Source organism: Gastrolobium bilobum, unplaced genomic scaffold (assembly GCF_033153095.1).
Source record: "Gastrolobium bilobum isolate Gb01-03AN ecotype WA unplaced genomic scaffold, APGP_CSIRO_Gbil_v1 utg196743, whole genome shotgun sequence".
NCBI lineage: Eukaryota > Viridiplantae > Streptophyta > Magnoliopsida > Fabales > Fabaceae > Gastrolobium > Gastrolobium bilobum.
Window position 1 is genome coordinate 2,574 of NW_026899253.1, and position 72,089 is coordinate 74,662.

The window sequence follows — 72,089 nt, forward strand, 5'->3', positions numbered from 1 at the left end:
TACAATATCTTGAAATAATTACCGGAGATTTAGTTAATATTTACTTATTGTTATCCGTCTTTCCAACATAAGGGGGAGATAATAAACAGTTGAAAAAATATAAAATACATTATCATTATCTTATATAGATCCTCATACAAAGCAATTATGAGAAAAATATATTATACATTGACTGCCAGATGGTTTGACTGACCAATAAGTCTAATATTTCAATTGTAAATACTCCGATTCATATTGATAAACTACATTTAAGACATGGAAAACTGATTGGTTCCAAGGATAATATAAGATTAAATTTTTTTGAGTTGTCCTTGACATGATTAAAATTTTTCTAGCAAATGAAGGATAATATATGCAATAAATATTCCTATTTGTTTAAAGAAGATATGCAGTTTCAAAACTTTTTTTTCTTTTAGCTTGGTTAAAGTCAACAATTCATTAATTTGTAGTGTCTTAAATTCATTGCATCCTATGTGTTCTTTTTCTCTTGGTTGTCCCCTTACTTTCATTTTTTAAGGGGACTCAAACTTTTAAGTTTCGAGGACGAAACTTCTTTTAAGGAGGGGAAAATATAATATACTAGGAAAATAATAGTAATTTATAATATAATAAATTAATAATAGTAATAAATTATAAATTAGTAGTAGTAATGATAATGTATATATAGATTATTAGGATTAGATGATAAATTGTGATTGTTTGAATTATTAATTGATTGGTCATTTATGCATTAATGTTATTATTTGATTGATAATGCGATTTGATTAAATATGATGAGTCAACGATATTATAAACCACAAGAAAATTATAAAAAAAAAGAAATAATTGTACGAGCCTATACCCGAGCCCAGAACTCCAACTATAAATAGAGGTTCAGTCTAACTAAACCAAATCATTTCTAATCCTCAATATTTCTCTTCTTCTCTTCTTCTCTTCTACTACTCTCTTCTTACCTCAAAATTTTATTTTATTTTATTTATTTTATGATTATTTTAATTTGGTTACCAATCGCTTCTCTGCTCAAATCATTATTTCCCCTTTGGTTATCAATCGCTTCTCTTCCCCAAGTCGCTTTTCTTCTAGAAGGTAGAAAACATAGAAACCCATATAATCTTAATCCCTCTGTTCTCTTATGTTATTTGTGTATATGAAATTTGGAATTCCTAGGTTCCTTTAGGTTATTTTCTTTATATATGAAATTTGGTATATGTAATCCTAATCCCTAGGAAATCGTACCTTATCTTTTAAATGAAATTTATTGCTTGTAGTCCTTGTCTTTATATAATTATATATTTAGTATATATAATCTTAATCCCTAGGTTCTCTTATAGAACCCATAATTTATTCTTATTTTAAGGCGATTTTTATTTTTATTATTTTTATTTTTCTTGAAATCTGGGTTGTTGAATAACCTCTTTGTTCCATCACGATCGTTTTGCACGATCTGTGTTGCACAAATGATATTTGAATATTATATACAATAGAAAGCAATTGTTACATGTTGTACATTAAATCCAAATTGTCGTCTCGATTTTCGTGAATTACCTTCAAATTGTTTCCCCGCATATATATATATATATATATATATATATATATATATATATATATATATATATATATATATATCGGAAAACACTTTCTCCTTTAACATGAGATGAGAATTGTTTTTTTTCATGTCAGAGAGAGATCATTTTGCGTGCAATATTTTTTATTTTTTATTTTTTGTTTATGGTGAGACCCATTTGAATTATATATGTGTAGAAATTTTTCTAACATCATGTTAAATGAGAAATGCAAAGCCCCCCATATATATATATATACATATATATATATTGGAAAAAACATTTCTCAAGCTGCTTGAGATAAATTTATTTTCGGTCACCCCAAAACTACGTCGTTTTGATTATTTATTTCCTTATATGTATTGATTCACCTTTGAATGATTATGATTCCACTTTTCTCTCTCTTCCTTTATCACCATTGATCCATCTTTATACGGTTATGATTTAGTAGCCGGAGATAACTTTATCTTCGGCAGCTTGAGAAATGATAAGTCCATATATATATATATGTTTACCAATTTGCCTTTTTCGATTTTCTTGAATTACCTTCATTGAATTCAAAATTGTCGTTCTGCATCTGTGTTTTTTCTTTAATATTATTATCGGTTATCGTGAATTGAAATATGGTTTTAATTGTTTTAGATTGTCGTCGATCAGTGTAAGTTTACAATTGTTACAAATTCTTGATTGTTATGTATATTTTCAAAACTGAAGCAGATTATCCATATATCAATTTGAATTGTTGAATAACCGGTATGTGATATTTATCCATATTTGGGAATTTTATTATATGTGTGTTTGAAATAAATTATTAGTGGGAGGATAGCTTTGGGATGACATGCCTCTGATATATTTATACGATGTGAACATATATTATTTGTTCTTCCCAAAGTAGTGTATGGTAGGATTTTTCGGGATACTAGTAGCAACTTTAGGAAGAGGTCTGCATACTAGGAAGAGATGTTTTGATTATGGCCAATTTGATTATTTGTGACTGACAGAGTTTCTCGGGTCTACCATGGTTCTCTTCTCACTAAATACACTAAATGAACTTAAACATGATTAATACTAGAATTTGATACTTGATTTGATTATGATGAATATTTGAGTTGTGATTATTATCATCTATGTAATATTGTGATTAATATTGTGCTGAATATGTTAGTTGATGATTATCCTTATTAAAATATCATTGAGTTGATTATTCTAATTTATTGAGATATAATTATTCTAAATAAAATGCCTTGATTGATTTTAAGTTGATTATAATTATTGATTAACTTATAACTATCTTTGTTGTGTTTTAGATTGAGATTACTAGCTTTTGCTGATTGTATTTTTTGTATTTGTACTGCACTGATCCTTAAGGGGAGCAGAGTTTCAGTGATGCAAGTTGCAAAAGATAGGGTTAACAGTGGGCAATGAGGATAACTACTCAGAGATTTTAAGCTAATCCTAAATGTATGTATAAGACATAGTCTCTGATTTTATTGTAATATTTATAAATGTAATAAAGAGCCTTGCACTTGTCCATGTTACAAGTGCGGCGGTAACATTTTTCCAAATTAGTTTTAGATTAGCTTCCGCAATAGTTATAAGATCTTAATAAATAATTAAAATTGTTATTTTTTTAAATTTCTTTATTATAGGAATATTTTATTGTTGTTAAAATTGTTAAAAATTTAGGGTGTTACAAAATGATTAAGATGGTCATAATATGGAGACAATTGTTAATCTTGAAGACATAACTTTTATTAAACCTCGAGGGAGGTTCAGGTACTTGAAAATAATGAAAATGAAGAGATTTCAATTAGTTATGTCATTACACGAAAAAGTTAGAACCGTAAAGGTATAGTTGTGGAGAACATTTTCGCAAACAATGAAATAATGAAACAAGATGTGAATCTTAAAACTAAATTTTCTTATAATGTAAATAGAAAAATAATTGGCCAAAATATAAAGACGCAACTAAAATTTAAATTTTTTGGACCTATAATCCAAAAACATGAAGGGATAAAGCCAGTGGAGTACAAATGTGCAAAAATGAAGTCGTAAGATATAAAACACGACTTGTAGCACAATGATTTTCGCAAAAGTATGACATTTATTATATGAAATATATTCTCTTGTGGTGGATGCGATCACTTTCAGATATCTTATTAGTCTGGCAGTATATGAAAATTTGATATGCGTCTAATGGATGTTATTATAGCCTGTTTATATGACTCATTCGATATGAAAATCCTAGAAGGATTCAAAATGCTTGAAGCATATAAATTTTTTTGGGAAAATTTGTGGAAAAAGCTTCAAATATCATTAAATGAATTAATGAAATAAAGACATATGTGGTATAATCAACTCAATAAAATATTTATCTATTAATTGACTTATATAGAGAAGATTTTAAAGATATTTTACATGGATAAAGCACATCCATTGAGTACCCCAATGGTTGTGAGCTCGTTTGACATAAATAAAATATTCATTTAAACCCAATAAAAAATTTCTTGAAGCCATATCTTAATTCAATTGAGGCGATATTTATTAGTGTATAATAAAGGATGAACATCCAGGAGTTTATAAAATTATTAAAGTGGATGTTTGACTTTTGAACTTTATATCTTCTTCCCCTTACTCTTATATTTTATTTTTCTTATTTGTAAGTCTATAAGCATGATTTAATTCTTCTCTGATATGAAGATACAAGAACAATGCAGGATATTTACTTGAACCACACAAAGGCATATCACAAACAAGATTTTGATCATAAGTGGAAGCATAACTATTTCATGGTGTTCAATAAATTTGTTCAAGAGATAATTTGGCAGACATCACTTAATTCAAGTTTGAGAAGTTGATATGTAAGACTGAGATTCATAGACTTAGAGACATTAAATGATGTTATCATTAGGGGAGTGAAGCATCTGCTGCACTCTTTTTTCCTTCACCAAGGTTTTGTTCCATTGGATTTTTCTTATAAGGTTTTTAACGAGGTAACTTGTGATACATATTATTAGAAATGTATACTCTTTTTTCTTCTCTAGGATTTTTTTCCATAGAATTTTTCTAGTAAGGTTTTAATGAAGTACATTATCTTAATGGACATCCAAGGGGAATATTATAAATAAAAAGAATTTGGATGTCCATAAACCCCCTAAAGAAATAATGTATAGCCTTTTGTAACTCCTATAAGTTAATAATATATAATTAGGAGGATTCAACATTATCATTTATTTTATTGTAACTCATTATAGTAAATGGTCTATTAATAGAGACCATTACAAATCTAGTATACAGACAACACAATGTAATGAGAAGTTATCTCTACTCTTTTCTTTACCTCTTTCATAAGAAATAACAAATTATTTTATATGGATAAATTAATTTTAAATTTTTTTGGGTCCAAACTAATTTGACTAATTTTGACCCATTTTCATCTCTTTTGGACCAAAATATTTTTTTAACATTCCCAATTTTCCATAATAATAAAAGGGTTTGATTTTTCTCATGTTATATGAGAGAATTATCTCCTGCAACAAAAAAATTATTATATATTATAAATAGTACACATTTATAATAGTTAAATTATTTTTTCTCTTTCCATTTTTTTCTCCTACAACAATGTTTGAGGAGAGAAAAAAACTTTTTTTTATACAAAAAAATAACTTTAATATTATAATTATGTATTATTTGTAGTAAATAATAATAATTTTTTAAAGGAGAGATTTTTTTCCAATAACATAAGATAATGATCTCCCATGATAAAAATGAGTTCACTGTTCCCCCGCACTCCGGATTAGTTCCATAGCCGGCTCAAAGAGTCGAAGCTCGTGGGGATACCGGAGGGAGCCAACTCGTCTCAAAGAGATAATTAGGGTTGGGTAACTCCAAAAAAAAATAAAAATGAGTTCGTTCAACTTAGATCCCACATTACCTTTTGAACCGTTCAACTTATTATTATCTATTAATTTTCAACACAATTAATTTATTAAATTAAATTAACCGAACACTTTTCTCATCCAATCCAGTTTTTTAATCATTGCAATTTGCTAAGTAAGGAAAAAAATTTGGTGCTCCAAGTCCCATATAATACTTCCGAATGATATTTGGACAAAAATTTGTTTTTCATTTTTTTTTAATTATTTAATTTTAATTGGTCCTAACCATTGAATTTAGATCACTGAAATTCTTAAACACAACTCGTGGCACACATACACGCGCGTTGTGCCGCATAGCTAAGCGCGTGGGGTTAACCACGAAGCATAACATAACTATCCGTTCTTGCTTTGTTTTGCTCAGCTTCTTCACATTCCCATCATCAATGGCTGCCATTCCATCCTTCCACTTTCGATGTCCAACGCTTTCTTCTCACTCTCAAATTTGGGTCTCTCCCTTCTCTGTAGCTTCCCAATTCATTGTTGCTTCCCGCCAAAATATCTGCATACCCAACAACAGCAACAGTTACAGTAACAGTAACAGTAACAGTAACAGTAACAGTAACAGTAACAGCCTCAGTGCTTTCAGAAATCCAACTTTGCTTGTAACGGCTTCTTCTAGTAATAGAGAGCCCATGCTTCCACCTTACAACGTTTTGGTGACTGGCTCAACCAAAGGTCAGATTTATTATTATTATTATTTATTTTGAATTAAATGGTATTTTGTTACTTGAAAATGTAACTCCCTTGCAATTTAGTTCCTAATTTCAATTATTTTTAATTTCTTTCATGTTAGTCCCTAATTAGAGATAAATAACAAATGCAGTAATGTGAATGAATAATCTTAATATAATGATAACTATGTTGCTAATTATGCAAAGGGAGTGGATTCATTCATGTGTTATTTAACATGATCATATCATTCAGAATAATCATAGCTATGTGCAAGTGAATCAATGGTGATAAGAAAGAGCGATAACGAAGAGAAAAAAAATATATTAGAATAGGTAATTATAAAATCATCACCGCCGTTAATTCACCCTTGAATGATTAGTATTCTCTCACATGATATGGTGGTCGTGTTAAATAACACAGGAAAGGATTTATTACATAACGAAATAAGTTAAACTAAAGTGCTAGTTTACTCCATTTTGCCATTGAGTTTCTCTTCTTCTTTCTTAAAAAAGGGAAAAAGTAGTATCCTTTTGAATGGCACAAGCTTGTGCCCTTTTAGGTGTTTTACACAGAGGTCATACTGTGTGTAAATCTGAAAAATTACTTTTTTTTCTCTCTCTCCAGTCACATCGCTGACGTGTAAAGTGAAAAGAAAAAACAATTTTTCAGATTTACACGAAGTATGACTGGTCATACTGTGTGTAAATATGAAAAGTTGCTTTTCTCTCTCTCTCTCCAGTCATGCTGATGTGTAAAGTGAAAAAAAAAAACTTTTCAGATTTACACAGAGTATGACCGGTCATACTGTGTGTAAGTCTTGTGTCTTTTTAAATGACATACACGAACCCTTTAAAAAAATAAATAAATTTAGTAGCTTGTTCTGCACTCTGAGTGTATTTTAGATGGAATCCTTGTTGCTTTTAAATGGGGTCCTTTAATATGTTTCTTTGTAGTTTTTTCTTTTGAGTTTCAAATTAAGCTCCAATACTTGAACTAATGACATTCAAATGAATTGAAGCTTTGATTAAGTAGCCTCTGATTGTCGCACACATACACACCATAATAAAATTCATTTCCCATTTTTCTTAACTTATTCTCAGTTGGTGTGTTATATTTTCTATACGATTCAGGAATAGGGTATGCATTGGCGAAAGAGTTTCTAAAAGCTGGTGACAACGTCATAATTTGCTCAAGATCATGTGCGGAGCAACTCTTCTATGCAATTTGTTTATTTCATGATTGACATATATTTAAAAGCATTCAAATTGTATATCACTGCTATTTATGTCAAATGTACATAATTGATGCATCAATGATCCCCTTTTTTGTTAAAATGTTTTTCCTTAATTCCTTTCAATTCTGTTTGTAAAAATTGAAAAAGTACTTTTTGGGTCTCTGCACTCTTCTTAGGAATGGTTTGCTGAAGCAGTTAAAAAATTTCAACAACTTTTTGACCAGTTATATTTTCTTGGAAATCATTGTTTATTTTTGCTGATATTCTTGAGATTTGTTTCCAGAAACTTATTCACATGCTAATTATAATTAATTTCTTCAGGGCTTGATGTGATTTTGATGCTGAAAATTTTCTTCGAGAGAAGAACATAATTACTTTTAATTTTTCCTTTTAGTTCCTGGTGTCAAAGTGGAGACCAAATCAGTTATTCTATTGCATTCATTTTTAATATATATTTTCTGTCAGATTATCATTTATGGATATTTGTTTCCTTTCTGTTATTGTTAGTCCCACACCTTGTTATTTATGCTTTCTCTTGAAATTTTAAATTACCTTACAACTTATTGCTTAATGGCTGGGATTTTACAATCTTATTTATCTGATTTCTTTGTCTTTCTCTATATCTTGGTTTTCATTTAATAGGTGAAAGGGTACAAGCTAATGTACAGAGCTTGAGAGTAGAATTTGGGGAGCAGCATGTGTGGGTACCTCCTCTTGAACTCCTTTGTTAGTGTTAACCCATCTGTGACAAATTTATATCTGGCTTGTGCATTTCATGTTCACGTTTTTGTTTCTTGCAGGGCACTAAATGTGATGTGAGAAATGGAGAGGATGTGAAGAATTTAGTTTCATTTGCTCAAGAAAAACTGAAATACATTGATATATGGGTATTAATTTCTGATTTCTTTATTCCATTGTGATTGTTTATTTTGCATATATGGGTGGAAAAATATTGTTAGGATTTAATTTTATTTAGTTCTCATTGTTAAAGTGACGGTCTTATCAACTATGTAGGCTGCTGTTCTTAAAACAATTATAAGTTTGACCAGAGAAATGATTTTTCAAATTAATTTTCCGTAGTACCATATATTTTATTTGGATGAGTGCAATGAAATGTTCTACTTTGTTATTTTTATTGTAAAAATGGTATTTGTTTTCTTTTCCACAAATTAACAATTATGAGTGAACTTATATCTGCAAATGAAAGAATTAATATTGGCTTGCTTGGAAATCTGCTACCATTGTAATACCTTTCATGAAAAGTCTGCTTAGGCATGCCGTCTAGTAACTGAATTTCAGCTAATGACCTACTTGGAAATTTACTGGATTCTTTACATTGCTAGCCATGTCATTATTTACTCATTACTTCCTTTTAGTGGAACTTGAACTCAAGACCTCAAGTAAATTTTTACCGGCATTTACCTGGAAACTTATGTTTTATTATGTTAGAGTAGGGGAAGGTTATATTTACAAATTTTTTGTTTACAAACTACACTATGACTAATATACTCTTGAGTAGAGTATTACCGGTTAGACGTAATGTAATTTGTAAGTTTGTAAAAAAAAAGTTTGTCAATATAACCCTACTCGTTAGAGAAATATAAAGCCATTAACGTTGTCTCACCCAATAATTAAGTTTTTGGGTTGAAAATGGTTCTTTACATGGTATCAGAGCCTCGGTGGATTCCATCCTCACCGCCCTCCATTTAATTAATAATTAATTTTTGTGGAGTTTCTTAGCATGGGTAGGTGGTCCTGTGCATTATCCACCCTTCAAGTCCAATGAGCTCTCATGTAAGGGGGCATGTTAGAGAAAAATAAAACCATTAATGTAGCCTCACCCAACAGCTTAAGCTTTTGGGTTGAAATAGTTTTTTACATTTAATTACATGTTTTTTTCTTTTTTCTTTCTAGTCTTAGTTTGCTTATGTAACTCCCTCTTCAGGCAATATGGGACAAAGAGGCTTTGTGAAATTCTATGGTCATCTTTAGATTTACAGTCAGCTGTCACTTACTTACAAGCATTTTGATAGAACTCTTCTTAAGGTGTATAGTAGAAAGCGTCACAGGGGATCGAATCCTAATGCTGACTCACAGGAGAGAGGGAATATCATAGCTGTTGGTGCTGAGGCTGGTGAGAATTCGGTTAGGGAGAGAGAAGTTGGTGTGTGGCATGGGGCTGAGGCGTGAAAGTGCATCACAAGTAGTTATATAAACGGGAAAATAAAGGGACGAAGGAGGCTGGAAATTTGGGAGTTCTTTGGGAGGGATCAGTGCCTCTTATTAGCACTGAACCAGCTTGGGAAATTATTGTAATTGGTGGTTGTTTTTGTGCTTGCGTTTAACTTGTTTCAGTCTTAAACAGTATTTTGTTATTGTAATTTTTGCTTGATAATATACAGAAAATCCAGTATTCTGGGCCAAAACCCTGTGTTGTGCGTATTACTCTGACCTATTATATTACAATTCTATCAACTGGTATCAGAGCACTCCGATCCTTGGGGTGCTTTGAATGGTTGTTACTCGCAACATGGACAATCGTTTGGAGATCGTGGAGGAACGCTTACGGAGAATCGAGACTTTAGCTGAAGAGCGTCACGAACAAAGTGACCAACGGCTAAATGAGATTTTAGCCTTGTTACAACGTCATCCTCGCCATCGAGTTCGAGTTGATGGGGATGGCAGCCCGCGTCGAGGTCGCTCTCGCCGAAGGAGCACGGAATCCACAGATTCTGACTGGAGAAACCCACTCGCAGGTACACGTGGGGGAGGACCTTTGCGTCAGCCCAGATTGGAACTCCCTTGATTTTCTGGGGATGATGTGTTCTCTTGGGTGACCAGGGTGGAACGATACTTTCTGGTCAATGCAATCCCAGAAAGAGCAAGGATAGACGCTGTCATGATCGTCTTGGATGGTCCAGCGTTAAATTGGTTCTTCGTTTGGGAGCGTGGCAACCCCAACGCGTCTTGGGAAGATTTTCGAATGGATGTTATGGACCGATTCCAATTGGAGCTAACTGGGAGTCCCTACCAGGAATTGATGAGTCTGAAGCAGACGGGTAGCGTTGCAAGCTTTAGGGCTGAATTTGAGAGAATAATCAGCCCTATTCGATATGCAGATGAGGCTATGCTTAAGGAGATCTGGTTGCATGGGGTTCATAGCAGTCTGCGCACTGAGCTGATGCAAGCCAATATAGTATCATTATCTGACTTGATGAGGAAGACGATGAGTTTGGAGAGAAGAAATTTTTCGTGGGCTAGTGATGGGCTGGGTTCGTGGGGCGCTGGAAAGACAAGTGTAGTGGGCCGCTCCAATCAGCCCATTAAAGGGTTCTTTAACGCGTCACATGCCAAGGGCATGGCCACTAATGCCACGTCCATGACAGGTGTCGGTCATCAAGTTTCCCCCACCATTCAAAACGACACGCGTTCTGGTCACACAAACCCTACCCGTTCTCATAACGTGGGCAGTGAGGGAGCAACACGAACCATGGAAGCTTCTGGTTCTGGTAGCAACCTGGTTGGTGGAGGTGGACGGCTCAGCCAGGCGGAACTTCACGATCGAAGTCGCTTGGGTCTCTGTTTCAAGTGTGGAGAGAAGTGGGACCGCAACCACCGCTGCTGGAACGCCCATCTCCGATTGTTGGTCATCGAAGAAGATGAGGAGTTGACCGATCCAGAAGTTCCTTCGCCCATGGAGACGCGCGAAGAGATTTTGCAACCGGTTGAAGAATCCCAGCCCATTGAAGCTGCACTCTTACAGCTCTCCATCTACAGTGTCTTAGGGCTTTCTTCAAACCAAAGTATGCAGATGTGGGGAACGGTGAACGGCGAGAAAGTGACGACGTTGGTTGACAGTGGTGCGACTCATAATTTTATCAATCGTCAGGTGGCTGAACGATTGAAACTCACCATTGAAGATTCATATAGTTTTAAGGTGGTGCTTGGCAACGGTCACAAGGTGGGCAGCCAAGGTGTGTGCCGTCAAGTTCCGTTGCAGATTCAGGAGTTTCAAATGACATTAGATTTGTTCGTCTTTGATTTGGGTGGTGCAGAGGTAATTTTGGGCATGGAGTGGCTGAGGAACTTGGGGGAGATCACAGCTGACTTCAACAAACTCACGTTGAAGTTTAATGATGGGGAAAATGCGACGGTACTTCACGGAGATCCGGCTCTGTCACGCAAGGGAGCTTGGTCCTCTCTTCGTTCAATGGTGAAGACGTTAAAGGACAGTGGTCAAGGGTGTGTTGTTGGGCCTCAGTGGATTCAAGGAGAATCAACAATCATGCCAGTTGATTGGGCTGAGCTTTCACTACTGCTGAAGGAGTTTGATGACATCTTTCAGCAACCACAGGGCCTACCTCCTCACAGACGGCACGATCATGCAATTGAGTTGAAAGCAGGGAGTGGAGTGCCAAACATACGGCCTTACAGGTATCCCTACTACCAAAAGTCCTTGATTGAGTCACTGGTTTCTGAGTTGCTCACTGCAGGGATGATAAGACCAAGCATCAGCCCTTACTCGAGCCCAGTCATTTTAGTACGCAAGAAGGACGGCAGTTGGAGAGTTTGCATGGATTATAGGGCCCTCAACAAACTCATTGTGCCGAACAAGTTCCCAATTCCGGTGATTGAAGAACTTTTGGATGAGTTAGGTGGCTCCAAGGTTTTCTCCAAACTTGATCTTAAGTCAGGGTATCACCAAATTAGAATGCGGAAAGAGGACATACCCAAGACGGCTTTTCGAACCCACGAGGGACATTACGAGTACTTGGTGATGCCCTTTGGGCTCACCAATGCTCCTTCAACCTTCCAATCACTGATGAATGAGATATTAAAGCCTCATTTGCGCAAGTTTGTGCTGGTTTTCTTCGATGATATTTTAATCTACAGCCACAGTCTGGTTGAACATCTCCAGCATCTCCGGTGTGTTTTGGGTATTTTGAGACAACATAGTCTTGTGGCAAATAGAAAGAAGTGTAGCTTCGGGCAGTTGCAAATTGAATACCTCGGCCATTTAATCTCAGAGGAGGGTGTAAAAGCTGATCCTTCCAAGATTGCAGCCATGTCTCAATGGCCTAGTCCTACAACATTGAAAGAGCTGAGAGGGTTTTTGGGATTAACGGGCTACTATCGGAAGTTTGTTCAAGGGTATGGTCAGATTGCGAAGCCCTTAACTGACCTATTAAGAAAGGATGCTTTCCTTTGGAGTAAGGAAGCTCAGTCGGCATTTGAGCTGTTAAAGAGTGCCATGTGCTCCGTTCCAGTCCTAGCAATGCCAGACTTTGGTAAAACGTTTACTGTGGTCACTGACGCATCAGGAAAAGGGATGGGAGCAGTGCTTACTCAGGGGGATCGTCCACTCAGTTATATCAGCCAGGCTTTCTCTTCACGTGCGTTGGAAAAATCAGTTTACGAAAAAGAGTTAATGGCAATTGTGTTTGCCGTTCAAAAGTGGAGACCATACTTATTGGGTCGCCATTTCATTATCAAAACTGATCAAAAAAGCTTAAAGTTCTTGACTGACCAACGAATGCTGGGAGAGGAACAGCAGAAATGGGTATCCAAGCTTCTAGGATACGATTTTGAGATTCAGTACCAACCGGGTAGGGAGAATAAAGTTGCAGATGCCTTGTCCCGGAATCTGCATTGTTTCTCCCTCTCTTGTGTGGATGCTAGCAAATATGAAGTGCTGGAGCAAGAATTACAAGCAGACATCAGAATGAGAGGAATTATTCAAGACTTGGTCATCAACCCTCAATCACACGCTGGGTTCAGCCTCAATGGAGGCCGTTTATTTCACCAAGGCAGATTGGTATTGGCAAAAAACTCCAATTTTATTCCAATGGTACTGCATGAATTTCATGATTCCTATGTTGGTGGCCATTCTGGATTCTTGAGGACTCTGAAAAGAATCAACAGCTTGGTGTATTGGGAAGGTATGAACAAGAAGATTAAGGAGTATGTGGCCGCTTGTTCTGTGTGTCAACAAAATAAAGTGTCGACATTATCTCCTGCAGGGCTGCTCCAACCCCTGCCCATTCCTACCTGTGCCTGGACTGAATTGTCGATGGATTTTATTGGAGGACTACCAAAGGCTCAAGGTTTTGACACGATTTTCGTGGTAGTAGACCGCCTTTCTAAGTATGCCCATTTTATTCCCCTTAAGCATCCTTATACAGCCAAGGTAGTTGCTCTTTTGTTCATCAAAGAAGTAGTTAAATTACATGGATTCCCAACATCCGTTGTCAGTGATAGGGACAGAGTTTTTCTTAGCTCTTTTTGGTCAGAGTTGTTCCGTTGTAGTGGCACCAAATTGAAATATAGCACATCTTATCACCCACAGTCCAATGGCCAAACGGAGGTAGTTAACCGTTGTTTGGAAGATTATTTAAGGTGTTTTTGTTCGCCTAAACCCAACACTTGGCCATCCTGGTTGCATTGGGCAGAGTTTTGGTACAACACTACCTTCAAGACTGCCACGGGTACCAGCCCATTCAAGGCAGTGTATGGATGCGAACCTCCTACTCTGTTTCGGTCCAGCTTTGCTATATCTCCAATTGATGAAGTCTCCACAATGTTACAAGACCGAGACTTAATTTTACAAGAGTTACAACAACATCTTATGGTTGCTCAAGGTAGAATGAAAGCTCAATCAGATCAACATAGGAGACACGTGGAATTTGCAGTAGGTGACATGGTCTTTCTCAAGCTTCAACCGTATCGTCTACGATCGTTGGCAAAAAAATTGAATGAGAAGCTTAGTCCTAGATTTTATGGACCCTACGAAGTGGTGGAGCGAATTGGTGCTGTAGCATATCGATTATTGTTACCAGTGGAATGCAAGGTCCACAATGTCTTTCATGTTTCACTTCTTAAAAAGGCTATCTCACCCACTGACACCATACAGCCTCTTCCTCCTATGCTGAATGAGGAGTGGGAGCTCAGTGTTCAGCCAGAAGCTGTCTTACAATGGCGACGAAATTCCATGGGTCGTGTGGAAGTTTTGATTAAGTGGTTAAAGCTTCCTTCCTTTGAAAATTCTTGGGAAGATTCAGCTCAAATTGATTTCCAATTTCCTGCATTTCACCTTGGGGACAAGGTGAAGGTTTTGGGGGGGAGTATTGATAGAACTCTTCTTAAGGTGTATAGTAGAAAGCGTCACAGGGGATCGAATCCTAATGCCGACTCACAGGAGAGAGGGAATATCATAGCTGTTGGTGCTGAGGCTGGTGAGAATTCGGTTAGGGAGAGAGAAGTTGGTGTGTGGCATGGGGCTGAGGCGTGAAAGTGCATCACAAGTAGTTATATAAACGGGAAAATAAAGGGATGAAGGAGGCTGGAAATTTGGGAGTTCTTTGGGAGGGATCAGTGCCTCTTATTAGCACTGAACCAGCTTGGGAAATTATTGTAATTGGTGGTTGTTTTTGTGCTTGCGTTTAACTTGTTTCAGTCTTAAACAGTATTTTGTTATTGTAATTTTTGCTTGATAATATACATAAAATCCAGTATTCTGGGCCAAAACCCTGTGTTGTGCGTATTACTCTGACCTATTATATTACAATTCTATCACATTTCTCTCTCTGCTTCCCCTTCCCCTTCCATCCCCATTCTTCCACTTTTTATAATTTGACATTTTCTTATACCAATGTTGATTTTTTATCAGTTTCTGCTCCAGTTTTTCGTTGCTTGTGTTTATTAAAGTATACTAATTCTATTTTGTACACCTTATGTTGAGAACGTCCAGATTAATAACGCTGGATCAAATGCATATAGCTATAAGCCACTTGCTGAGGCTTCAGATGAAGATCTTATGTGAGCTACAATATACCTTTCACCATAAATGTCACATTTTTTATATTTTTTTTTTTTCCATTCTTTGAAATTCTTTTTTCTGTGCATGCAGTGAGGTGGTTACAACAAATACACTTGGCTTGATGATATGTTGTCGAGAGGTATACTATATTCTCATCTAAGAGGCACTCTGAATGAATTAGGTGCACTGTTATCAACAGATATTTAGTTTCTATTTAGGCAATAAAAATGATGGTGAGCCAGCCTCGCGGAGGTCATATTTTCAATATTGATGGAGCAGGTTCTGATGGAAGACCAACACCCAGGTATTTTTTGACTTTATTGGAGTATTTTATTTGTTAATGTATTCTGGGACAGACAGCCAAGTTAGGCATGGTTGCCATGTGCTCTGCAAATCTAGAAAGGTTCACTTCTATATGGGTCTCTTGGGCTGAAAGGTTTGTTTGTAGTATGATGTGGTTAGCAACATCATAAAAAAACTTTACAAAACTAAATAATCAGTCGCTAATGGCATATTAAATCAGTGCTTGTTTACCATTGGTGAACCATGCTGTAGTCTAATGATGTCACATTGGTTTTGCTCCCAATTTGATGAAAGTGATATATCACGAGTTCTTTCTTCAGAATAATTTCTTATAAACTCTACCAATACCTTTAAAGCCTAGGAGGTAGCATGTTATGGGTGGTGTCAATTGAAAGGTAGCTTTTAGATGAAATCCAAGAAGGCATCCTAGATTTCACTATGTATTATAATCTCAGTTAACGTCTTACAAAATTATCAACAGTCTTATACATGCCATGGTGAAAATTATCAATTTCTCCCCTTTTTCTTAGGTTTGCTGCATATGGAGCAACAAAGAGAAGTGTGGTGCATTTAACGAAGTCATTACAGGTTGAGGTTTTCTGTGTGGAAAATAATATTTCAATTCCTGCACTTTGACTGCCAAAAATTCTAGTGACTTCCTTTCTGCAAAGAACCTTGAGATACACCACCCAAAAGCTAGCTCAAAGAGTGGAAGTGTCCAAGACCTTATAAACTCCACATTAGTTGCACATACAACCAATGTGGGACTATATATCTCAACACGCCCCCTCACACGAGAGCCCATTGGACTTGAAGATTGGACAGTGCAACAGGCCCAGCCTACCTGTGCTAAGAAATGCCACAAGCGAAAGTGGGGGCGGCGAGGCTTTGATACCATGTAAAGAACCTTGAGGTCACCACCCCAAAAGCTAGCTCAAAGAGTGGGAGTGTCCAAGACCTTATAAACTCCACATTAGTTGCACATACAACCAATGTGGGACTATATAGTTCCACATTGGTTGTATGTGCAACTAATGTGGAGTTTATAAGGCCTTGTGCACTCCCACCCTTTGAGCTAGCTTTTGGGGTGGTGTATCCCAAGGTTCTTTACATGGTATCAGAGCGTTCGAAATCTCACCGCCTCCCACTTTCTTTGTAGTGGAATTTCCACATGTAGGTGGGTTTGTATGTTGTCCACCCTTCAAGCACAGTGGGCTCTCGTGTGAGGGGGCGTGTTGAGATATATAGTCCCACATTGGTTGTATATGCAACTAATGTGGAGTTTATAAGGCCTTGTGCACTCCCACCCTTTGAGCTAGCTTTTGGGGTGGTGATCTCAAGGTTCTTAACACTTTCCATGCATGTTCTGGTGCTAACTCAGTGTATGTGTTGCTTAAAAGTTCTTAGCATATTTATTGGTAATCAAGTCAGCATGCTAATTAAGTGACGTGTCTTGTTAATTCTTGCCTTCTTCCACTCCTACCTGTTCTAATAAATGAGACCTGTATTACAATTATCAGCTTGATAATGTTAATAGAATGCTAATTTAATTTTTGAATTAGTATATGAAAAAAGAAAAGGCGAATTTTGTCCCACAAGAATTGTATCGAAATTTTTTCCGTACTGATATTCTCTGAATGTAATTCTTGGTGTTCAAAGAGAAATGAGCATATTACATAATCAACATAAAGCAGTTGGGATATCACATAATATTGCTGAATAATCAAAGAAGCTATACAATATTTGGGATTGAATTATGTGTTGGGCGTCCTGAGTTGACCTACAATGCCAGATGTAAGATAAGATTGTAAATTAAATTACTCTACAACAATTCTTTTGCTTCTTACTGTATGGTGGATTAACATTTCTTGCAATCCACTGGAGTTTTATGTTAGTAAAGAATTTTCTTTTTGTGCATTCATAATGAGACATTTGGTGTGCAGGAATGCCTCATTTCAAGTATCTTGTAAACTTAAAAGTAAAATTATTTAGGTATTAGATAATATGGAAAGTTCACACTCCACATTAAGTATGATTTCTCCCTTTATCTTTGTCTTTTTCTTCTCCCAATATAGTAAATTGAATAAGAATTATAATTATGCTATGAACACACGTGTGTACATATATAAAAAAGTCTTCTTGTTGTTTCACAGGCAGAATTGCAGATGCAAGATGTTAAAAATGTCATGGTGCATAATCTTTCGGTATGTTTTGCTCTATGTATCCTTTAATTTATGATGGGCATGGCCGCATGGATATGCAAAGTTGCATGTTTCTCCAATCTCCAATCTAAGTGTTGTTATAGTTATAAACAGAGAGTTGGTTAAAATGAATTTCTACACCTGTGTGCATTGGTATATGAAGACTCCATCTTAGGATTTAAAAGGGAATCTAACTGATACGGATGTAAATGTGGGTAATGATATAGAAAGGCCTAGAATATGGAAAGTGTAGCATAGAAGACCTAAGAGATAGTTAGGAAGTTAGTTCAGTTTACTGTTTTGAGAATTCTTGTATAAATAGGGAGTTGTTCCCAGACTTAGGCATCTTTCTAATAGTTCTTTAGGTGACTGAGAGTGCTCAGTATAAAGGCAAGTCTGGGAAAGAGGAGAAAGTATTCTTCCTAATAAACTGAAGAATAAAGGAGGAAGTCAGGAAAGTATCCTGCCTTGTAAATGGAAAAGCAAAAAAAAGTTTGATCTCTAAAATCTCTTTACTACTCTGACTTTCTGATTATAGAATATAATCAAATATTATACATAAATAAATAATATTCTGGACGATCTTTCAACACTCTATTTATAATATTCTGGACGATCTTTCAACACTCCGCCTCAAGTTTGGCATGAAGATATCACTCATGGCATCATGCCAACTGAATACTCATACTGTGCCCTAGGAAATTCTTTGGTGAAAGTATCATCTACTTGACATGTGGTAGGTACATAGGACACATGTCACATCATTGTCAATCTTTTCCTTGATGAAATGCTTATCCACTTCTACATTCTTGGTTTTGTCGTCCAGAACTGTTTTATGGGCTGCAGAATTTGCAGCCTTGACACAATAGGCTTTAATAGGAGCTGTAGTAGGAATCTTAAACTCTTCTTGAAGTCTTTTGATCCATAACACTTCACAAAATCCATGTCTAACAGGCCAATATTCTGCTTCAACACTACTTCTTGCAACAACACTTCGTTTTTTGCTTCTCCAAGAGACGAAGTTACCTCCTACAAAGGTGCGGTACTTCATCAGAGACTAAGAAAATCCTTTTACTACGAGCCTCGCGGTGTGTGTTCCACAATTCAGCCAGCTTTGCACTTCACAATGAATACCAATTTAGTCTTCTTGTCCTCTGGGAGATCAACATGTGTTATTTTTCTTGAGAGCATTCATCTCTTCCATCATTTCTAATCTCCAATTCGGATCACTTAAAGCTACCTGAACAGTTCTTGGAACAGGCAGATTAGAGATCTTAGACAAAAATGCTCTGAGTGTTTGGAAATTTTTAATATGACAAGTATTTTGCAATGGGATGTTTATTGCAAGCTCGGGTTCCTTTTCTAAATGCATTAGGAAGATCAAGGTCAGAAGAGGGCATGTCAAGAGATGAAGAAGGAATATTGTTGGATCATCACTCAGCAAATTGGATTGAACATCTGCTGGAGAATTAACTGGACCAGTGGCACGTTTGTGAAACCTTTTTCTGTATAAACCTAATGCTCAGGCTGAGAATTGTGATCCTTTGGAGTTACGCCGTCCCCTAATCTCCTATGACATGAATTAATGAAGAGAAGAAGAAGTGGAAGAAGTGTTTTATCTGAATAATACTTTCTTGATTCATTGAGAGACCCAATGGGTCCTTTTTATATTGAGTGTAGAATATGTAGAATATTCTAGATAGTATTTATTGATGTAGTTGGTAGTTGTATATTTAGTTGGTAGTTGTATATTTATTGATGTAGTTGGTGGTTGTATATTTATTAAAGTAGTTGAGGTAGTTGGATGTACTCAATATAAAAAGGACCCATTGGGTCTCTCAATGAATCAAGAAAGTATTATTCAGATAAAACACTTCTTCCACTTCTTCTTTTCTTCATGGTATCAAGAGCAGGTTATATTCCAGTCTCTTCCTCGTTCTGATTTAATTTTAAGTCATTTTCCTATTCCTTTTTTTTTCGTTTTAGCCACTGCCCAAGCCAGAATCCTTACCTAGACACCTCCAATCACGAAACCAAGGCCACCATTAGGTTCAGAACAAGATTCTGAGCCAGCCCACAGATTACTGTAGTAGTACTGTTCATTACTGTCGCAATTACTGTTTCACTGTAGCCAAGATTGCTCTCATTGTATTTGGAGGAACTTTTTTCTGGGTACCTGTTGTTAGAAAACCATGGACATTGAAAATTTTGAAAATTCGTCTTTTCAGAAATTGATGTCTCAACCTGCTGAGGCAACTAGTCATGTTGCTCAAAAAGGTATGGCATTCCATGTTGAACGTAGTAATCGTTGGATCCTTGATTCAGGGGCCTCTGATCACATGACAGGTAATGCAACCTTATTTTTCTCCTATACCCCTTACTATCACCCGTCACGAATAAGAACAGCTGATGGGAATTTCTCCACTATTGCGGGAAAGGGATCCATTAAACTTTCTGAGCATATTATTTTGAACTCAGTACTTCATGTTCCCTCTCTTACTTGTAATCTCATCTCTATTAGCAAACTTACTGCTGAGTTGCATTGTGTTGCTAAGTTCTCTGCAAATGTTTGTATCTTTCAAGAACAGGACTCGGGGATGATGATTGGCAGTGCTAGAGAGGAAGAAGGGCTATACTATTTTACAGATGTTCATTGTGAAAAGAGGATTTTTTCGAACCACTCTCTATGTTTATCAGATGACTGTAATGATGTTTTGTTATGGCATCGTAGGTTGGGACACCCAAATTTTGTTTATCTCCAGAAGTTATTGCCGAACTTATTTATCAATAAAAAGCCAAGTTCCCTTCTTTGTGATATTTGTCAGCTTGCAAAGCACTCTCGTGTCACTTATTCTCCTAAGAAATATCATGAATCTTCTCCCTTTACATTGATTTATAGTGATGTTTGGGGACCTGCTCGTGAAAAAAATGTCTCGGGTGCTCGTTGGTTTATTACTTTCATTGATGATCATTCTAGGGTATGTTGGGTATATCTCTTAAAAGATAAGTCTGAGGCAGCATCCACTTTTAAAAACTTTCATGCTATGATTCAAACTCAATTTCAGACTTCTATCAAAATTCTGCGAACAGACAATGGTACTGAATATTTTAATTCAGTTCTTGGAGATTACCTAAACCAGCATGGAATTATTCATCAAAGTTCTTGTCCTAACACCCTCAACAAAATGGGGTGGCTGAAAGGAAAAATAGACATCTAATTGAAGTTGCTCGAGCTCTTTTATTCACGATGCATGTCCCTAAATATCTGTGGGGGGAACCCGTCTTGACAGCTTGTTATCTCATTAATCGGATGCCTTCTCGGGTACTAAATTTTCATTCTCCTTTATCCTGTCTTACTAAATCTTTTCCCTTTTTCAGTGCTCTTTCTTCTATTCCTCCCAAAATATTTGGCTGTGTGGTTTTTGTGCATATTCCTCCACATCAAAGGTCCAAACTTGACCCTAAATCCATCAGATGTGTCTCCATAGGATATTCCCCTAATCAAAAAGGTTATAAGTGTTACTCACCTTCTCTCCGTAAGGTTTTTGTTTCCATGGATGTTACCTTTTATGAGACACAATCCTTTTTTTCCCCGACTTCTCTTCAGGGGGAGTCTATAGGTATTGGTATGGATGAAGATAAGCCTGGGAAACCAAATGATGTTGCTGTCTTACCTTGGCCTTTGGAAACAAGTGGAGTTATTGGGAAGGAAACAGGGGGAGCAACTATACTTGATTCTAATGATCCTCCTTGTGATCCTCCTGGTAAATGGGAAAAATTTTACAGCAGGCGCAAAACACATGAAGATACTCTAGACTGCCAGGATCCTGACTCGAGTCCTTGTTCCAGCAACCCACTTGAATGTACTAGTACAACCAACGTTGATATGCCTATTGCTCTTCGGAAAGGTACTAGATCTTGCACTGCTCATCCTATTTCCCATTATATCTCATATGAAAAGTTGTCTCCAGGTTTTCGTGCTTTCAACACTATGTTAGATAGTACCAGGATACCCAAAAATATCCAAGAAGCACTTGATGACCCAAAATGGAGGAATGCAGTATTAGAAGAAATGGATGCACTTACAAAAAATGGAACATGGGAGTTTGTGACATTACCTAAAGGAAAGAAAACTGTTGGTTGCAAGTGGGTGTTCACAATAAAATTCAATGCAGACAATAGCATCAATAGGTATAAGGCCAGATTAGTTGCTAAGGGATTTACTCATACTCATGGGATAGATTATCAGGAGACATTTGCTCCTGTTGCCAAACTTAACACTATCCGCGTTCTGCTATCTCTTGCCGCCAACCTTGATTGGCCATTGCAACAGTTAGATGTTAAGAATGCCTTCTTGAATGGTGATCTCCATGAGGAAGTTTACATGGATCCACCTCCTGGTTTTGAAAAAAGGGATGGTTCTGTGTGCAAGTTGCAGAAGTCTCTCTATGGACTTAAACAATCTCCCAGAGAATGGTTTGGGAAATTTACTCAAGCTGTTAAGGGAAGAGGGTTCACCCAAGCTCAGACTGATCACACTTTATTTTTTAAACACTCCGACAAAGGAAGAATTGCTATTCTGATCGTTTATGTTGATGACATAATTGTCACTGGTAATGATAGCGAGGAGATAACCTCTTTAAAAAAATGTTTAGCTGACCAGTTTGAACTAAAAGATCTTGGATCTCTCAAATATTTCCTTGGCATGGAAATTGCTCGGAGTAAGGAAGGAATTTCTTTAACTCAGAAAAAATACATTCTAGACCTGTTGCAAGAAACAGGTATGCTTGGGTGCAAGCCGGCAGAGACTCCAATTGAAGCTAATATCAAGATGGGAGTTGAAGACGGGGAAGATGTTGATAGGGAGCAGTACCAGAGACTAGTGGGAAAATTAATCTATTTGTCTCACACTCGTCCTGATATTGCTTTTGCTGTGAGCATGGTTAGCCAATTCATGCATTCTTCTAAGGAAAAACACCTTAGTGCTGTTTATAGAATTCTCAAATACCTCAAAAATACCCCTGGTCGAGGAATTTTCTTTAAAAAGGGGCACAAAAGGATGATTGAAATCTATACAGATGCAGACTGGGCTGGCTCTGCAATGGACCGAAGATCTACTTCAGGATATTGTACTTATGTCTGGGGAAACCTTGTGACCTGGAGAAGTAAGAAACAAATTGTTGTTGCAAGAAGCAGTGCAGAAGCGGAATTTCGGGCTCTAGCCCATGGTATTTGTGAAGGAATTTGGTTACGAAGGCTTCTGGAGGAGCTGAAGATCTCTTATTCCCTACCTATCAGATTATATTGTGATAATAAGGCTGCTGTCAGCATTGCTCAAAATCCTGTTCATCATGACAGAATAAAACATGTGGAAGTTGATCGTCACTTTATCAAAGAGAAATTAGAAGACGGTAGTGTATGCTTGACATATATACCTACCAAGGAACAAACGGCGAATATCCTTACCAAAGGATTACTTAAGCCGACCTTTGAGAATTTGATCAGCAAGTTGGGAATGATCAATATATATCTCCCAACTTGAGGGGGAGTGTAGAATATGTAGAATATTCTAGATAGTATTTATTGATGTAGTTGGTAGTTGTATATTTAGTTGGTAGTTGTATATTTATTGATGTAGTTGGTGGTTGTATATTTATTAAAGTAGTTGAGGTAGTTGGATGTACTCAATATAAAAAGGACCCATTGGGTCTCTCAATGAATCAAGAAAGTATTATTCAGATAAAACACTTCTTCCACTTCTTCTTTTCTTCATTGAGTACATCACTTGAAAAAGGGTTATGAAATATTATTGATTTGTATTTGAATCTGTACATAGGGGTCTCTATTTATAGAGACTTCTTGACCTAATTTTGACCTAATGGGCTTGGCCCAATATACAAGTAACAGACTAAATAAATACAAATAAATGACTACATAATTACTAATAAATGACTATATAATTACTATTTACAACACTCCCCCTCAAGCTGAGGAATAGATATTTATCATTCCCAGCTTGCTAGCAAGTTCTTGAAATCTATCTGAAGGAAGCCCCTTTGTCAATAGATCAACTAATTGACGCCCAGTGGGAATGTATGGAGTGGTAATCAACCCGCTATCAAGTTTCTCTTTGATGAAATGGCGGTCGACCTCAATATGTTTAGTCTGATCATGTTGAACTGGATTATGAGCTATACAAATAGCGGACTTATTATCACATAGCAGCTTCATAGGTCCCTCACATTTTATTTTTAGATCATCAAGTACAATTTTCAGCCACAGTAACTCACAAATGCCTTGAGCCATAGCTCGAAATTCAGCTTCTGCACTTGATATGGCGACCACATCTTGTTTCTTACTTCTCCATGTCACCAAGTTACCACAAAGAAACATGCAATAACCAGTGGTAGAACGACGGTCAGTCACGGATCCAGCATAATCAGCATCTGTGTAGACTTCTAAAGATAGATTGCCATCACGTCGGAATAACAACCCTTTACCAGGAGTACCTTTCAGATACTGAAGAATTCTCTCTACTGCCTCAATATGTTTCTCCTTTGGATCGTTCATAAACTGACTGACAACACTAACAGCATAAGCTAAGTCTGGTCTAGTATGGGCCAAATATATCAATTTCCCAACTAGCCGTTGATATTGTCCTTTATCAACCCGCTATCAAGAACATATTTCCTCTGGCTGATAAAGATTCCTTTTCTCGAATGAGCTACTTCTATCCCTAGGAAATATCTCAGTTTCCCAAGGTCTTTTGACTTCAAACTCAGAGGCAAGTCGTGTTTGCAGAATCTGTCTCTCCACAAAATCATCACCTGTGATAATAATATCATCAACATATACAAGGAGCACAGTAAGCTTCCCATTTTGGGAGTGCTTGAAAAAAAGAGTGTGATCTCCTTGACTTTGTTTATATCCTAAGGTCATCATAACCTTAGTAAACTTTCCAAACCAGGCACGAGGTGACTGCTTCAATCCATACAAGGGCTTTTTTAATTTACAAACTTTATTTTCTCCCTTCACAGAATCAAAACCAGGCGGAATTTCCATGTAGACTTCTTCTTCTAACTCACCATTGAGGAAAGCATTCTTCACATCAAATTGGTTTATATCCCAATTGTAATGGGCAGCAAGGGATAACAAAACTCTCACCGTATTCATCTTTGCAACTGGAGCAAATGTTTCTTCATAATCAATGCCATAGGTTTGAGAGTAACCTTTGGCAACTAATCGAGCTTTGTATCTCTCAAGAGTTCCATCAGAATTATATTTCAGGGCATAAACCCATCTGCACCATACTCTTTCTTTCCAGTAGGTCTATCAATAACCTCCCATGTTTTATTTTTCTCCAATGCATTCATCTCCTCTTGCATGGCTTGAGCCCAATTCCCATCTTTCAAGGTTTCATGTACTGATTTTGGGATTGCAATAGAGTCTAGTGCTGAAACAAAGCTTTTGTGCTGCACAGATAGATTAGCAGAGGAAACAAAATGGGAGATAGGGTATTGAGTACAAGAAGAACAAGATTTCTTAGGACATGATCTTTTTCCTTTTCTAAGAGCAATGGGTAAATCATCAGAATCAGTAGTAATGGGTAAGTCATCAGAAGTATCATGATCAGAAATATGAGATTCAGGACTTACCAGTGGTTCAGACGATTGAGGTTGCTGCTGAGGCAATGTGGGCTGTGTATCAGTCATAGGAGGATCAGTCACTGGAGGATCAGTCACAGGAGGATCAGACATAGACACATTGGGAACAGGAACAAGAGGAAGAGACACTGACTCAGGTGAAGGAGTAGACACTGAAGATTCAAATTCAAAGAAGGAAGGTGATGAGTCTTCTAGTGAATTATTCTCCCCCTGAAGATGAGGACCTTGGAAAAAGGACTCAGATTCCTGAAATGTAACATCCATAGAAACAAAAAATTTCCGACTACCAGGGTGATAACACTTGTAGCCCTTCTTATCAGGAGCATATCCAAGGAAGACACATTTAAGAGCCCTAGGATCCAACTTACTGCGATGTTGTTTATGAATATGAACAAAGACAACACACCCAAACACTCGAGGAGGAAGACTTTGCAAAGTTGGAACAGAAGGAAAAAAAGAAGTCATGGAGTGAATAGGACTTACATGATCGAGAACCCGAGTGGGTAGACGGTTGATCAAGAACGCTGCAGTAAGAATGGCATCTCCCCAATAGCATTTGGGTACATGTGTTTGAAACAGTAAGGCACGAGCAACTTCAAGAAGGTGACGATTTTTTCTTTCAGCAACCCCATTTTGTTGAGGGGTGTCTACACAAGTAAGTTCATGAATCATACCTTGATTTCGTATAAATTGGGAAAAACTGTGATTAACATATTCAGTACCATTATATGTTCTTAGTCTCTTGATTTTTCTACCAAATTGGGTCTCAACCATTTTATAAAATTGAAAGAACAGATGTGGTACCTCATACTTCTCATGCATTAAGTAAACCCAAGTTACACGAGTGCAATCATCAATAAAAGAAACAAACCATCTATTTCTAGAAGCATGAGGGACTTTAGAAGGACCCCAAACATCAGAATGAATAAGATCAAAAGGTTCAACACTCTTAGTACTACTAGAAGGAAAAGACACACGATGATGCTTAACAAACTCACAAACATCACAATGAAAAGACTCAACAGGCTTAGATAAAAACAATGACGGAAATAAAGACTTGAGTAAACCAAATGGAGGATGTCCCAAGCGCTTATGATGAAGCCAAATCAAAGAATCAGCAGTTGATTGACCATGAGACATCAAGATGTGATTTGTTACTTTATTTGCGGGAGATTGTGACACCAGATAGTACAGCCCACCTTGCTCTTTAGCACTACCAATCGTCTTCCCCGGGGCGAGATCCTGAAAAACACAATGGGTAGGGAAGAAGGTTACAGTACAATTCAGATCTTTTGTAATTTTATGAATAGAAAGAAGATTCGTGGAGAGTTTAGGAACATGAAGAGCATCTTTAAGATGTAAGGACTGCTGTAAGTTTATGTCACCAGAACCCGCAACTGAAGTATGTGAGCCATCAGCTATGGCTATAGTATGAGTTCCAATGGTAGGATGATAAGAAGCAAAGGAGTCAGCACAACAAGCCATATGATCAGTAGCACCAGAATCAACAACCCAGGAATGTTTAAAATCATTACATGAAGAAAGGAAAGAATGAGTTTTGGGGCTCATACCAGTCAAAGCCAAAGCACTAGTATCAGATGGCTTACTCAGATAATCAAGGATGGTTCGGAGTCGTTCTAACTCATCTAGACGAAATGCAGGTTGGGTCTCATTAGGTGCAGGAGTTATTCCAAAGGAATGCGCTTGACCACGCATCCTTGCCATCTTTTCTACGACAATTTGCTTTCCATGGAGGCGAAAGCATAAATCCTTGATATGACCTGTTCTTTTACAATAAGAACACCATCGATCATCTCTCTTAGGTTTAGAAGATGCACCATCATAAAACTTTGTAAAGGAACTCCTTTGAGAAGAGACCATACTGCACAAAAAACAGTCAACGAAAAAAGGCTCTAAGAAGCCAAAAAAATCGGAAAAAATACCAAACGATGTCCGATCTGAGAAAACAACACAGATCCAGAAAGAGAACAAGGAAACGAGAAGAATGGTGGTGGTCCGGTCCAGAAACACCGTCGGACGCGCCTCCACGCGCCGGAGAAAGTAGTTGCGCGTGGGCTTCACTCGCGGACAAAGAGGCGGCGCGTGAGAGCGCGTGGCAAGGCTTCTTCGGCTGAAATTTTTCCGGTGTGGTGGTCCGGTGAACGCGCACCTGTCTGTGGGTGGTTGCGGTTGAAAAGTCACCGGAAAGGGTTCTAAACGGTGAAGACAGAACTGGTTGAAGGCGGTCGGAGGTGTTTGGGTCGTTTGTGGCGGAAGAACGTTGCGTAGAATGATAGAACGAAAAAAAGAAGGTCAACAGTGGTCCCCTTGGTCCAAAAGGTCCCCGGAAAATTTTTTCCGGTGGCGGCTGATGGCGGCAAGAGGCAAAGAAATTAGGGTTTTGTAAAAAAAAAAGACAATAGGCGCGGAAGCAGAGCCCTCAGGATCGAGAGCTCTGATACCAACTTGAAAAAGGGTTATGAAATATTATTGATTTGTATTTGAATCTGTACATAGGGGTCTCTATTTATAGAGACTTCTTGACCTAATTTTGACCTAATGGGCTTGGCCCAATATACAAGTAACAGACTAAATAAATACAAATAAATGACTACATAATTACTAATAAATGACTACATAATTACTATTTACAACAACATCCAACTACCTCAACTACTTTAGTAAATATACAACCACCAACTACATCAATAAATATATAACTACCAATTAAATATACAACTACCAACTACATCAATAAATACTATCTAGAATATTCTACATATTCTACACTCCCCATCAAGTTGGGAGATATATATTGATCATTCCCAACTTGCTGATCAAATTCTCAAAGGTCGGCTTAAGTAATCCTTTGGTGAGGATATCCGTCGTCTGTTCCTTGGTAGGTATATATATCAAGCATACACTAACGTCTTCTAATTTCTCTTTGATAAAGTGACGATCAACTTCCACATGTTTTGTTCTGTCATGATGAACAAGATTTTGAGCAATGCTGACAGCAGCCTTATTATCACAGTATAATCTGATAGGTAGGGAATAAGAGATCTTCAGCTCCTCCAGAAGCCTTTGTAACCAAATTCCTTCACAAATACCATGGGCTAGAGCCTGAAATTCCGCTTCTGCACTGCTTCTTGCAACAACAGTTTGTTTCTTACTTCTCCAGGTCACAAGGTTTCCCCAGACATAAGTACAATATCCTGAAGTAGATCTTCAGTCCATTGCAGAGCCAGCCCAGTCTGCATCTGTATAGATTTCAATCATCCTTTTGTGCCCCTTTTTAAAGAAAATTCCTCGACCAAGGGTATTTTTGAGGTATTTGAGAATTCTATAAACAGCACTAAGGTGTTTTTCCTTAGGAGAATGCATGAATTGGCTAACCATGCTCACAGCAAAAGCAATATCAGGACGAGTGTAAGACAAATAGATTAATTTTCCCACTAGTCTCTGGTACTGCTCCCTATCAACATCTTCCCCGTCCTCAATTCCCATCTTGATATTAGCTTCAATTAGAGTCTCTGCCGGCTTGCACCCAAGCATACCTGTTTCTTGCAACAGGTCTAGAATGTATTTTTTCTGAGTTAAAGAAATTCCTTCCTTACTCCGAGCAATTTCCATGCCAAGGAAATATTTGAGAGATCCAAGATCTTTTAGTTCAAGTTGGTCAGCTAAACATTTTTTTAAAGAGGTTATCTTCTCGCTATCATTACCAGTGACAATTATGTCATCAACATAAACGATCAGAATAGCAATTCTTCCTTTGTTGGAGTGTTTAAAAAATAAAGTGTGATCAGTCTAAGCTTGGGTGAACCCTCTTCCCTTAACAGCTTGAGTAAATTTCCCAAACCATTCTCTGGGAGATTGTTTAAGTCCATAGAGAGACTTCTGCAACTTGCACACAGAACCATCCCCTTTTTCAAAACCAGGAGGCGGATCCATGTAAACTTCCTCATGGAGATCACCATTCAAGAAGGCATTCTTAACATCTAACTGTTGCAATGGCCAATCAAGGTTGGCGGCAAGAGATAGCAGAACGCGGATAGTGTTAAGTTTGGCAACAGGAGCAAATGTCTCCTGATAATCTATCCCATGAGTCTGAGTATATCCCTTAGCAACTAATCTGGCCTTATACCTATTGATGCTATTGTCTGCATTGAATTTTATTGTGAACACCCACTTGCAACCAACAGTTTTCTTTCCTTTAGGTAATGTCACAAACTCCCATGTTCCATTTTTTGTAAGTGCATCCATTTCTTCTAATACTGCATTCCTCCATTTTGGGTCATCAAGTGCTTCTTGGATATTTTTGGGTATCCTGGTACTATCTAACATAGTGTTGAAAGCACGAAAACCTGGAGACAACTTTTCATATGAAATATAATGGGAAATAGGATGAGCAGTGCAAGATCTAGTACCTTTCCGAAGAGCAATAGGCATATCAACGTTGGTTGTACTAGTACATTCAAGTGGGTTGCTGGAACAAGGACTCGAGTCAGGATCCTGGCAGTCTAGAGTATCTTCATGTGTTTTGCGCCTGCTGTAAAAATTTTCCCATTTACCAGGAGGATCACAAGGAGGATCATTAGATTCAAGTATAGTTGCTCCCCATGTTTCCTTCCCAATAACTCCACTTGTTTCCAAAGGCCAAGGTAAGACAGCAACATCATTTGGTTTCCCAGGCTTATCTTCATCCATACCAATACCTATAGACTCCCCCTGAAGAGAAGTCGGGGAAAAAAAGGATTGTGTCTCATAAAAGGTAACATCCATGGAAACAAAAACCTTACGGAGAGAAGGTGAGTAACACTTATAACCTTTTTGATTAGGGGAATATCCTATGAAGACACATCTGATGGATTTAGGGTCAAGTTTGGACCTTTGATGTGGAGGAATATGCACAAAAACCACACAGCCAAATATTTTGGGAGGAAGAGAAGAAAGAGCACTGAAAGAGGGAAAAGATTTAGTAAGACAGGATAAAGGAGAATGAAAATTTAGTACCCGAGAAGGCATCCGATTAATGAGATAACAAGCTGTCAAGACGGCTTCCCCCCACAGATATTTAGGGACATGCATCGTGAATAAAAGAGCTCGAGCAACTTCAATTAGATGTCTATTTTTCCTTTCAGCCACCCCATTTTGTTGAGGGGTGTTAGGACAAAAACTTTGATGAATAATTCCATGCTGGTTTAGGTAATCTCCAAGAACTGAATTAAAATATTCAGTACCATTGTCTGTTCGCAGAATTTTGATAGAAGTCTGAAATTGAGTTTGAATCATAGCATGAAAGTTTTTAAAAGTGGATGCTGCCTCAGACTTATCTTTTAAGAGATATACCCAACATACCCTAGAATGATCATCAATGAAAGTAATAAACCAACGAGCACCCGAGACATTTTTTTCACGAGCAGGTCCCCAAATATCACTATGAATCAATGTAAAGGGAGAAGATTCATGATATTTCTTAGGAGAATAAGTGACACGAGAGTGCTTTGCAAGCTGACAAATATCACAAAGAAGGGAACTTGGATTTTTATTGATAAATAAGTTCGGCAATAACTTCTGGAGATAAACAAAATTTGGGTGTCCCAACCTACGATGCCATAACAAAACATCATTACAGTCATCTGATAAACATAGAGAGTGGTTCGAAAAAATCCTCTTTTCACAATGAACATCTGTAAAATAGTATAGACCTTCTTCCTCTCTAGCATTGCCAATCATCATCCCCGAGTCCTGTTCTTGAAAGATACAAGCATTTGCAGAGAACTTAGCAATACAATGCAACTCAGCAGTAAGTTTGCTAATAGAGATGAGATTACAAGTAAGAGAGGGAACATGAAGTACTGAGTTCAAAATAATATGCTCAGAAAGTTTAATGGATCCCTTTCCCGCAATAGTGGAGAAATTCCCATCAGCTGTTCTTATTCGTGACCGGTGATAGTAAGGGGTATAGGAGAAAAATAAGGTTGCATTACCTGTCATGTGATCAGAGGCCCCTGAATCAAGGATCCAACGATTACTACGTTCAACATGGAATGCCATACCTTTTTGAGCAACATGACTAGTTGCCTCAGCAGGTTGAGACATCAATTTCTGAAAAGACGAATTTTCAAAATTTTCAACGTCCATGGTTTTCTAACAACAGGTACCCAGAAAAAAGTTCCTCCAAATACAATGAGAGCAATCTTGGCTACAGTGAAACAGTAATTGCTACAGTAATGAACAGTACTGCTACAGGTCTTCTATGGGCTGGCTCAGAATCTTGTTCTGAACCTAATGGTGGCCTTGGTTTCGTGGTTGGAGGTGTCTAGGTAAGGATTCTGGCTTGGGCAGTGGCTAAAACGAAAAAAAAGGAATAGGAAAATGACTTAAAATTAAATCAGAACGAGGAAGAGACTGGAATATAACCAGCTCTGATACCATGAAGAAAAGAAGAAGTGGAAGAAGTGTTTTATCTGAATAATACTTTCTTGATTCATTGAGAGACCCAATGGGTCCTTTTTATATTGAGTACATCCAACTACCTCAACTACTTTAATAAATATACAACCACCAACTACATCAATAAATATACAACTACTAACTACATCAATAAATACTATCTAGAATATTCTACAATTAAATTCTCTGAAAAGATATTCTGTTGAGTGGCTTAGTGCCATTATGCTCAATGGATGAGACTTCAGAAGAAAAGGGGAAAAAATCAAAAAGATGAAAATATCTTTGGTGCCATGAGCTTCATAGATATATTTCTTAAAAGGAGAAAGGCTTGAAGAAAAGTTTGGGCTCACCAGATGAAAGAGAATTATGGTATTAGAGCTTCATGGAAGCTTAAACATATACACCATCGAAAAAATCTTGATTTCTTGAACACCCACCTCACTAGCATGGTTTCCTTACTCCCATGTTGTTATTTAGTGTGCTCTAATATTTTCTTCTCTTACTCCTTGTTTCACCTTAAAGTTGACTTAAGAAAACACATAATGATGGACTTCCTGCAAAGTTTTGATGGTCGATGCTCTTATTCCACGTGGACAGTTATGGCTTGTTTTTCATTTTTTTCCCCTTTCCTTTTTGGTGTTGCAGCCAGGAATGGTTACAACGGATCTTCTCATGTCTGGTGCTAATACAAAGCAGGTAGATAAGTAGCTTAAGTTATCTTATAATTTCCTGAGTGCTTTGGACCAAAGTTGTTGAATCACAATAGGTATCGTGTATCATTTGGCCAGTTTTTTGTATCGTGAATCATAAAATACATAAACAATATAATTTTTTTTTAAAAAATATATATTAAAATATTTTTTTAATTATTTCCTTTATTAATACATATTTTTCAGATTGATTTTAGAGTTTAAATTACAAATCAAATCTTTATTTTCTTTTCCGTAGTAATAATAATTTTTTAGATTTTTTTAATTTAAATCATAAATTAAATATTTTTTTTATATTACAAATTTCAAATTTTGATTTAATTTTTGTATCATATGATACATGATACGTACGATACAAACTCCTTTCCGATACAGCTTACGATATGTATTGTTGTAGTATCATGTATTGTATGATACTGATAGCTATGGTTTGGACTAACTTACTTCTTTGTTCTTTGCAGGCAAAGTTTTTCATTAATGTCTTGGCTGAACCAGCCGAAGTGGTAAGATTTCCATAGCAGCGAATGCTGATGTATATGCTAACAGTGTGCCCTATGGTGTGCCATCAAATCATTACGATCCTGTTACAACTCTAGATTTGAAAAATGGAAATTGAATGGGGAGCAGGGGAAAGACTGAAGATGAAAAGGGGAAACTTTATTGATTAAGAAAAAAGAAACACAAGAGCTATGCTCTTCACAAGGGAGAATTCCCTTCACAATGAGAAACTACTCAGTAAGTCCCTAATTCAACCAAAAAGTGCCTAACAATGGGAACTATGCCCCTTTTATACACATTCTGTGAATTCATCCTAAGGGTGTTACTAACTACTCATAGCTGTAATTAAACCTCTCAACAGAACGAATAGTCCACAACTACTAATTGACTAACTGCCAGGTGTTTGAGGTATAACATGAGTTGTAACAGATCGCTTGACGACCATCAGAAGTGATTTGTTCATTCATGTTTCATAAATTTTCTAGCTTATTGAGAATAACTCCATGCAAATAAAGATAGAGATCTATAAAATATTCCAAATAAAATCCTCCATGATTACCTTCAGCACGGGAACATTTATTTCTGTAGAAATTCATACATTTAAGAGAAAAATAGGTGAAAGAGTAATTGTTTAGCCATATCTTTCCAATATGATCATGTACATGGATATATGTGATTGCTACTTTGTGTGTCGAGGATGTGGATGGCATTTGTAGCTCACTTAATCTTTTGCTTTCCTGTTTTCTCTGTTTTTTTTGGGGAGGGATCCTCTCATGTGAGACGATGTCAACGGCCTAAAGATAAATCAACGGTTATGGAACGTACATTGGGATAGAGAATGAGAAAATAATAACAGTTGATTTGTCTTTGAGCAGTTAAGATTGTATCACATGACCTATCCATCCCGTAATTTGTATGCCTTTTATTCCTTATCCAACGTTATGGTGGTTGGCAGGTTGCAGAATACTTAGTTCCAAACATTAGATCTGTCCCTGCCAACGGATCAATGAAGCCAACTTACATTCGATTCCTCACTGGTTTGAAAGCCTATTCTCAAATATTTTCAGTTAAGAAAAAGCCCAATCCACAGTAATCAACATCTCATATTTGCATGCATTATCACATTAATGCAACCATGCACATTCCCTCATTTCATATTTCTTTACAGCATGGACTCAATTTCCATTACATAGCCTCATATTTATATCTTGTTCAGAAACTCAATGCTTCCTTTTCTGTTACCATACAGAGATTTGCATTTGGAGCAAGAAGGAACCGGTACATTCTTGAAGATTGAATAAAAATTGATGCCATGTGCTATTTTTGGTATTTTATTGTTATGTTTCTCCGTGCCCCCTCCCCACAGCCTCTATTTAAAAAAAAAAAAAAAAAACATTTTGTAGAATATGGATAACAGAAAAAAACTTAATTACTATTTTATGGCTTTCGGTGAAGCTAAAAATCTATCTGTACATGTTTTGAGGGTAGATATGGATATTAAAACAACTTCCTTAGGGCTACATTTAGGTAATGAGTTATGATGTATCCTCCTGATAATTCTCCTAATACTTGATAAAGTAACTATTAAATGAAAAATTAAGGCATTTAATATCTTTAAAACATAAACATTTAATTATTAATAGGAGGATGAGTTATAGAATTATTGTTAGGGAATTGCTAAAACTCTGCCTTTGCCAGTTTCTGCACACATTTAGGAATCATTATTTGCGCTAAACTTTGACGAAGAAGTTTGTAAACTGATAAAAGATTGAATTAAAAAACAGTAGTAAAATAGTAATTTAGTTTCTGTTCACTCATAATTGAATCATTAATTAAAATCAAATGTATTATTCAACCATTAAATTATTGAAACTCATGTTAAGGAATATGATTAAATAAGTTTGAATAGTTTGAGGATCCAATTTAGTTAGTGTTTGTGAGAAACATTGCGTACTTTCTTGGAGAGAAAAACTCCAAAAAGAAGTCACGGGTGAAATTCTCAGTGACAACAACTGGAAAAAGGAATTATAGAGAATATCAGGTTCTGATAATTATCTTAGATTCCTCAATTATTGATATGTGAGTCTCCTTTTAGTTTGTTTTTCGCATGAAATTTCGTGGCCAAACGATAGTTTCTGTTGAATGTAATTTTTTATATCATTTCAAATTTTGTATGAATATTCATTTAAATTTTACATAAACAATTCAGAAATATGTAAATAATGTTTTGTGCTGGATCTTAATGTAAAAAATTGTATAACTAAAGGAAATGTAAAAAAAAAAAAAAAAAAATCCCCTTAAAATCTCAATATTTTCACGGTGACATATGTTGTTTTGCTTATGCATGAAAGTTGTAGTAGAATTATTACTATTTTTTTTTTTGTACATAAAATTTTAGGAAAAGAGTAGGATCTCCCTGTTTCAAAGCCAAAGTGTTGTTTGTTTTCACACGACACATGCAAACGTATCGACTCTAGTAATATAATGATATGGATTGTTCTTTCTTCCAGAGTTTTGTTAGTAAATCTGAGTACTAAAATTGTACAAATCTTAATCTTATGTGCACAAAATACTGCTTTGTTTGGAGAACATTATATTGTAGCTTAGACATGTTATTGTAGCTTCTTGAACACTCAACAATAGTTGGAAAACATTAATCCGTGTATTAAAATCTTCAAACTATTCACACTCTTTGAGTTCATATTGTCATTGTCTTGAGTGCTCATAGCTCTTCGATTGTGTTATATGTATTACTAAGAGTCTAATTGCTTTCTTCAATCACTCATTCTTGTAAGAGAGTGAGGTATCCCTCAAGAAAGATAAGGATGAAACATTCCTTGAGATATACTGATTCAAGCACTTTTTAAAGTTACCTGATTTTTAGCTGCATTCATACTATATGTACATGATCTATAGATGTTACAACTATGTTATCAGTGATGAACATAAATTTCTGCACAAATTCTGCACAGTTTGAATAATATCTTTTTACAAAGGGAAAAATATTTCTTATATAATAAGAGATAAAATTATTTTCTATAATTTAAAATAATATCATTTTGGAGTGCATGTAGGGAAAAAAAATATAAGGTGTTTTGAAAATTTTACTTTTTTCTTATAATATGAACTTTATTAGGGAGAGAAAAAAAAATTCCAAACCCAAAACGACTTGGTAAGAAATAACTTTATCTTGTTGCGGCAGAACTGTATTCCCTTTTACAAAATGTATACATATTAACTTTCTCTAAGTTAAACAACAAAATGTTCAGAATAGCTATTAAACATGGTAGTGTCCTTTTTCACGAGAACAGAATAGAAGCAAACCCGTGAACTTTGGTCTCACGGGCATTTGTCCCTTTCATGCATCAGACACAAAAGGATGCGTCATACAATTGACAAATGTGTCACGAGCTTAACAAGATATTCTGAAACTTTTCACTTAACCAAGATATGCATGGATACCAAGAACTTTAAAATTATAATGGAGGGGTTCCTAAGTAAAAGCATAAAACCAAAATAAATGAGCTATGGCCCAATTGAACTGGCATTTTTGGCATAATGTGCATAACTTTCTATGTCAATGACAAACTACTTCTGTATTTATGTGTGCACTTTCAGTGATCTGTATTTAATGTGTTATGTTTTTTTTCATGTTAACATTGTTTCATGTAGAGATATAATTAGATGGATCCGACAATTAAAAAAAAAAGAAATATTGACTCGAATTTCGATAAGTGTGTAATATGAGATAAATTTTTTTATGTAATATGAGAAAAATATTTCTCTTATTTAATATGCCTTAATGGCTTAATCTGATTTGCCTCGGGAATGCAGAACTCAATATATTTACCAGTAACATTTTTCACTTAAGCTGTTGTTTTTTTTAATGTTCCCATCATTTAAAATGATGAGATTAATATTTTCGAGACTAATCTCCTTGGTTTGTAAAGCACCGCTAATCTCAAGTGTTTCACTTGGGAATTGAACAAGACCATTTTTTTTTTCTATTCAAACTATTAGCATTTGCTTTATATTTTACCTTAAAAGAGACTTAGGGCTGGTTTGTATTCTCTTATCAAGAAAGTTTTTTTTTATCACTTTCTTATTTTAAAAGTACTTTCTATAAAAGTTACAGCTATTTAGATTTTTTTTTAAATATTTGATTTTTGAAAAAAATATTTGGCTTTTGACTTCTGCTTTTTTTAAAAGCTAAAATTTTTAACTTTCGAAAAAAGTAGATTTTTGACTTTTTTTATAACTTCTGCTTTTTTTAGAAGCAGGCATCCAAACAGACTTTTTTCGAAAAGTGCTTTTTTTTCTTAAAAAAAACAACTTTTGAAAAAAAAAAACTCATCCAAACGGGCTCTTATTGATAGAGGTTGGTGATGCTTTTTTAGAGAAGAAATATATTCAAAGCAATTTTTTTTATTTTACTAAAAACTTTATTATCTTAGATCAAATGACACATTTTTAAAAAAATTCAATTAAAACATATTTTTTCAATTTTTCATCATAAAAAAGTTTGTCTTTTACTAGAACAGTTACTATTATTTGATTTATAGGTTTCATATAGAGATCAACAAAATAGCGAGATGTATAGCATCAGATGTGTTAGTGTGGCCTTAAGATACTCTTAATACTTAAAAAGAAAATAGCAATCTATCATATATGCTTTAGTCTTTATACACATGCAAATTGTTCTAGAGTGTGGTGGTCAGTTCAGATGTGCAATCACTAATGAGTCATTACGTTGACTATTACTTTACTTATCAGTGTAAGCATCTTGGTTTGGAGAGACCAATCCATTTGTAAAAGATAAATATGATGATTAAGGAAATATTCTTCGTAAAGGAAGGTACAGCAAAGTGTGTTCGTATTGTTTATTATGTTTTTGGTTATGAAAGTTCAATCCTTTGCATGTATGAGTGAGGTTGTCTTATATAGGTGGTCATATGTGTGATAGAACCCTAATGGGTTAAGCCATGCCTTTATTGGTGAGGAGATGATAATTTTGGGAATTGAATACGAGGTATTTAATGCTAAGTAATGACTGAATTATTATAGTGTTATGCTAATAAATGTGACATGGGTTTTAAGTCAGAGACCACCCTGTAACAGAAATGTTTAGGTAATTTTAATTCATTATATTATTACTATACTATCATATTATTATTTCATAGAAGATATGTGATAAATATATATATATATATATATATATATATATATAGAGGTAGGATCCTTTGACACCAGTGTCAAATTTGAAATTTGACACCTCACTCCTGAGTGCCATTAGATCAAAAAAGATCAACGACTCTGATTTGTAAGCATGTGACACCATTGATCTTTTTTGATCTAATGGCTCTTATTTGAGGTGTCAAATTTCAAATTTGACACTGGTGTCAAAGATCCTACCTTATATATATATATATATATATATATATATATATATATATATATATCAAATAATTATTTTTTTCCCCCACAATGGTCTTCTCTTAGCATTAGACGTGTGGACAAAACGGATGGAACAGTATGTTTTCTTTAGTTTCAACCTTTTTAATAAAACCAAAACGTATTACCTTTTAACACTGTCATGTTGTGGTCCATTTTTCAAATGCACTAAATATAAGATAAAATTCATGTGTTATGTTTTGTCAAATTCTAACACGTCTACCTAACCTTGTTGGCAAATTTTAAATACAAATATGTATAAATATAAACATATATATATGTATAACTACTATTATTACCGCGTAAAAATTTTATTTTCACATTAATTTACTAACAAAAAAAAATTAAATAAATTTAAATTGAAAGACGAATCTATATATTATGTAGCTCATAGGATACAAGAGAGCAATGGATGCCAAACCACAAGTGAGATGCACAACAAAAAAGTACTTTTTCGAATTCTATAAAAATAACATTTTTGATCCCTAACAAAAAATACGGTTCCCCACTTTAGTCTTTTACAAAAATAAATTAGTCAGTTAGTCCCTAACCAAAAACACGGTCTCCACTTTAGTCCCTTACAAAAATAAATTAGTCAGTTAGTCCCTAACAAATTCAAGGTAGACCCATTTTAGTCCTTTTGAGGGACTAATATGGGTCTTTTTTGAATTTGTGAGAGACCACGATTTCAACTAAATGGATCCACTTTGAATTTGTTAGGGACTAACTGACTAATTTATTTTTTGAAGGGACTAAAGTGGAGACCGTGTTTTTGGTTAGGGTCTAAAAAAGGTATATACTCTTAAAATTAACATTGGGTAGTAGCGTGTTGTCACAAGTTCTGCCAAATTAACAGAAAAAAGCACAAAGAGTAGATTTCCAAAAAGAGGTAATGGCTGAAACAATAATGTGGTCCACTGTACAATGTTTTGGGTTTTGCAGTGCCTAGTACTTAACATGTTAAATGCATGCTATGGAAAATCAGAATGAACTAGAATTGAAACGTAGTTAATTCAATTTTGTATTCAATGAATGGCAGAGGCTACAGTTTGGTCCTAGACACATTTATTTAAGTCTCTCTTTCTCTTTCTCTCTTCATTGGAAGAGAAGGATGGCAAAACCAGTTTCCCATTCACACCTATTACTCCTTTTAATCTTGTGTCTTGCCATCAATCTTTCAGAGCAGTTACAATTTTCTGAGTCTCAGACACTTCTCAAAGTTCAGCAACTTCTTGGCTATCCATCAGCACTGGGAAGCTTAAACAGTGCCACAGATTATTGCAACATTGAGCCTTCCCCATATTTGACATTAGTTTGCTATGAGGATAACTTGACACAGTTGCATGTTGTTGGCAACAATAATGAGTTTACACCATTGCCTCAAAACTTCTCCTCAGACACTCTTTTTGCCACACTTGGCACTCTATCAAGCTTGAAAGTCCTCTCTTTGGTTTCTCTTGATCTCTGGGGTCTTCTACCTGAAAGCATTGATCAATTGTCTTCATTGGAAATACTTAATATTAGCTCAAATCACTTTTATGGAGCCATCCCAGCTCAACTTTCACTTCTGAGGAACCTGCAGTCAGTGGTGCTTGATCATAACAACTTCAAAGGTCAAATTCCCAACTGGGTAGGTTCCCTTCAAGGTTTGGCTGTGCTTAGTATGAAGAGCAATTGCCTTAGTGGGAGCCTTCCAACTTCAGTGAATGCTCTTCATACCCTGAGAGTGTTAGATCTATCAAATAATCAGTTATCTGGGGAGCTACCTCATCTTGGAAATTTGGCAAACCTTCAAGTTCTGCACTTGGAAAACAACACATTTGGACCTCATTTTCCTTCTCTTCCCACCAAGTTAGTTTCCCTTGTGCTTAGTAATAATAGCTTTATGCTTGGTGTCCCTTCTGATTTAAGTTCTTTCTATCAGCTCCAAAAGCTGGACCTTTCATTGAATGGTTTTGTGGGGCCATTTCCACCATCCTTATTGTCACTACCTTCCATCAATTACCTTGATATTTCTTCAAATAAATTCACTGGGATGCTCTTCAATAATTTGACATGCAATGATGATCTACACTTTGTAAACTTATCTTCAAATCTTTTGAAGGGGGAACTTCCCTCTTGTTTAGAACCAAAGACCAGGGTTGTTTTGTATGCTAGAAACTGTTTATCAAATGAGAACCAAGATCAGCACCCTTCTGAATTCTGCAGCAATGAGGCTCTTGCAGTGGAAATCATACCCCATCAACAGAAGCAGCATAAGAGAACAACGGGCAAAGTAGTACTTGTATCAAGTATGGGAAGTGTTGTTGGTGGAGTAATGATTGTTGGAGTGGTTATTTTGGTCGTTAGCAAGGTTCATAAAAAACAAGTTATGAAAACACCTTCAAAGTCCACATTGGAGCATGTTATCAGCCAGATACATAATGAAGATGAAGTAAAAATTCCTTCATGGTCCATAATGGAGTATATCACAAAAAGGGTTCCTGACAAACGTGCTTTGAAAACACTACCAAGATCCATAAAGGAGCATGTCATGAACCGCGTGAATCACAAACGTATTGTGAGGACACCTTCAAGGTCCACAATAGATCATGTATTGTCAGTAAACACTGCAAAACTGCTCACAGATGCAAGTAAATTCACAAATCCTTTGCCTTGTTGGTACATAAGTTTAACTCTGCAAAATGGGATTATTTGGTTTTAACTTTTTGGCTTTAGGGAAATAAAAGTTTCTAGAAGCATATTATCTGTCTGGATTTAGATGTATCAATGTATACTGAAAATTTTGAATTAAGAGTTGAAGAAAATTCTGGTTTTATTGCTGCAATAGATTGGATCAATTAAAATAAGTGCACATCTATTGTGCTGTACCTCTGTAGTGCATAATATGTCATAGAAACCAGGAAATTAGAGCATGTCATTCAAAACTTTTTTTCTATTAGTTATCACACATCACATATAGTCATTTTACATTCTTTGTTAACAGGGTATATATCACAAACAATGAAGATGGGAGCTAGCCTTCCTGCTTATAGGACCTTTGCTTTGGATGAACTCAAGGAAGCTACAAATAATTTTGATTCATCATGTTTCATAAGTGAAGGTCCACATGGTCAGGTATGCATTTGAAGTTATGAAGAATGTAGAATCATATTTTCTACCAAATAGTTTTGTATTGATTAGGTTGTGTGGTTCACCCTGCTGGTTATGCATATAATTATTTGACTAACTGTTTCTAATAGCTGTTCTCTATTATCTTTGTTACTAGCAAAATTTAATTTACTTTAATTATAATGACAGATATATAAAGGGGTGCTCTCTGATGGAATGCAAATTGCTGTTAGAAGTTTGAAAATAAGAAAGAGACATAGCCCTCAGACCTACATGCACCATGTTGAGTTGATTTCGAAACTTAGGCATTCACACTTGGTTAGTGCTCTTGGGCATTCTTTTGAGTGCAACCAGGATGATTGTGTAAACACTATATTTCTCATATTTGAGTACGTTCCAAACAGAAGTTTAAGAAGCTGCGTATCTGGTAAGGAAAATTTTCCATCAAAGTCTTCTATGTAATGTTCTTGTACCATAAATTTCAAAGATTTAGTACATTGAACTAGTTCTTGCTAAACTTTCCTTATTTTCAGTTTCACCTACAAGGAAATGAATATTACCTCTAACATATACTTTCAGTAGGATCTTCTGGGGACAAGCTTTCTTGGTCACAGAGAATAGCAGCTGCAATTGGAGTGGTGAAAGGCATTCAATTTTTGCACACAGGGATAGTGCCTGGACTATATTCAAATAATCTGAAGATAACAGATATTTTTTTGGAAAATAATCATAATGTTAAGATAAGCAGTTATAATCTTCCACTCTCAGCTGAAAACAAAAGAATGGTAAATGGATAAAAATGTGCTTATATACTATTACTATATCTTCACTTGTTTCTGATTTTTCTCAGCATAATTGTTTTCTTCACAACTTTCAGGTCAGCAATGGAACTTCACCTGGATTGAAAGGAAATTTCCAACAAAGGTGAAAAAAAAATATTAACTCCTGAGATTGTGATAGAACCTAAACTTAGCTACTAAGAAAGTATGCATTGTCATCTAAACACTCAAAAGTGTTGCTAAGGTGGAACTTTTCTTGGGTTATATAGCAAATTGAACATGACACAGAATTAAATGTTTTGACAGAGAGTGCATTATAATGGATGTTTTTGTTTCTTTCTATATCATAGCTTATGTGTCTGCATTGCCTCATGTCATTCATTTTAGCATGCTTTAATTATTTCTGCAGGATAAAGGATGCAGACAAGAATGATGTCTATGATATTGGAGTGATTTTGCTAGAAATTATTCTGGGACGACCAATAATGTTCCACAATGAAGTTGGAACACTAAAAGATCTTGTGAGTATTACCTTTGTAAAGAACCAATTCAACCCAAAAGCTTAAGCTATCGGGTGAGGTTACATTAATGGTTTCTTTTATATATATCTCAATACGCCCTCTCACACGAGAGCCCACTGGGCGAAGGGTGGACAATGCACGGCCGCCCACTTACTTGTGCGAACAAAGAAATTCCACTTGAAAGAAAGTGGGGGGCGGCGAGGATCGAACCCGGGACACGAGGCTCTGATACCATGTAAAGAACCTTGGGATACACCACCCCAAAAGCTAGCTGTGGGAGTACCCAAGACCTTATAAACTCCACATTAGTTGCACATACAACCAATGTGGGACTATATATCTCAACACGCCCCCTCACACGAGAGCCCATTGGGCTTGAAGAGTGGACAATGCAACAGGCCCAGCCTACCTGTGCTAAGAAACGCCACAATAGAAAGTGGGGGGCGGCGAGGCTCTGATACCATCTAAAGAACCAATTCAACCCAAAAGCTTAAGCTATTGGGTGAGGCTACATTAATAGTTTCTTTTATATATATCTCAACAACCTTCAAGTTCCAGACTCAAACCTTTTAGAGACTAGGTTGTGAATAAGTTACACAATTTGAAGTTAAGCAACTTTGTTATAGAACCCAACTTTGATGTGTTAAGAACAAGGGTCAGAAAAGTAGCACCTATTTCTAACAAAGTTGTTGTGTGGTTCTTATGCAGTTACAGGTAAGCATCAAAACTGATGATATAGCTAGAAGGAGTATTGTTGACCCATCAGTTCATAAGGAATGTTCAGATGATTCATTAATGACAATGATGGAGATATGTGTAAGGTGTCTCTCTAGTGAACCAATTGATAGGCCTTCTGTTGAAGATGTTCTATGGAATTTGCAATTTGCAGCACAAATTCAGAATTCATGGAGAGGAGACTCAAATGATCACAGAGATTCACCTGCATCATCCTCCACAGAGACATAAAGAATTGTATGAAATTTCCAGGAACTAATTAATAGGGTGTATGCTACCATGTACAAATGTTTAATCTTATACAGATAGCATGTGAATGATTATCACAATTTTAGAATTCTCTTCATTGTCTGAATTCAATAAATACGTGTGCCTAAAGTTTTCATCTTATTTTTCGGTTAGCATCTAATTCTCTGAATGCATAAAGCCAAAATCAGATCTTTTTTTTGGGACTTCACCCTTTCTCTCTCCCATTACCCAAATTTAATACTCACACATAATGTTGATGGAAAATAGATTGAGATTCAGATGGGTGTGAAACTTATAATCTTGTCATATGAATTATTAACGATTAAGATTTGGGTAAGAATTATTATTATTATATGAATTATATATTCTACTAAGGTTAAGTATAAAAATTGATATTTTTTATACCGTTATAAATTATCCTTCCTTTACGTTTATATTTTGGGGGGAGTTTTTTTTATGGGTTATGGACCCGTTTGGATGAGCTTTTAAAAAAATGACTTTTTATACATTTGTTTTTTTTTAAATAACTTTTTTAAAAAAGTAAAGTTATTTTATATTTGAATGTATGATCTGAAAATCAGTTTTTCATAAAAAAGTTGTTTGGATATTAAAATAAAATAAAAAACATTTTTTATATATAAAATTACAATAAAGGAGAGATAAAATGATCGTGGGATAAGAAGAGATAAAATAGGTATGATAGGATAAGGTTAAAATTGTATTTTAAAAATTTATATTACCTTTTTTCCAAAAAAAAATATTACATTATCTTTTAATTTCTGCTTTTTTTCAAAAGCAACCAACTCCTCGCTATAAAAAAAACAGTATTTTAACTTTTATTTTAAATTTTTCTTTTTAAAAAAAATTGTTATCCAAACATCTAAAAATTCTTAAAAAGACTTTTATTTTAAAAAAAATTAGTAACTTTTTTAGAAATAAAAATTCATCCAAGCGAAAACATATTAATCTCTTTGTTGCCATAAAAAAATTATCTCCAACTGACATATACTTTTCAAATACGGAATCATATTGTAAAATATATGTGACTACCGCACAAAAAAAGTGTTTTGCAATAGCCGAAGAGACACAATTTTTTTTTTTTTTTTATTAAACAAGAGGGGAGCTGTTTTTATGTCCTATTAAATAACTGTACACTGGAAATGTCAGTTACTTTGGATATGCCACTAATTAGTGACCATAATACATGTCAGTTACTTTGGCTACGCCAGTGTAAGTGCGTGCCAAGTTATGGGAAATATCTTTGGTGTATCATACAAGAGAGGAGGATATTCTCACTACTAAATTTTTTTATTATTAATTTATTACTTATTTAATTATCATTGGATCAAAGAGAGAGAATACTAAAAACAATTTGAAGAGAGAGAAAATGTTAATCCAATGGTGATTAGATAGGTAGTAAGTTGGTAGTGAAAAATTTTGGTAGTGAGAATATCCCTCTTATTAGGGGTGTTCATCAACTGATCCAAACCGATTCAAACCGCGGTGACCGAACTGAAAAACCAATAACCGAATAAACCGAAAACCAAAAAATCAAAAACCGAAAAAAAATCGCAAATATTAATTAGATTGTATTGGTTTTCGGATGGGTTGATGAAAATCGATCCAATCCAAACCGATCTAATATATTAATTTTTCTCTACCTACTTAGGTTTTTCCTCAATCATAGCCCAAAAATTTCTAAACTCAAGACATGTTAATCCATCAACTACACCCAAGAAAAAACTTAATCACATTTCATCATTGCCAAAAAAAAAATTATATTATCGTTTACTGATGCTTTTGTATTTCAAAAAATAATAATTTACAAAGCCAATATATACAAAAGATGTTATTTGCACAATAATCACGAAACAAATTTTAGGATTTTCAAAAAATCAAAAACCGATCCAATCCAAACCGAAAAAAATTGAATCGGATCGGATTTGAAAAAAAATCTAAACGGAATAAATGATTAAATGATCTAACCGAAGGTATTGGATCAGATGATTTTTGCTTCTAAAACCGATCCAATCCAGACCGCGAACACCCCTACTCCTCATCATATAATTGGGTAATTTTTTTTTATATATTTGAAAAACTTTTCATTATTTTTGATAAAAAAAATTTCCTTCACATTAAATTTTTCTCTTTTTGAAAAAAAAAATGTACTCAATTGAATACATTTTTGATACACCAAAGTTTTGTTCCAAATCATAAAGCTGTACGAGGACTTTTCTGTTATAACATACGACTTGTAGCAAACAAGCAATGAATTTAATGCAAAAGCTGTTCATAAAAAGAGGAAATTGATAGTTACAACTTACAACTACCAAGGAAGCCTTTGAATTTTGGGGACTAAGCACCGTCAGCATGGATTCACATAAATGAGGCCATCCATAATTCATTTCAATTCAGGAGTTTAAAGATTTAATTTTGAATTCGTCCCCTCTCGTGGATATCTATGATTTATAAAAAAAGAAAAAAAATAATAATTTGGAGATGGCTACGTTAGACTAATGAATACAATAGTGATTGTTTCAATTTGAGAAACATTCTTGCACAGAACTTTGGCCTTTAATACCTTGGTCGAACTTGCGAAAATAATGCATCTATCTTAAAAAATAAATAAATTAATTAATAATTATGAAAATGGATTTAATAATATTTTTAGAAGGCGGTTTAATAATTCTTTTATTCGTTAAATATGCACATATATTTTATCATAATTTTAATTGTGAATTATTTAATTAAAAATTGTAATTCACATTTTTTCTCTGATAATAGAAGAGCCAAATTCTTTATGTTCACTGTTATTACTAAATTAAGGGATATGTTATTCTGCTTACTTCTCTCGATACTGTTAGATTACAATCTCATTCAACGGTGAAAATTTACGATATAAAATAAATTCTTTTACCCATTTCTCTCTCCTACTGACTCTCACTCTTTCTCTCTCCTCTCTTTTCTCTCTCTTTAATGGCACTTCAGTATCTAAAAAAGATGCAAGTTTTTTTCTCAATTCATCCAACTCAGCCATTGTTATGAGCATTTACATAAAAATAATTGAAATGAGGTGTCAAGAAGAAACAAACTCAGATGTCCTATGTTATGGAACTAGGTAGGCATGTTGTCGAGGGTAACATAGAGAGAACAAAGATTTTTTCTCCACTTCAAGGTGAAAAACAAGATAAGAAGAAGGAGATAAGTTGATTTGATTTCAAATTTCAATAGCAAAGTAGAAACGTTATGGTAATTGTGAATTAATTCAAAGGAAGAGATTATTTGTAAGAACCCGCACCGTTAATCAAGGAAGTTAATTAATTAATTATGTGAAATTAGAAAATAATTTCATAATTGACCCTAATAATTATTATGAGGCTCTAATAATTATAGTAAGTGAGTAATAATGATGAAAGTCGTTTTTCTAACGAAAAGTGCAGATACCGATTCTGCTAGTCGGTATAAATGCGTACCGATAAAGTATCCCGGAAAATTATAATAAGTGCATGAATATTCCTAGAATAATATATAGGACTTGTAAAATGAGTTTCAAGTTAAAATAATGAGAAATGGTGCCAGAACTGATATTGGCTATGGAAAAGCGCGTACCGAAAAGGTACTGCGAAAAATAAAATAAAAATATAAAAAATCTTAGAAAAATGAGTAGGTTCTGAATCCTAAGTTTGGGATTAAAATACTAAGCGTAGCAATTAAAGTTAATACTGTGTGTTTAATTGTTAAGTGACTATATATACATTAGTTTGGCACTAAACCCTAGGCCATACACTATCCTACGTGACTCTTGAGGGGATGGTCAGCTGGTGCTTGGTTCTACTGTCTCCCTTCACCATTTTCTTGGTCAACTTGTCACCTTTGCTTGAGTTCTTCACCTTTGAGCTTGTATACACTTGAGAGCTATCATTGTGAGGGGGTGAGGGTGTATATTCTGAGTCCTTGCCACTGTGTGAGTCAATTTTGAGGGATGAATTTGGGAGTTGGATTGTGGGAACCTTGGTGATGGTATTTTGAACTTCAAAGTGTCACCTTTGTGAAGAAAGAACTCATCTTGTGTGCCATTTTCGTGCACCATCTTAGCCTGAGTATTTGGAGCTGCTTGGTGAGCTCCAAGAGCCTTCTTTTCTGAGTTTGAAGCTTGGGTAAGTGTTACCAACCTTTGATCATGAGTTTAATGGGTTAAAGTTGATGTCTTGGCATGTTTAATGAGTTAAACAAGTAACCAACAGGTATGTGAACTTAAAACAGAGTAAAAATGCATGCTTTGACGTTATAAAGTGTTAAAAATGGAACCTTAGAAGGATATCTTTGCGAAATGCAGAAACTGCATTCTGTCGCGAAATATCCGGATATTGATATCCGGATATGGGGTCTTTGATATCCGAATATGGATATCTGGATATGATATCCGGATATGCATATCTGGATATGTCCCCGACAGATATCCGGATATTCTGGGTTTTTGAGGAACAGTGGCTTACTGTTCATCCAGAACTGATGTGTGGGGTTTGTGGACCCTAGTTTGAGGAAGTTGAACTTCTGTAATAATTAAACTAAGTCGGAATCAAGTGATTAAGGGCTTATGGCTTGGTGAGAAGCCTTAAGACGTAAAACATAAAAGAGAAGTGTTGTCTTTATGTTTATGCATATGAGCTATGTTTATTGATATGATTGATGGTCCAAATCAGATTGTGATTCTGCTGTATTTGGACTGTGAGCTCTGATTGGACTCTTGGCTTGGATTGTTAGCTTGCCAGGTAAGCTTTCGTGTTCTCAGTTTAGCCATGTTGTGGTTCCACCATGTCCCATGGGGGTATGATTGTATGCATGCTGTGTTACATGCTTTGAATATTTGAAATGCTTTTGAGCTGGTATGTGCAATAGCTTATAATATGTATGTGTTGTTTCCACTTAGTCGGTAAGCCTGAGTATGTAGCGTCATACAAGATGGTGAGCCCGTGGGTGGGTGCAGTAGCGTCTTGCATATTGTGTGGGTAATAGACGTATTCTTGCATTTCTCTGATCAGTAGAATAGAATTGACACACATGACATGATTATCTGTTGCATTGCACTATTTTGGAAATTATATTGTTAAACTGCTTTTGAACTTATATTGCACATGTAAGTGAGCTTGGGGTGGAAGATCCTTGAGGACCCCTTGTCTTACTGAGATTTCTTGTTTAGAGATCTCACCCCACGTTTGGGGGCGCTTATTTCAGGTTCAAGTAGTTTGGGGGCCGATGCCTCTAGCGGCAGGAGGTCAAAGCTTAGCTGATGATATTGCTGTTATATTTATGCTGACACGTCTGGATTGGATGCTGTTTATCTTTTCCGCCATATTATTATGCTGTTGATGTTGAGACTTATGTTGGGCTTGATGCCTTATTTGGGTGAGCATGGGGTTTGTCCATGCCACTTTATGTTAGTTATTTGAGTTGAGTTGTATAACTTAGTAGGTTGTCCGGTCTACGTGTTGCAGTTCTGTGACTAGAGACATACTTATGTTATTTATTTAATGAGGTATTTCAGTTAGATGTTTATTTGCAATTTACATACAGGCAATGTTTTGAAAATGGATTAAGTATTCAACTTGGCTAAATATAATGACGTAATAATTGAAAAGAAAAAGATATTCTGCAATTTTAATTAAGCACAGCTTAATACGATAATATGATAACATTACCGCATATATAGGGGTGTTACATTATTCATGGTTTTTCATTTTTTTTATATTTTTGTGGTTTCTGTCGTGTTCAATTATATCAGATTCAAGAAATTTTGAAAATTACACTCATCCAACAGAACTATCATGTCATTAATCATTGCATAGATTTATATTCAAATATAAATTCAAGTTGTAAATTACACAAATCGATAAAGAGAAAGGAGATGAGAGAGAAAGAGTGTGGGGGCACAATGAGTAGAAAGAAAAGGAGAAATGGTTTATTTTATTTCGTAAATCTCCAAGAAATTTTGAAAATTACACTCATCCAACAGAACTATCATGTCATTAATCATTGCATGGATTTATATTCAAATATAAATTCAAGTTGTAAATTACACAAATCGATAAAGAGAAAGGAGAGGAGAGAGAAAGAGTGTTGGGCACAGTGAGGAGAAAGAAAAGAAGAAATGATTTATTTTATTTTATTTCGTAAATCTCCAATATTGGATGAGATTGTAATCTAATGGTATTGAGAGAGGTATGCAAAATAAGAGTAGACAGAATAACTTATCCCTTAAACTAATATGTGAAAATAGTAACGGAAGAGGAAGACAACGAAATCCGAATTGATTCACAACAATCCTCAGATAAAATTATTTTTTACAATTCCAAGCAACGTCGTTTTGGGGTGTTTGAGAAAAGAATACATGGTATTCTAGTAATTTTGCTTTTATTTTATATCATGAATTTTATTAAACTACTTGTATTTTTTTCCTAAAACCCCCCCCCCCCCAAAAAGCGATATTATTTTGGAGTTATAGGAGATAATTTTATCACATATTGTTAAAAGAAATGTTAATCCCTATATATAATTTAATTTATGTTGCGTGAATAGGTCAAATTTTGTGATGTATTTGTATCATATTAGTTTCTGTTTATGAATCTATACTAGATACCCACATTATATAAAGCCCAATAATGTGCAAATGAAAGAAGAAATTAATATAATATAACAAAAATATTAATCTCATATAATAATCTTAATATGACAGCAACGAACCTGGACATGGACTTTCAGACGAGACATCAAAGGTCCATAATTTCACTACTACAGTTAAATCCTATAAGAGATAAAACCTATAGGTATGGACATCTTTTCTCTCTCTACTATTATTTTATCACTGTACATACACACCACCTCTTTGGCAAACATTATTATTTTCAATGCACCTTGATCTGTCAAACTCAAGGATATCTATAGTGGCGGAGCCATGTTGCTAATTTTTAAAAGTTAGCCACGTTTTTTATGTGGGTAAATATATGCTGCTAAGTTGAAGAGATAAAAGTTAATGGTTGGCACTAGCTAAATTTTTTTTGGCCCTGGCTCATTATTTTTGCTAGCTCCGCCACCAGATATCTGAGAGAACATCTAAATCCAATATCAACATATTCAACACAAGTCTAAATGTTAGTATTTATATACTACTGTAGTAATTATATTTCTTAGAGGAGGGATATTCTTACTATCAAAATTTTCTACTACCAACTCATTACCTATCTAATCACCATTGAATCAATATTTTCTCTTTTTTCAAAAAGTTTTTAGAATTCTCTCTTTGATTCAATGGTGATTAGATATGTAGTAAATTAGTAGTAAAAAATTTTGGTAGTAAAAATATCTCCTCTCTATTTCTTATGTATTCTTGTTTTTAATTTTATCTTTTTATATCCACCGCCCAAACAATGCCATTTAAAAATATTTAGGATCTGGCTTTTTTCTGACTAGTTTACGTTCCCAAAAAAACCTTTAAATATCATCTTCTCAACACAAAGTACTGACTTTCTTCCTCACCCAATCATTTATTATAATTTATAGGGGAAAATGTGTGTCATTTAAAATAATACACCTTATTTTTTTTTTCTTTCATAAAAATGTGGGATCTAAACTTTTAAAACTTTTTTCATTCATTCTCTATTTCATAATTTATCTCTTTCTCTTACTTAAAATAACATAATTTTATGTCCTTCAAAATGATACACATTTTCTTCTAATTTATAATGGCAACCATTAATGATAGATAAAAGGAAGAAACAGTTCTTCTAAAATGAGATTGTCTTTAAAATAAATAAGAATGTATCTACACTTAAATCATTTAGAGGATTGAGATTACATTATATTTTATTAAATTAAGAGTAGATATATTCTGCCTTTCTTATTTTTAAGATAATTCCACTTTAAAATAACTTTTTTGTACGCAGAAAAAGAATGGAATGAAGGTATTGAGATGAGAGTGAGAGAAAGCCTTAAACAATGGCATGAGGAAGAAAAGGAAACATTGGAGAGGAGAGGATGCATAAAACACACGTTAGGGTGATCAGAGGTGAATAAATTCAATTTTTCTTTCCAAATATCTAAATAATTTTACTTAGTTAAAATTATCTGTGTCTTAATTTTTTTAAAATTATCATGTGCAGCATAGGTTACAGTATTCAATTAGCATTTTTCATTTTTAATAAATTGTGTCAGTATATGTAAATTTGAAGCCTCATTTTTTTGTTAGCGTGAGTAATTGACAATGTTTCAAAAATATGAAGCATTATTGCATTAACTCTAGCAAGCACAATTTCTTATCTTCTCTGTTTTAGAATCACAGTTAAAATATGCTTAAGGACAACAAAAATATATATTATATATAAAAATCTACCTTAATCCAAAAGGTTGATTCAAGCCGTCAGAATTAGATAATATTAGAATATGAGATTAATGTTTCTCATGTTATAAGAGATGCTTTTATTTCTTACACATACATAAAAGTGTGTGGGGTCCATGTGGACTCGTGTGAAGAGAAAAGAAAAAAAAAATGTGAACCTCGTATATTTTTACGTATATGTAACAAATAAAAATTATCTTTAAAAAACACTAATCCTTTGTAACATCTCCCTTAATGTTCTTTCATCTGTTTCCAAACAAAGTTTGTGAGTAGGTTGCATTACCTACAGCCCAAACTGTTGTGAAACCTAGGGCCCATTACTCTAAGCTCATTTATTATGAGCCCGGTGCTCATGCACCTTTTCCAAAAATAGTAAAAATAAAGAATTGAGAGGGGATTTAAAATAAAAAAAGGATATAAATGAAAAGAAAATTTCTTTTTTTAATAAAGGATCACCAAATAATACTATACTCCTGGAGCATATTAAAAAAATCCCCTTGTGTGAGTGCTAAGCCCAAAAGAGTTACACAATCTACTTACATTGAGGATTACCACACCAAATAAATTAGGATAAATTATATTCTTGATGAGAATGGCATCAAAAGTTAAATGCTTATGAAATTGTAGTGAGATAATCAAGCATGTAACTTCTGATAAAAATAATATATTAAAAGATTAGCGAAGAACACAATTTTTTGCAACAACTGTTACTAAAAATCTTGGCCAGCCAGATATGCAAAACCATAAATGTAAGCTAACTTCCCCATGCTAAAAAATGATAATTGGGAATTTAAATATTTAGTAATAAAGTTCTGTATCGGATAAGAATAGACTAGGCATGAAATGTGGGAAATATTTGGAGATGAGTTATCTTACGTTACTGAAACAAAATTCTAAGAGAAACCCATAAATAATTGGAGAGAAAAAAAAATGGGTTCGTTTTTTCTGCAGTAAATCTAATACGACGTCGTTTTGGGACAGAAATCATGATGTTTTTATAATTTTAATTTATTTCAGGATTATTATAGTCTTTATAATTATAATATTTTAATTTTTCAATCCCAAAACGACGTTGTTTTGGGAGTAAATATAGATAACTTATATGCAGTAACTACATAAATATTTAAAAAAAAAAAAATAGAGGTGGGACTCACCTTTGTTACGTGTGTGTAAGAATTTGATTTATCTCATGTTGAATGAGATAAATATAATTCATGGAAAATATAAGTAAGAAAAACTTACAAATCTAATATCTTAAAATTTTGAAATAAAATATAATGGCGGATTCACTCGTGATTGTACCGCTTAGTCAATTCATCGTAGATGGTAATCTTCCCTATTTTAAACTCCTGCCCCATAACACTATTCCTTAATCTTTCACCCTCTAAGTCTCTACCTGAACATCAATAAGTACAAAATTCAGAACTTTTCACCCTTGGAGAAAATAATTAAATCATCCTCTTATAGATGTCTATCAGGCCATCACTCTGGTTTATAAGGCTAGTGACTACCCATTTTCAGGACTACCTTTGGCTATTGCAACAATGTTACTATATCATTGTAGAAAGTTTTATGCTGTGGTTTGCTTGGTGATATATTGAACACCTATAATTAATAGACTTTACTCTTAAACGGGGTAACTATCTAATACAAAAGTTGAAGTGGTTTTGAAAGTTACTCCTACAATGTTTAAGCTATTGAATTGTAAATAAATGAAATTAGATATACAATCATATGATGATGAATGCAAGAATTTTATGTTATTAATATCAAGGAGAAGGTTATATTTACAAACTTTTTGTTTACAAACTCTTACAAACTACACTAAATCTAACCGGTCATACACTCTTGATTGAAGTATGATCACTCTTGATTGAAGTATGATCAGTCATACTTATTATAATTTGTAAGTTTGTAAGAAAAAAAGTGTAAATATAACCTTCCCCTGATATCAAATAAGCATATGCCTAATTAGTTCCTTCAGAAAAGAAAACCAGACTCAAGGAGGAGGAAACTGTAATTTCAAATTATACAAGCAATGTCTCTTATTGCAATGGCTTGTGGACAAATCCATCCTCGCAAACCAAAAAGTTCTCCCAGCATATTATCTAGCTCATCATAATCATCACATGACAAACAATAACTATATGAGCAAGTTGAAAATGTCAACGGCTATTGATCAAGGGAAACATAGAATGCAGATTTATCAACTTTTGTGCAATAAGAACAAGAAAAGAAAAGGGAAAGTGTAATAGAAAAAGAAATTATGTGCTTTGCTCTTAAATATGCATTGATGTCTTGAAGAAAATAAGTGCCTATATTTTAGGCTGATTGTGATACAGATTGTTATCAATGCATCATTTTGACTTCATCTGTGTATAAGACACAAAAGAAAAAACCTTTGCCACAGATATAAGCCTCTGAACATTTTTCTATTTGCTATAACCAACTCTCAAGTTACAATCCAGGCCCAATCTTTATGAAAAAGAAAAAGAAAACAATAAAATAAATACCTAGAAAACTCTGAAAAACAGCACACAAAGTAATCAATGACACATGTAAACTCCTCACCTAAGATTGACTGGAAAATGATGAAACAGATGAAGACTGAATGAACCAAAGAAACAACTCAAAAGGAGTAACATCTTGATTGCAACTGCTTTGAAGCCTGAATACCATCCCTTAAAGTCAGAATTTCATTAACAGCCATGACTCTCTTTCTCCATGGTAATAAACTTGAGGTGCAAAAGTCTCATTTTACCATGAAGCAATTATTGGCACAAGATTCAGATTCTTACTGATCAGATAAGATATAGCCTAAAATTCATTGAAGGTTGTTGTCATGGCTATCTTCTGAAGCATTAACACATGAAATTGGCCATGACAAAGTTGGATTTGAAGAAATCCTCTGTGCCTCATCCAACAACAAATGCCAATATGACATGGTTAAGTTGATGACAACATAAAACTGGAATCAAATACAGGATTTTACATGTTTTCCTGAAAAGATTCAGACCGAGAGAAAGCAGCAGGGTTTGCCCTTAGAATTTGATTATCATCTAAAATATGAGAACTTGCATTTGACTTAGGTTCAAATGATTTAAAAACACTTCCTTTCATAATGGGTTTGTTCTGTTCAGACTTTGTTCCCAAAGTTGACCATATAGAACTCTTTGCAGCCTCTTCTGGATCATTAATTCTTACAGTCTTAGGTACCCAAAGATTCTGTTTCACTGTATCTTCTGCTGGTGTACTTCCATCTCTAGAATGTTTTCCTAAGGTTGGAGACCTATTACCAGAACTGGCACAGTTGCTAACTGAAGATGAAGGTGATAGGATGCCACTAATTGTAGAAGATCCAACCAATGAAGACTCTTCATTTTGCCCAGCCCAGTTTGGCATGCAACCCCAATATGAAGCAGGTGACACTGGTAATTCTACAGTTGGTGTGGAGAAGCCAGGAACTGCCATCATGGTTGCAGAACCCATGTAAGAAGGGCTATTAGTTATGCTACTGGGGCTAAACATCATAGCATTCCAACATGGATTCCATTGGTAAGCCCATGGAGGAACAGGATAATATTGAACTGAATTTAAAGGAATTAAACCATTGCAGTGTTGTGACAAACCAACCTTCTCCAAGGATTCAACAGATCTCATAGAAGTGCTGGAATGCTCCTCATCATCATCATTGACAGTAGAAGAGTCCACTTCAATTTTTGTCTGGTCCTTGAGATTTAACATAGTTTCAAGGGTTTCACTAAGAGGAGCTTCCTCATTGAGACTAGGGATGTTCTCCATTCCATTAACAGGTCTTGAAGTCATAGATAAGAGATGCATATCAGATACTGCATTAGGGGTCACAGGTAAATGCTTACTTTTGCGCTTACCAGCACCAACAGGAACATTTCTAATTGTTCCCCCAGCTGTCCAATATCTCTGGCAATTTTTGCAGAAATGTCTAGGTTGGTTAACATTGTAATTGTTGAAATAGCAAAACTTTGTTTCCAAACTATTGCAGCGAGGACATGGCAGGACCTTGTCTGGCTTCTTGAAAACTTTTTCTTCATGATCCACTTCTCTTTTAGTAGTCATGTCTTCATTAGTTCTATGTACTACTTTGGCCACCAGTTTCACAGTAGGACATTTATTAGCATCTTCTTGAGGATCAGTCTCTTTGCCTGATACTTCCTTCATAGGAACATCCACTTCAGCATTAGTTGATTCTTCAAGTCCATTCTGCAATTGAGGACCAAACTGTGTCAGCTGGCCATTCATGGAATATACAACTTGCATTAGAACCAAAGGTGCTAACTCAGTGAAAGAATACAAAGGTTGGCATAACATATGCATTTCAACATAGATAAATAAACATGAAATAACCACAGATTAAGCAAATCTCAAAAACTCATGCTTATGCTCCAGCAATGTGATCTTCAGTAGATAAAAAAAATGGGACGTTAAGAATCAAGTTGAAAATGCCGTTGACCTTTTTCTCCTAAACATAACAGAAGAAGAACAAGAATCTTCTTTCACCAAACCTCTATCCATATTCCATTGCTACAGTTGATAGAATAGAACACACCAAACTAATTTGGTCTCATTTAAATTTTATGATATCCATTACTGGTTAAACAATTCAGTCCAAGTTCCAATCAGATTCCAACACAAATTATTGAAATTAAATCTCACTACTTATTTTCTATAGTGCCAAACAATAATCCACCCCTGCTTTTCTTTCATTTACTTTGTAGTGCCCTTTCAGGAACAAAAGTTAAGTTTCACTACCTTATCAAACAAACACCTTCAGATACCTGAAGCATAATTTTTTTTTTGGGTAATGGGCATGAGAACTACATCAAAATGTTCATTATAGAAGTATAAGATTGCAATATGAATAATAAATATTGCCACACAAAAAAAAAAAAAAAAAACTGTTTTATTCTACTTAAACTAAAAAGAAAATCATGTAGAGATTTTGTACAAGCTGGAGTTCCATTCAGTATGATGATACCCATTTCAGTAAGGCAAATAAAATTCTGGGTTTTCCTGTTCTTAAGTTTAAAAATGCAAACTTTGCTAAAAATTTTCCCGAGAAAGCACAGGAAATGAAAAAGAGCAGCACAACATGTCAGAAAGAAAGGAAGAAATCATGAGAAGGAAATAGAAGGTTTGAATGTCGTGACCATGTTGATTGGTTGAGGCAGAGGCTGAATCTGAATCAGAGAGTGTGAATCTGTAGGCTTAATGGGAATATGAATATGAATATCTCTTCCAAAAAGCTTTATTGCTGGATCTCTAACTTGGAACATGCCTCAACTGAAAACCAGACAGTTACTTAGGATAAATAGTACCCAAAAAGTGACTAAAAATGTTGCAACAACAAAACCCAGAACCATGGGAAACAAACTGTTCCACTTGCCAAATCAAGAAAATTGAAACAACCCTTTCCAATTTACCCTTTACATTTTTAATATAAAACAATAAATTAATCATCTTTAAAGAGAGAGGTGGGTGCTAAAGAAAATTCACAATAACTCTTCTATAAATTAAAATAAAATAAGGGAAATGTTTTTCTGCATGAGAAAAATTATCTCATGCAATACAAAAAAATGAATAGAACCTATTTTTTTCTCTCTCTTCTTTTTAGTGGGTCCTATTCACTTTTTGTATGTTGCACGAGACAAATTATCTCATGCAACATGAAAAAAATATTTTCCATAAAGTAATTCAAACATCTTACTCTTAAGTTATATTAAACTAGATAGATTCTATGCAGTTTATTCCTTAAGGGGGTGTTTGGTTCAAGTTTTTGGAGAGGATTACCGGTAATCCTTCTTTGGTAAATGTAATTACCACGTTTGGTAGAAGGAATAAATTACGATTCCCGGATATCCAAGGATTACCGGTAATTTGATTTATAAAGAAAAGTCACTATTCAGATTACCAAAAATAATATGGTAATTCGGAATACCAATCAGAATACCAAGTAAAGGGAAAGCACAACAATAAATTTTGAGACAAAAATACCCCAATACACATAAAAATCTAGACCCAATCTATCAATTACAAAAGTAAAAATAGTTTGGGGTTATTTTTGTAAAATAACCTCATATTCCAAGTCATATTTCGTTCTAAACCAAATATGGAATCAGTAATTTTTACCCAGTATTCCCGGTAATATTTTGGCGAACCAAACACATCTTTCGTAAGATTCCAAGTAAACTCAATTTCTACTGAATTCCCATTAATCATGATTCCCGGTCACCAAAAAATTTTATTCTGTACCAAACACACCCTAAGTATTTTATAAGTGTACTTATTCTTTTAATTTATTAATAATTGTCCTTGTATCCCCTTATTTTATATAAACCATGAAATATTACGGATATAAATTGGAAAAAGCATCTTTCTACATAAATTTATGTCTTTTTAAGAAAGAAATAAATATAAAGAGATGTGAGTTTTACCAAAAAAATAAAGATAAAAAAATAAAATAAAGATGTGAGTGTCAACTCTTTATATCTATCTCTCTTAAAGAGAACTAAATTTGTGCCCCTAAAAATAAGGGATAAGTTATTCTATCTATAATTTTTTTTGTACCTATCTTTGCCTACCACTTAAAGGACTATTAGATCATAATCTCAATTAACATTTATCTTTTTCTCTCTTTTTTAGATTCTGATCTAACGATGTTGGATAGTGATAGACAAAGATAGACAAAAAAAAATTAGTAAAATAATTTATCCCTAAAAATAATACACATTTCTCCCGTAATTCCGTAGAAAAATTTCTCATTCAACAAAAAATTTGAAGCTATCTAAATCAGTAAGGTCCGCAAAAGATAAACAAACGACAAAGCCACTTTTCTGTCCCGTTAGGCAGATGAACAAATGTCAGACTGGCTCTTGTCAGGTGACATAAGAAAAGTTTAAGTGTCATAATAGTGAATTTATTCCAAAAATAATGTGTATTATTCGTAAATAGTGAATAAAATTTAACTGCAGTAATAGATGTTCAAGTTTTATCTATCTTTCATGTACCTAATAAATGATGTATTTTCCCTTCTAGATTAAATTAGTTACCAAAGTTTGAACGAATGTTATTAAAATTGGCTCAGTGAATTACACGATTGAGATATTGGGTCATTAGGTCTCATTGATTGAATCGCATGAGTCGATGATTGTATATAAATCTATAATTTATATTAAAAAATTATAAATACATTTAAATAGTTGAAAAAAATAATATAAATTCTAAATATTTTAATATAAAAACAATAAATTATACAATATTGTCCAATTAAAGATCAAACAAACACATAATGTTTGTTATATTGGTGTTTCAGGTTCGGTACACGACATCTCTATCTATCAAATCAAAATTCTCTGCATAGTGCATAATTGAGATAATATTAAGATTGTAGGTACATAATTTATGTAAGTCAATAAGTAACAGATCACTCAAATATGTCAATTATGATTTTTTTTTTTTGGAAACCTTTTTTTTTAAATATTTTTTAAAAAAAAAGCAAAGTCGGGCCACCGATTTTTCACCAAAATCGGCCGGGTCGTATCAGATCGTACCGAGTCTGATACTTGACCGATCCAATGTGATAACCGGATCGGTCAGATGACCGGTTCACCAGATTCTGGGTTGACCCGGCTGATCCGGTCCGGTTTTCATAACAATGGTTTCAACGTAGGGTAATACATTGGTTATGTTTTATGTTTCAAGAAACAAATTTTTTTTCCTGGAAAGAGTCCCACACTATAAGAAGAGAGAAAAAAATATTAATAGCCCCCAAATTATGTATTGTGTCGGAAGGAATTTTTTTTTATTTCCTATAACATAACATAACCCGATGCATTACCGTTTTACGTAATATAAGGAATCATTCCTCTTATAAGAAGAGGATGTAACGAAGGGTAATACAATGGGTGTATTGGATTAGGATTTTAAAAGACTTTTTTGAGCTAAAAAATCTTATAGATTTTAAAAGACTATTTAGAATTGGAGAGACTTTAAAGATTTTTTTAAAAAACTTTTTTTACAATCAAAATTTCATAAGATTAGATTTTAAAGGATTTTAATAGAATTTATAAGATTTGAAAGGACAATATGGATTTATAGAATTTTAAAAAACCATATGAATTTTTAACAAACATTCAAAAGTACTTTACTCTCCTTCATAATTTGCGTTCGTATTTCTATGCCTTGCATTGCACATCCTTTAAATAACTTAGACGTGTTTGCCCAATTTATCCTCTTTCCGGGTTGCCTGAAGTACTTATTAAATACTTCTAAGGACTTATGTTTTTGTTGAAAGAACTTGCATGCTTGTTCTCGAAATTTGTAACTTAGGAAAATAAGGACATTAATCTTATTCGAGTTGCTACTTATCAGGAACAGACTATTTTACTATTTTACGAGCCGGATAGGTTTTAGTCTTTCAACCCGTGTAGTTTCGAGTTTCTCATTAAGCTTATTGGAGTTTTCCCATCCGTGACGGGTTACTTTTTCAACTCAAATAAATTTTATTTTCTCAACTCGTGCATTTTATGATTTTCATTTTGTTGACCGGGCAGAGGTCAAAGCATTGTACGGATTCCGTTTTATGTCATTTTCCATGATGCATGTTTATTCTAACTTAGCCATTTTGGCAAGTCTGCATGGATGAAAGTTATTATAACACCTCGTATTTCTAAATATATATTTTTATGTGATAATATTGATTAAAATGGTAGGATTAGTGAAAATCTTGACATTAGGGCCGAAATATGTAAAAAGGGCAAAATAGTAATTTACCAAACACGTGTCCCTAGGCATGAAAAATTGAGTAGAAGGTCTCAAATGATAAAAATAAGGCCGAAAATGGATTGAGGACGTAAAATTGAGTTGATAGGCAAGTTTTAAAATTTTTGATGAATAGTGATTTTCTCGGTATAAAATATTGCGGTATAATTGTACTGATAAGCGTGAAATTTTGATCAGTATTTTAGGAAAACAAAAATATGACGCGAACGAGAAAAATACGTAGGTTATGAATTTGTGGTTTAAATTAGGTGATTCATTAAAGTTAATTCACATGTGGGACCCACCTAAGAGTTTTAAGTGACTTAAGTGACATGAAAAATCAGATTTTTCCACTTTTCTCTCTCCTCCCTCTCCTTCTTCCCATGGAGGCTTTTCACCATTTGTGAGGGTTTGAGCTTTTGAAATTCCAACTTATTTTCTTGACACTTTTAGCAAAAACTTCCAACTACAAAGTTGTTCCCCACACTCTTGTGAGTAACTTCCATGTAGAGTGCATCTTGTAGGGAGCATTGTGTGAGGAGTTATACCCGTAAAACAACCACGAAATTTTGGGGAATTTGAGGAATTTTTGGTGATTTTTGGGTTGATTCATTGCTTGGAGATCATTCCCTTGGACCATTGGAGACTATTGGTGGTAAGTTTTTCCATCCTCTTTGAGTATTCATGGAGATCATAATATTGATGAGGGTTTTGAAGTTGTAAGTTGAGTTATGATAGTTAGGAACATTGAATGGTATGTCTCCTTTGGAATTAAATGCTTAGAATGATAAATGATGGAGTAAAGACCCTTTTTGATCCCTAACAAAAAATACGGTCCCCACTTTAGTCCCTTACAAAAATAAATTAGTCAGTTAGTCCCTAACAAATTCAAGGTGGACCCATTTTAGTCCTTTTGAGGGACTAATATGGGTCTTTTTTGAATTTGTGAGGGACCACGATTTCAACTAAATAGGTTCACTTTGAATTTGTTAGGGACTAACTGACTAATTTATTTTTGTAAAGGACTAAAGTGGGAACTGTATTTTTTGTTAGGGACTAAAAATGGTATTTACTCTAAATGATGATGATTGATACAATAAAAAATTATTGTGATTTGGAAATTTTAACTTGGGAAATTTTATGATGAGATTTCAATACTTTATGAATTGTCATGATGATGGGATTAGATAAGTGAGTTGTGGAGCTTTGATATGAGTCAATAATAGGATTGTAAGACATGTGTAAGTTTTAAATTGAATTGAAAGCCTTGGTGTAGGCTTCTTTGAAGAATTTGAACCATGAAGGGAATTTAGGAAAAATGATGTAAAAATTGTGTAGTTGAAGTTGTATGATTGAAAATGGTGTTTAAATGGATGATAGTATATTGTGATAAAGTGAAATTGGAAGAAAGAATGTTGGATATATATTTGTATGTGGAAATTCAACCTATAAAGGAAATTGGAGGAAACTGGTGAGAAAAATAGTGTAAAATCAATGGTTGGTGCCTTGGTGCATAAGATGATGAGTTAGTTCAAGGATTAAAATGATTGAGATAGTTGAGATAAATGGAAAAATAGCCATAGGCTTAAGTGATTTTATTGGTTATTATTATTGTAAAGTTTATGAGTATTATGTGAATGTTAATGATCATTGTTGTTTGATCACATAGGTTGCCATTCACAGATTCAATAGAAGTGGATTAAGCTTGGAGCTTACGTTGAGGAGCATTGGCTTCGGAGTGAGGTAAACCTTTGGAACTTGGGTTTTAATCCCTTGTGTGCTCCACCACACCTAGTGGAAGGTTGTGGTCGGATTTTGTGCCTTTGGCATTGTGTGAATATGTATGTTCATGCATTATTGCTTGATTGTGTGACATGTTTGGAGCATGTTGTGTGTTGAATTTTGTGATCTCTGGCCAATAGATGTGTGTTGGTTTGGACTTCCGCTGGAGATATCCTTTGGGGATTCCGGTCGAGTTTTGTCGTGGGGCCGACTCTGGGAGCGGTACCAGGATGATCCAAACATGGGACTTCCGCTGGATAGGGCTCATGAGGAGTTCCAGTTGGGTTTTTCCATGGGTCGTCTCATCCATGGGAGAGGCACTGGGAAGATTCCCGGGAGTTATATGATGGGGTCCTTGAACGGAAATCCTTATGTGGATGTTCTTGGATTTGTGCCCAGTTGTTGTGATTTTGTATGTTATGCATTTTACATGATGTCATTGGTTGCACTTTGAGTGAGCCATGGGGGTGGAGTGATCCTCTAGTACCCTTGGTTTATTGAGATATATTTGTATATCTCACTCCGCATTTGGGGACATTATTTCAGGTTATAGTGAGCATGGACGATCTTCGGGCAAGAGGCCCACTTAGTGGATGAGCTGAGCATGATGTGCATATGGAGAGCATGACATTTTGGAGGACTATATCTGATGCACATAACATAGTGTTTAATATTTTAGACTTAGGTTATGAACATATTGCATGTTTATATTGTCATGCTTTTGGGTGTTCATAACTATATGCTAAGTCTTTGTAATTCATGTATATTTTATGCCTTTGGATTATATTGGTATTTCGGTGAGCATGGGACTTGTCCATGACCACACATGTTGTATTTTGAGGCATTTGAGCACTTATGATGTAAAATGAGCCATATGATTTGTAAATGGCAACTTAATTGGTGAATGAGGTAAAATGATACATTGGTATTAGATTATGCATGATGGAAGGGCCTAGAGCCTACATTAGTAAGGGTACATATGTTATATTAAGTATTAAAGCGTCAGGAATGAAGTTATAGATCCCCTGTGGAGTCAAAAAGCTGTCAAAACTGAGATTTCACAGTAGGGAATCGATTCCCTGCTGCTGGGAATCGATTCCCAGAAACAGAACACGAAATTTTTAGCCACTATGAAGGCTAGGAATCGATTCCTTTTGATGGGAATCGATTACTTAAAATAGGGGAGCCAAAATGAAGCTTCTGTGTGTTACTGTAGCTGTTGGGAATCGATTCTTTGATGTAGGGAATCGATTCCCACTGTACAAAATTGTGAAAAAGTGTCATTTTACAACCTAATGTGATGGTATTGCTTAGAGGGGTTATAATAAATAAGTTTTATGCTTCCGCGAGTTTTGCATTTACGATTACAGTGTTGTTTTTAATTGATTACGGAAATGGTTAATATTTAAAGTTAAGGAATTAATAAAAGAAAAAGTTTACCCGTAATTTAATTACCTCAACTACTTTGATTGTAACTGCGCTTAATACCATATGCAATGATAACATTACCGGTACGTAACGGGATGTTACAGTTATAGTCTTTGTTGACTTTACCTCGTCATATCCTAGCTTTATAACCCGGATTTTATGTAAGGTAAAGACAATATTGTCACCTGTCCCCCTTATGCCTTTGACCAAAGGAATGAGCATTTCGACTTGATCAGAGTCAACATGACAAATCACACTTGTACCTCGAAGTTTATACTGATGCATAAAAAATGAATAAGGACAAATCTTAAAAGAATAATTCCTCATTTATTGATATCAAATTGTGAACTACATGAATTTGCCGGCATATTCGGTTTTAGACAAGTCCCTAAAATAGGAAAATAATTCGCCTAGAAAAATTTCAAATAAATTGAAAAACTTCAAGTTTTCAGAAAGTGGATCTCGAATTTAACTGTAGTATATTTTCAGTTTATCCGCGTTCCAGGTCCTCTTGATTTCTTTGCCTTCTATTGTTTCTAGGACATAGGCCCCTTTTCCGAGCTTTTCTTTTATTCGATAAGGACCTTCTCAGTTTGCAGCTAGTTTTCCATCTCTGGCATTCTTGTTGCCGATGTCATCTCTTCTGAGTACCAAGTCATTTTTCTCAAACATTCTTGGTCTCAGTAGTAAGCAGTAAGCAGTTTACTATTTTCTTGTTCATTCTTCTTAATACCATTCATTCTCCTCCAAGAGGGTTCTCCGATCTCCACCAGAGTCATGGCTTCGCATCCATAAGTCAATCTGAAGGGGGTTTCCCCGGTTGCTGTCTGGGTACTCGTTCGGTATGCCTACAAAACAAAATATAATTGATGGACCCAGCTTTCTTTGGCATCCAGCATTCGTTTCTTGAGCCCGTCAACAATTACCTTGTTCGCAGCTTCAGCTTGCCCATTTTACTGTGGGTGTTCCACAGATGCGAAGCGATGTTTGACCTTTAGGTCTTTCATCAACTCCTGGAACCTTTTATCAGCAAATTGTTTTCCATTATCAGTTACCACCTCGGCTGGTATTCCGAATCTGGACACAATGTTCCTTTCAGAGAACCTTTGTACTCTGGCCGAGGTTATTGGGTGACTAGCTCTGCTTCTATCCACTTAGTAAAGTAGTCTACAACCATTATCATCCACTTCAATTGTCCTTCAGTAGCTTTGAAGGGTCCCAGCAATTCCATTCCCCATTTGAAAAAGGGCTATGGAGCCGAGATATATTTCAGTTCTTCTCGCGGTGAAAGAATTAGCTTAACATGCTTCTGAAAACTGTCGCACTTTTTGACATGCTCCTTGGAGTCTGCTTCCATGGTTGGCTAGTAATATCTAGCTCGAAGGCTTTTCTAGCCAAAGCTCTACCCCCCAGGTCGCATAATTGTGAGATATACAAAGCGTCGATAACACGCCGGATCATCCAAATCACTCCATTAGCTACAGCCAAATGATGATGTTGCTCAATAGGAAAATCCGTAGGCTTGCATCCCATCATACCTAGATGTGGCTATTCAGGTCAATATGAATTCGACACGAACATGAATACTATAACACCCTATTATCGGACCAGTTTGTTATTATCAGAACGGTATTAAGCGTAGCACATTTATTTAATAAATGCAAAAGCTTATCTTATTGATTCACAATTGGACTTATATCAAAATATGAATAAACTTTTGCATTTTATAATCTATAGCAATTTACCAGTTCTTTTGTATCCAATTCAATAGTGTAATGATTTCTCACACCTCACGTCCTTTTGAAATATAAAACTGACGATATTTTGTTTGTAATTCGGACATCTAAGGATAATTCCCATTGTCGTATTATCACCTAATAGACAGTATATCCAAAATCTACAATCTAGAATCCTTCCATGGATTTTATCTTAATGGCTCCATGCCAATGATTTTATCAACTAATCAATTAATCATAATTTACCTTCCAACAATAACATGGAAGGATAAATACAGAATAACCTCGTAGATTTATCCTTGACGTAGATTATGAATAAATTAAGGCTTACATATAGTCCTTATACATGTGTCTCTAAATGAAAAATACAAATCTTATACAGAATACAAATCGCCAGAAGAGCTACTATGATAACAAGCATCCGGATATTCTGGGAATTTCGAGTTATGCACTGTTCTACCCAAACAGAAGTGTAGATTGGGTTTCTGGACCCATGATTGGTTAATGTGAACCTCTGTAATAAGTTAACTAAGTCAGAATCATTTAGATTAAAGGCTTATGGCTTTGGGAGAAGCCTAAGAGCACGAAACGAAAAAGAAAATGTTGTCGTAAAAGGAAACATTCAGAATCATTCTAGATGATGAATATTGATGATGTTTATGGTATAAACAGACTGTGAGTGTACTATTTCGTGACGTGGGTTGGTGTGGACTCTTTGTTTGGATTGATAGCTTGCGAGTTAAGCTTTTGTGTCCTCGGTTTTTCCCATTGTTGGTTCCACCATACCTCATGGAGGGATGATTTATATGCATGATGTGTTTTTATGAAATTATTTGATGGTTATTGGAATGCTATTGAGCTGTTTTATTGAGTGCAAGTGCCATATGATATGCATGTGGTGTACCACCTAGATGGTAATCCTGAGTATGTGGAGACATACAAGACGGCAACTCCGTGGGTGAGGTACAAGCAGTGTTCCTTGTACTGTAGGTTGTAGACGTATGTAACCCCTACTTTTATTCTCTGGCCAGTAGAATGCATACACACATGACATGGATATATGCTGCATTGCACGAATTTTGGAAATTATATTGTTATACTGTTTTGGAACTTATATTGCACATGTAAGTGAGCTTGAGGTGGAGAGATCCTTGAAACTCCTTGTCTTACTGAGATTTCTTTTTAGAGATCTCATCTCGTTTTGGGGCACATTTTCAGGTACAGGTACCTCGGGGGTTGATACATCTAGCGGCAGGAGGCCGGAGTTGAGTTTATTATGCATGCTGAATGATGATATGTCTAGATATTGATAGTGTTTACTTTCAGTATATTGCTATTTGACTTGAGACGTTGTTGGGCTTTGTTGCCTTATTTGGTGAGCATGGGGACTTTGTATGTTAATACACCGGGTGCACACGAGGTGTTACAGTTAACGACCTCAAAATCTTCTCCACAACTCGCGCATCGGTTAATGCTTCTCCATTTCGATTGAGTTGGTTCATATATTTTTAGCAAATCAATGGTTTTACATTTGTGACATCACATGATCCAAAAAAAAGTTTATACGCACACATTCAAGAGGACAGAAAAAATAAAATGATGAAAGAAAGAAAAAAATCATATAGACCCTACCTCTTGAACGTGTGTGTAAGAACTTTTTTTTTCAAGTCATGTAACATGACAAATGTGAAACTCATTACATAAACACTAAAAGCAAAAATTGATTTTCCTGACAAAAAGTAGGGAGAGTGAGAAAGTCAAATCTAGTTAACCATTAACACATGACTCCTTTCATCAATAATTTTGCAGTTATACAGATGTATAATATTACCCTCTAATCTAAATTAGTTTGTTTTTTACACTTCTATTATATTTGTTTTAAGGATTTAAAATGTCTTAGGAATGGTACTAAATTACAATGGGAAAGGATATACTTATTACCATAGAAGTTTATTACTCTTACAACTAACTTAATCACCATTGATTTTCGTCAATTTAACCGTTATAATTTATTGGATTTATTGAGAATTAATAATTAATTAATAAGTGTGACCCAATAATTCTCAATAAATTATAACCGTTAGATTGTTGAAAATCAACGGTGATTAGATTAGTTGTAAAAGTGGTAAAGTTATTTGGTGAGAAGTATATCCTGCCCCAATTACCATATAGGCTGACTTTAAACCTTAAATCGTAGATAGTATGATCCTTATCCATTAACTCGAAAAGTAAAGAGAACATTTCCTGCCTAATCATAAGTAATTTTAACCAAATAATAAAAGATAATGGTCCGTGTAAAAAATAAAAGCAAATAAAAAATTCAAAGACTCAGCCTACTTAGATTTTTTTCACTAATAATAAATTTACTCGAGTAAAAAAATCATATAATGTTAATTCTAAAGTTTAAAATTCAAACTAAATGATAAAAAAAATAAAAGCATTTTTTCCCTAGATCTTAGGTTAAAAATGGAGCCCCTATTTTAGAGGTTAAGGTATGCTAAAAAAACGAATCACAATAGATTAAAGTGAAAAACAGTTACGAAGATGGTCACTACTCACCACCAAAAATTGAAAATCTTGAGCTCATCGAGTTAATGGCTACTATAAATTTTGAAAAGTACAATATTAAGATTATCAAAACAAAAATTCTCTCTAGTCAAAAAGCCAATTTACATATTTAAGTGTTTATATTCTTTTAAAGTTTAAATAAATTTTCTAGTTTATTCCTTTCATTTATATCACCTTAAAAGAATTAGTTTCAATTGATTGATAATTTCGATTTTTAGCTTTTGATTGGTAGTGTAATTTTTATAAAAAAAGAAATAAAGAAAAGAAAAAATGCAAGAAGTGCAAAAAAATTCTGAAAGACTCCACAACCACAAGTATATACTCTGTTTCCACTCCAAATCCGATTTCTTCAGGGGAAATGAACTTGGACATGAAAATTGAACTCGAATTTCAACTTCCCCTAAAACCCTAAATCCCCAATTTTTCTCCCCTTTTCCCATTTAACAAAACCCTAAAACCCAGAACAACAAAATGGCCATTGAGGAAAACCAAGGTTATGATTTTTAAATAGGATAGGAGAGGAGACGATGAGTCATGATGAAATGTTAGCCATTAGATATATAAAATGATTCAAGTGCCAAAGGGGATAGATCAAGTGTCCTACACGTGAGGGGTTGCATGTGTCACTATCTTTGTGTCTTAATTTTATACAACTATCATATTGATCGCAAGCTCCTTGTGGATGATGAAATAGGCATAACCGCATAAGGATGAAAAAAAACTCAAATAAATAAGTACCTCACCTACTTACAATTTTTTCTTGTAAAACCAGACACTTAGAATGCCCACACAACATACAAAAATGACAATGAGTAGTTAGAGAAATTTAAACCATAAACTCTGCTTGCTATTGGTGCTATCAATACAAAAAATTCAAATTGAACAAGCGAAATCAAGCGATTTTTAAACCATAAATTCTGCTTGCTATTTTCTGCTTCAGAATAAGAGAAAATATCAATACATTTGTTTCTACACACGAATCCTAATACTGTTATCAATCCTAAAAGGCATCAAGAACAGAAAAATTAAAGCGATTTTTGTATGGATCCCAATGAAGGCCAATCTCATCCCCTTTCTTTAAGCCTCTCCTTGATACAAAATCTTTAACCCAATTTCCAATGAAAACATAGCTTCTTGAAGAAACCCTTTTCTTGAAAATTAAAGAATGAATGGAGGCAGTGTCTACATCCCAAATCTCAACTTGAACACCTCTTTCAACGTCTCCATCCAACACCGGCACCACCAAATTCTCAGCAAAATCTTTAGGGAGCAAGAGCCTGCTCATGTTGCCAAGATCACTGCCATTGAGGACTTTCTTGATCTTCCAAGGGTCATCATAAAGCATCAAATCCAAAGAGTAACCCCAACTTCTCTCTACACACACCTTCTTTCTTGCAGCAACACGAGTTTCTTCATAAATCTTCCTCTTCTTGGTTAAAGAAACAGAGACATCATCAGTGTCGTATGTCGTTGCTGACATTTATTTCATGTTTTTGTGAATTGGGTTTTGGTTTCTTGAAAGCTATGAGGTTTTTCTGTTTTTCTGTTACGGGTCAATATATATAGAAGTTGCCTTTTTATGCCAGCCCACTTCACTTTAAATGTTTTTTCTGCTTTATAATTTTAACATTTTTTTATTTTATTTTAATTTTTATCTATACAGATATAATTTATATCTTAGATAATTCTTGTTCAAAATATAGGAAAAATAAAAAATTAAATCGTAGGACTTGAGCATTTGTAGATTTGTGAAGATATCAAAGCGTAAAAAATATATTGACTGATTATAAAAATATTAATTTACGTTGATATTTAATTATTAAACTAACAAAAATTGTAGGCAACTTTCACTTTTTTTCCCTAAACAGTTATTATGCCACCTCACTTAAACATTTATTCTGGTTATATATTAATAAATTTAAATTGTTAACATTAGCTAATAATCATAATATTGGAAATTGAAGAATACTTATAATTCACAAGTAAAATTGAATTTTTTTTTTGAAAATTTAAAGAATAAAAGGAATTTTTAAAAAAATTAAAGAGATGTGTTGAAAATAAGTCATGGTGTCCTAAGATTAAACACCTATTATTTTTAGTTGCATTGTTTGGAAAAAAAATTTAATTATTGCATTTTAATTAAATAATTACGCATTTATTGCAGTTTTGGAAATAATTACGGATCTATTACACAATGTGACGCCTTTTTTGGGCGTCACTTGTGACGACTCATTTAGGCGTCTCTCACCTAAGGTTGACACGTGTCATTTTTTTTCTAAAAAAAATAATAATTTAATTATAAAACTTCTGAAGGCCATAACTTTTGACTCGAGTATCCAATTCAGGTAATTTTTTTTGATTCAACATAACTTTTCGAGATCTACACAATGACATCTCATTTGATATATTTTATTTCTCACAAACGTAATTTAAATTTAAATTAGGTAATCCTTCTTCCTTAGAGATTTCGAATATTTATTTAATTATTTCCTTAATTAATACAGATTTTTCAAATTAATTTTTGAGTTTAAATCACAAATCAAATCTTTATTTTGTTTTCCTTATTAATAATAATTGTTACTTTTTGTTTAAATCACAAACCAAAATTTTTTATAAGAAAATTTATTTTTTAAATTAAATCACACATCAAATCTTGATTTATTTTTTATATTAAATCACAAACGCAGAACTCAGAGGCTTCTGAGTTTAAAAATATGACACGTCACCAATCACGTCTAAATTGGGTTTAAATCAAGAGGCAATCACGCCTAATTTAGGTAATTTTATTTTTGAAAAATATTCATAAGCCATCATTAATTTCAGACCACGAATAATAACCCAGAAGCTTATAGCATTAATCATTAATTTCAAAAATAATATCATTTCTCCTTAGATATTTAGAATATTTATTTAATTATTTCCTTTATTTCTACAGATTTTTCAAATTGATTTTTTAGTTTAAATCACAAATCAAATCTTTAATTTGTTTTCCTTATTAATAATAATTTTTATTTTTAATTTTAATTTAAATCACAAACCAAATTTTTGTTATAATAAAAAAAAGTATTATAAAAAAAATTAAATCACAAATCAAAATTTTATTTATTTTATTATATTAAATTACAAACCCAGAACTCAGAGGCTTCTAGGTTTAACCGCTCTTATAATACTATTCTTGCAAATTAAAATTGTGTTTATGAGAAATAAAATATATCAAATGAGATGTCATTGCGTAGATCTCGAAAAGTTATGTGGAATCAAAAATAGAATTACCTAAATTGGATACCCGAGTCAAAAGTTATGGCCTTCAGAAATTTTATGATTAAATTATTATTTTTTTGGAAAAAAAATGACACGTGTCAACCTTAGGTGAGAGACGCATAAATGAGGCGTCACATGTGACGCCCAAAAAAGGCGTCACATTGTGCAATAGATCCGTAATTATTTCCAAAATTACAATAAATACGTAATTATTTAATTAAAA

General features: G+C 34.6%; 4 protein-coding genes across 7 annotated transcripts; 2 read left to right on the forward strand and 2 right to left on the reverse strand.

Moving 5' to 3' along the window:
- Nucleotides 1–5,852: 5,852 nt before the first annotated feature.
- Nucleotides 5,853–34,639, forward strand: LOC133288768 (chlorophyll(ide) b reductase NOL, chloroplastic). 4 transcript variants are annotated; one of them, XM_061486579.1, is made up of 13 exons: nt 5,853–6,175; nt 7,303–7,371; nt 8,049–8,110; nt 8,207–8,293; nt 15,154–15,221; nt 15,313–15,361; nt 15,441–15,526; nt 16,056–16,113; nt 17,679–17,729; nt 32,495–32,545; nt 33,021–33,062; nt 34,013–34,094; nt 34,307–34,639. In XM_061486579.1, exons 1-13 carry the CDS (start codon nt 5,884–5,886, stop codon nt 34,345–34,347), a joined length of 1,038 nt encoding a protein of 345 aa, XP_061342563.1. In that variant the 5' UTR covers nt 5,853–5,883; the 3' UTR covers nt 34,348–34,639. The 4 variants fall into 4 exon arrangements, with proteins under 4 accessions (XP_061342563.1, XP_061342562.1, XP_061342564.1 ...); XM_061486578.1 differs by having other exon boundaries at nt 34,013–34,123; nt 34,307–34,637; XM_061486580.1 differs by lacking the exon at nt 32,495–32,545 and having other exon boundaries at nt 34,013–34,123; nt 34,307–34,638.
- Nucleotides 34,640–39,619: 4,980 nt separating this feature from the next.
- Nucleotides 39,620–43,885, forward strand: LOC133288767 (probable inactive leucine-rich repeat receptor-like protein kinase At3g03770). The gene is made up of 7 exons (XM_061486577.1): nt 39,620–41,141; nt 41,495–41,625; nt 41,809–42,046; nt 42,202–42,404; nt 42,497–42,543; nt 42,808–42,919; nt 43,628–43,885. Exons 1-7 carry the CDS (start codon nt 39,620–39,622, stop codon nt 43,883–43,885), a joined length of 2,511 nt encoding a protein of 836 aa, XP_061342561.1.
- Nucleotides 43,886–54,768: 10,883 nt separating this feature from the next.
- On the reverse strand, nt 54,769–57,592 carry LOC133288772 (cyclic dof factor 2-like). The gene is made up of 2 exons (XM_061486585.1): nt 57,482–57,592; nt 54,769–56,534 (listed from the first exon to the last, which is right to left on the reverse strand). The coding sequence occupies exons 1-2, from the start codon at nt 57,482–57,484 to the stop codon at nt 55,284–55,286; spliced, it is 1,254 nt and encodes a 417-aa protein (XP_061342569.1). The 5' UTR covers nt 57,485–57,592; the 3' UTR covers nt 54,769–55,283.
- A 12,013-nt stretch (nt 57,593–69,605) lies between these two features.
- On the reverse strand, nt 69,606–70,085 carry LOC133288770 (B3 domain-containing protein At2g33720-like). The gene has a single exon (XM_061486582.1). It carries the CDS (start codon nt 70,083–70,085, stop codon nt 69,606–69,608), a length of 480 nt encoding a protein of 159 aa, XP_061342566.1.
- Nucleotides 70,086–72,089: the final 2,004 nt, after the last annotated feature.

What these genes read in the sequence shown, in the direction of transcription:
- LOC133288768 (XM_061486578.1), top strand. Translation starts at nt 5,884, where the DNA reads ATGGCTGCCATTCCATCCTTCCACTTTCGATGTCCAACGCTTTCTTCT. An exon ending in GGTGACTGGCTCAACCAAAG is followed by an intron (nt 6,176 to 7,302) that starts GTCAGATTTATT and finishes TATACGATTCAG; the next exon opens with GAATAGGGTATGCATTGGCG. An exon ending in TGAAATACATTGATATATGG is followed by an intron (nt 8,294 to 15,153) that starts GTATTAATTTCT and finishes GAGAACGTCCAG; the next exon opens with ATTAATAACGCTGGATCAAA.
- LOC133288767 (XM_061486577.1), top strand. Translation starts at nt 39,620, where the DNA reads ATGGCAAAACCAGTTTCCCATTCACACCTATTACTCCTTTTAATCTTG. An exon ending in GTGAAGGTCCACATGGTCAG is followed by an intron (nt 41,626 to 41,808) that starts GTATGCATTTGA and finishes TTATAATGACAG; the next exon opens with ATATATAAAGGGGTGCTCTC. An exon ending in TTGGAACACTAAAAGATCTT is followed by an intron (nt 42,920 to 43,627) that starts GTGAGTATTACC and finishes GTTCTTATGCAG; the next exon opens with TTACAGGTAAGCATCAAAAC.
- LOC133288770 (XM_061486582.1), bottom strand. Translation starts at nt 70,085, where the DNA reads ATGTCAGCAACGACATACGACACTGATGATGTCTCTGTTTCTTTAACC.